The sequence below is a fragment of the Canis lupus genome, chromosome 36 (genome assembly GCF_011100685.1).
Source record: "Canis lupus familiaris isolate Mischka breed German Shepherd chromosome 36, alternate assembly UU_Cfam_GSD_1.0, whole genome shotgun sequence".
Taxonomy (NCBI): domain Eukaryota; kingdom Metazoa; phylum Chordata; class Mammalia; order Carnivora; family Canidae; genus Canis; species Canis lupus.
In genome coordinates this window covers 29999702-30071790 of record NC_049257.1, presented here as the reverse complement: position 1 = coordinate 30071790, position 72089 = coordinate 29999702, and the positions used below count along the sequence as shown (strand labels likewise).

General features: G+C 37.3%; 3 long non-coding RNA genes across 9 annotated transcripts in view; 1 reads left to right on the top strand and 2 right to left on the bottom strand.

Moving 5' to 3' along the window:
- The window catches only part of LOC106558296, a 21224-nt gene extending 15628 nt beyond the window's left edge, over positions 1–5596 (bottom strand). Inside the window, exon 1 of the long non-coding RNA XR_005384523.1 lies at positions 4524–5596. This is a non-coding gene — a long non-coding RNA (uncharacterized LOC106558296). The remainder of the gene's footprint in view (positions 1–4523) is intronic.
- A 17252-nt stretch (positions 5597–22848) lies between these two features.
- Positions 22849–60868, top strand: LOC102156408. Of its 7 annotated transcripts, XR_005384900.1 has the most exons (7): positions 32123–32221; positions 34425–34662; positions 35404–35521; positions 45650–45927; positions 47663–47797; positions 54563–54683; positions 60402–60567. It is a non-coding gene; the product is annotated as an uncharacterized LOC102156408 (long non-coding RNA). The 7 variants fall into 7 exon arrangements; XR_005384904.1 differs by lacking the exons at positions 32123–32221; positions 35404–35521 and adding an exon at positions 22849–22958; XR_005384905.1 differs by lacking the exons at positions 32123–32221; positions 35404–35521 and adding an exon at positions 22893–22936.
- On the bottom strand, positions 53477–56640 carry LOC119867859. The gene is made up of 2 exons (XR_005384906.1): positions 55969–56640; positions 53477–55031 (listed from the first exon to the last, which is right to left on the bottom strand). It is a non-coding gene; the product is annotated as an uncharacterized LOC119867859 (long non-coding RNA).
- Positions 60869–72089: the final 11221 nt, after the last annotated feature.

Here is a 72089-nt window from a genome sequence, read left to right as displayed (position 1 = left end):
TTGGAAGACAATATTGTTAGGATGACAATACTCCCCCAAATTTATCTATCTTCAGTATGCTTCCTATCAAAATATCTGCCTTTTTTTTTTTTAACAAAAATTGACAAGGTGATCTTAAAATTCATATGGAAATTCAAGAGAATCATAATAGGCTAATGAATCTTGGAAAAAAGAACTCAACTTAGAGGACTCACATTTATGCATTTCAAATTTTAGTAGAAAAAACACTTAGTACAGAGGTGTAGTGATCAGGATGGTGTGGTGCTGATATACGGACAGATACAGGTAAGTGGAATAGAACTAAGAGTGCAGAAATAAACCCTTACATTTATGGTCAACTTATAGCATTAAAATTATTATGACTTTATAGTACTAGTAACATCTATCACCTCAGGTATGAGATCATGGTTCGCTCTACTGTAACAGAAGTAGCATAAAATAAAAGCAATCTAAGCTTTGTCACAGAAGCTTAACTTGCCATTCACAAAAGAAAATAAAACTAGAGAATAGACAAGAAAGGAAAAAATAAAATGAAAATTTTAGTTAATACAAAAAAAAAAGTTTGTTTAGTTACAACTAACACAGAAAAGTGTTTGTTCTTAGAAAAGATTCGTAAAATCGAAATAAGCTAATAAGCATGACAGAGGAGAGAATAAGAAACCCCGAAATTATATTCTGCTCTGAAATTAAAAGGAAGATATCACTGCAGATACTCTAGCTATTAATAAGGGGATTAAGAGAATATAATGAACATTTTTAACCCAATAAATTTTTATAAATTAAATTAGATGATTTAAATAAATAAATTTACCACGTGGGCACAGGAAGAAATAGAAATAATAATCTTAGAGCCCTCCATGCAGCACCGATCCATGGGAGGATCAACAAGCCGCAGGCGGAAGGCTGGTTACACTGAATGTCTTCCTCTCTGAAAAGGGCAGTGTCCCCCCAAATGGGATGTATTGTGGCTGTAAGCTTCCTTCCTAACCAGCAGGGCCTCAGCCAGCACCACCTTCCCCGAGTTCACGGAGTTTGCACACTACCAGTTTGGGATCCCACACAACCTCACCTTGGGCCAAGGGATCCACTCTAGGGCAAGGAAGGTAATCACGGGTAATAATTATGGTTCACTGGTTCTAATACACACAACATCGCCCGCAGGCTGCTGTCCTTATAATAAGGGAACGGTTTCTGGAAATATGCCTAAATATCTACTTGCCTGTGAAACCCTGAGAAGATGGTACACTATCCTTCAGTTCCATTTTCTAATATGTAGGCCACCTATGGACAGAAAACAAGGGGTCGAAATAGGACTCCCCATGCTCTCCAACATGCCTGTTAATGTACCTGGGGAATTTGGGCTTCTTTTCCCTATAATATGAAGTTCTGTGCTTCTAGAGGATTTGGTTGGCTGAGCATTTTCATTAGGGGGTCTCAGTAATGGTCTCGTTAAATTTAAAGCTATTATGGCCTCCTCTTTACCCCAAACTCCTCGTGACTATTGATTAGCAGGCAAAGAAAAGAGTTAACACGTTGGCAAGATTCACGGACTCTCATCATCAGAAGAGGTAGGTGTGTTACTATATAACGAGGGCAAAAAGAAAAACAGTAAGTAACTAAGTGATAAGCCAGGATCTCACTCTATATTTATATAGAATATATTCTATTCACTGTTATGGCTTTAAATGGACAGGAACACCAAAAGTGGCTCTATACAGGCATGATAACTAGGGATTTGGTCACCCCAGGTATGACTGTCAGGTTCACTCCAGCAGGCAAGGCTCTCAAACCAACAGTGATTTTCCTTGAAGAAATGGAAATGTGGAATTTGTGGTAGAGATAGAATGGGTATCAGTAACAGGCTTATTTAAAATCAGGGGTATTATGTGTTCCTAAAACACTCCTCTTCAAATTTCCCCTAGAGTATGTCTGAGGAATCCTAGAGAAATTGTGCCCAGATGGAATGAATGAATGTAAGGAGCAAGATGGCCTGAGCAATGTAAGCCCCAGACTACAGGGGAAGCTGTTGGGGCCCTACCCGCACAATCCCTTCGTTACCAGGGCAGCCATAGCCTAGCCACCCGCACCTGATGGCTCATAGCTTTACTCTTCTAGGAAAACTACTCATGTCCAAAGAAAATCACTTTCCGAAGAAAGGCATGAAAACCCACGTCCTTTACCTAGGAAGTGGCCTACAGACAGTGAGTAACTTGATACTGAATACACACAAAGTTGTGCCTCTTGTCTCAAGTTCGGGCAATTTTATGACTTAGGGCTACTCATGTGGTCGACATAAGAGTAGAATGGACTGAAATATATCAATTATTAGCTCCCTGCCCCACTTCTATCCTGTTTCCCTCATTTCCTTAATAGGATTCTCCTAAGAACATTTCCTCAATAAACCGCTTGTATCAGAATTCATGTCAGGTTCTGCTTCCAAAGAATACGGACTAATTCCACTCAAAAGAATGAGTCTCTGACTTAGCAAAACAAAGAAATTGTAATATTTTATGTAGTAAAGAAATATTTTAAACCAATGAATACAAAGTAGTTAAAAATACGGTGATGCAAAAAGGTATATCTGATAAATATGAGCCCCAAAAAGGATGTTTCTGTAACAATATTAAACAATAAAAGGCCAACAGACATGAAAGGATGAACGAAGAATGGCCTATTTACACAATGTTCGTTGGGCAATAAAATACTTCTCAAGTGGACGTGTGTATGAATAAAGAACCAGGGTAAGAACAGCTGATTCTCTGTTTATTTGTCAAACGGCCTCGGCCCTAATTCTTTTATTTTACAGACTTTATTTTCTCCACTTTCACCATGTAAATCTCGGGATTTCCACATATCTCTAAGCACATACTAAAAGCAAAGAGCAGAATCTCTTCATTCTCAGTGATTCATGAATATGTTAAGACAACTGTTTCATTCCAGAGGACAATGTGAAATGTGCACAACCCTTTTTCTTACTAATTATCTCAGCTGGGGCTAATTATTTAATTTTTTGAGTCTTACTTTAATCACTCTTATAATGGGAAAAATTCCATAAATTGCAAGGCATTAAAAATCTCGAATGTCGTCTCTCAAAGGCATATATTATAATCTCTCAACAACCGATACCTCTTTATCCTCCTTTTTTTCTTTTGTCCTTTCAAAGTAGAAAAAAAAAATCATATCATTTGATATTTTCCCCTCCCTTAGACCAATTAAATTTGAATTTCTGTGGGTGGAGCTTAGGCACTGCTTTTTTTTTTTTATGCCAAATTGTTTGTATAATTACAATGCTACTCTTCTGAAACTAATATTATACTATATGCCAACTAACGAATCTACGTAAAAACTTGAAACAGAAACAGAAAACCCCACAAGGTTACATTAGGTCCAAGTGTACAATTTACTGATTCAACAATTCTATGAGTTACTCAGTGCTCACCATGATAATTGTAGTCATTATCTGTTGCCATATAACATTATTACGATATTATTGACTACATTCCTTCTTAATCCTGAAATGTTTTTAACCCTAAAATGTTAATATTCTAAAACGATTTTCTAATAGGGCAATAAAAAAGAATAAAATAATGAAATTTTATTTCAAAAAGAATCTCATTATTTAAAAATGTCTTCACTATTATTCTTACTATTTTAGATGCTCACTGAAATATGAAAGGGCAAAAATTAGACTTACGAATGGAACAGAAAAACTTCGAGTTCCACATTGTCAAAGACAATGTTTAAATTGTATTGTAATATATTCAGAAAGATAATAAGTTATTTTCACATGCCAATAAGAACACAAAGGGGTATCTCTAGTCTGCTCGTACTATAATTTTGTTTCCTCCAAACTCAGTAGAGAAAGAGAGAGAATATATCACTTCATATTCCACATGAGATGGACTTATGCAAGCTAACAGAATAGAATTCCTCGTGTTGTAAAAAATGCATGATCACATTCTGGAAAAATCCTCTTAGGAGACAGTGTTTCTCACTGCCCCCGTCCCCTGTCAAAAATAGCAAGAATAGCAAATACCAGCCCTCCAGGTAATTGTAATAATAAACAGTACCAGAATTTTGATCAAGGAGTTAATTCTTACCTTGAGGAATAACGTAAGCCCCTAAAATACCAAGTTTCTGTGTTAGAAATAAGTAATGGCTACTAGGCACAGTCCTTATGTGTGTGGTTTTTATTTTTATTATTATTTTTAAAAATTTTTAAAGAGTTTATTTATTTATTCATGAAAGACACAGAGAGAGGTGCAGAGATAGAGGCAGAGGGAGAAGCAGGCTCCACGCAGGGAGCCCGACGTGGGACTCGATGCCAGGACCCCGGGGTCACGCCCTGGGCCGAAGGCAGGTGCTCAACCGACGAGCCACCCGGGCACCCCTGTGTGTGGTCTTTATTTTAAGATAATCAAACGTACTTGCTAGACTCTCTGAAGTTGTAGGCAAGCTAAAACTTATAAAAATTAGTCATGAAGAAAATACATTCTCAGGAAGTAAATGGAAACGCTGCTCACCTCATACCACCGTTTCATCAGCTGCTCCTAGAAAACACTTAGGGGCTGCACTTCAAGGTAGTCCTAGCTTCTAGGAAGGGAGGCTACTTCACCAGCTCCAGGTGGGCCCGTCCTTATAGCAACATCACTGTACCTGCCTCTATTCTGGAGACGATTTACTGTTACCGTTAACTCTCACGAAGGAAGAAAAGGAAAAAAAATATGTATTTATATCACGGGGGTATAAAGAGAATGGTTTTAATAACAAAAACCTAAGCTTGAATCCTGGTTCTGCCCCTTACAATACGAGGGATCTTAGGACAAATTTAATTAGACTTTTAAGTCCCAGTTTTTCCATGTGTGAAATGTAATAACTAAACGTACACAATCATTGAGAAAAGAAACAAAGTAAAACATCTATTTGTGTTTTCCATGACCGTGAGTCCTTATCTCCCTGTTCCATATGATACTCAAAATAGGGCACCCTACTGGAAAGAGCTCGAACGATTGATATATTATGCTAGATCATATTTGCAAAGTAAATCATTTAGACATATGTAAGATGGCATTAAAAAAACTCCCCTCTAATGACCTCTCATTAGCTAAAACCCTCTTCCAAGCTCCATACTTGGGTCTCTAACTAACTTTCCACACTTCCACTTGGCTCTTCCTTAGATATTTCATAATTAATACAACTATGCTGGACTGTTGATTTGTTCCCTTCCTCCCTTTTGTTTTTAAGAGCTTTTATTCCACAGACTTTTCCCAAATCAGTGACTGGCCTCATCCACCACCCGTACACGTCAGCACTGGGCTACTCCTGACTCCTCCTTTTCTTTCCCAGGAACCTAATCTGTCCAACCCGAGCCACTTGGATTCTATTTTGCAAAAAGTATATATCATCCATTTCTCTTCAGTTTTGGTTCAGATCACTGTCGTTTCTTCACCTGGAATACTGCGGTAATCTCCTGACTACGCTCGTCTCTAATTATCTTGTCACTTTCCATTTCATTTTCCACAAAGTAGCTAAGGTGATAATTTAAAAGTACAAATTGCTTTGTTACTCTTGCCTACAATTATCCAATGGCTTCCTTATCCACTTAAAAATTATATTATAATATAATATATTAAACATACCATAAATATATTCATATTTGATATATTAAATATTATATAAATATATAATATCATACAAATATAACATATTAAATAATATATAAATATAATATAATAAATATATTATAAATATATTTATATTTAACATATTCAATATTATATAAATATAATAGAATAGAAATATTATAAATATATTTATATTTATATATTCAATATATAAATATATTAAACATTATACAAATATAATATATCAAATATTATATAAATATATTAAATATATTATAATATATATTTATACTTAATATATTAATATAAATCTAATTTTTAAAATTATATTTTATATATACATTATATTATATATATATATAACATTATATATATATATAACTACCAGGCATTTTATGTTCCGACCCCTACCTCACTCCCCACACTCTTCTCATGAATGTCTTCTCCCTACTGATTGTCTCATCCTTAAGAGTCTCTCAGGTAACTTATATATGCTGTGTCTTTCCCACCAGGTGCCATTTATTTTACTTGAAAATCTTCATCACTCCAATTTTTCACATAATTGGCTTCTGCTCATTTTTTGAGTCTCACATTAAATTTCTTCTCAAAAACCTTTATGGCAACTCAAACTAATATCATATCCTCTTTTACTTCCTCTGAGGACACCTGTTCCTTTTCTGCTATTACTTTTCTGCAATATATTATTATATATATGAGGTGGGATTTTACTTCTCCTTATTTTCTCTTCTAGGCAAGGAAGGAATTCTTGGTGTAACATGGTAAAGAAAAAAAACAATGGCATCATATGTTCATTCATTCAACCAAAGAACACATGAAGAGGTAGAAGGTAATGGTTGTGGCCAGGAGCAGTAGCTATCTGTCCAGGTTACTTGGGGGGAGACCTAAGATGCAATGACATTTAGCAGGGACAAGAATGAAGCGAGGGAGGACGCCAAGAGGAAGTGCCCTGCGGGCGGGAAGCACAGGCACAAAGTTCCTGGGCCCGGTACTTACTGTGTGTCTGTGGAGCAGGAGGGAGGGCAGGGTGAGAGGAGGCAGAGGGTGGAGAAGAGGGTTAAGCTGGGTCTCGACTGCATAAGGAATCACAGATCACGGCGTGGGCTGTGTTTTATTGTAGCATCACCATCATTTTCTTATTCGAGGCAATCGATTTTGCGTTTCTTGTAGATTCTGCTGTTTGGAAAGTCCCAAGGCCTGATATCCCCCCCGCGAGGAAGGGCCACTGCTCCTGGATGAGTCAAGGGGGAGACCCAGAATAGGAGCACGTCCGACCTGGAGCTGGGGGCGCAAAGGGCGAAGCCCAGAGAATAAAAGACCGAAGGGATGATCGAGGGAGGATAACAAAGGAGCAGACTGGGATCCAGAAGAGGACTTGTCAGGCACCGTCTGGGCGGGCCTCAGTGGGTCTGAGAGAACCAGCGGCCACAGGGACGAGACGTTTTGCACCATCCCTCCAACTCCTTGGGGGCCCACAATCGTCTGAAAGCAGTACGTCTCTCTAAGTGTCCAGACAGTGCATCGCGTCTAGACAATGCAAGAAAAGCCAAGAGCTAACTGTGAAGGGAATCATCTACGTATTTATCGATCTGAGATGTGCTGTGTGACCTTGCATGACCCGTGACAAGCCCTATCACTAGAGCAGGACCCTAACACCACGCTCCCTCTCCTACAGGTGGAATGTGCAATCACCTGGTGGAAGGAGGGGCGGCCTGGAGTCAGAGGCCCCCTGTCAGGTGGAGTCCAGCGTGGGGCAAACAGATGGGGAATTACACTGTAAAACAAAGGACACTTGAGACACTTCCAGTTTCGGCACTGACATTGAAAGAGCTCGCTTAAAGGTTGTCCCTTCCTTCCTTACAACTAGAAAATAACTGAACAAACTGAAATGATTTTTCCTGGAAACATCAGTGCATTGAGTTTGCAGCCAAACCACCATCCGCGAATCCAGAGAGACAAGTGAATACAGAGAGTCACCGTCTACCGAGACTCCGCGTGCAGGGGGCCGAAGCCTCGGGAGTCACATTTTGGAAGAAACACTTGCAGAGTAATTCTGCTGAATCGCTGGAGGCACAGTGCCCATTAGAGTAAAACCCGACAAGTTTCTCACTCTCAAAAGGGAAAATCGGTGAAATCAAAAGCTGTTGTTTTTTTTTTTAAAGATCAATACATTTCATAAACTTCTAGCCATATTAACCAAAGAGAGAACACAAGTTATTAAAATCAGAAATGAAGGAGGGGTCATCACTACTGATTGTGTAACAAAAAAAATACGATGAACTCTATACTCACAAATTTGATCTTTTAGATGAAATGGGCCCTTTCCTTGAAAGGCACAAACTACGAAAAGCTCATAAGAGGAAAAAGAGATAATCTGCGTAGGACTGTATCTATAAAAGAAATTATTTCATTGTGACATTGCAAAATGTAAGCCGGTAAGCCTGTATGATTTTATGGTGAATTCTTCCAAACACTTAAAGAAATGACACCATTTCTCTAGCCTAGGACATAGAATAAGTGAGGTATTGAGACTTCACTATTTATTGAAGTAAAAACGATAGGAAACGGAGTGGTTTCAGACAAGGAGGAGAGTTTTCTGGGAGAAGCCATGTATACTCACATTGTGATTAAACTCAGGTTTCTCCGGAGTTTCAACATGCTCTGGGAAACTCTACACTTTTCAGTTAATTTGGGCAGAAAGAGAAGAAAAGAAATATATGAGGTCATCAGCAAAAAAAAGCTGCTAATCAGATAGAGCAGGTTATAATGGAAACCAGATGGCAGAGAAAGACTCATATAAAGTTTAGTGGGAAAATGTGAAACTACGGTTGGTGATGAAAGAAAAGGGACAGGTCCAGGGTGAAGGTGGTTCCCTAACAGAGGAAATACATAAGCAGTTTTGCCGTTAGCGTGACTGTCGCGCACAGGAAATGACATAAATGATCACTAATTGTTGGGGAGTATGAAAGAATAATAGAAACCCACAAATTGACTGTGGATGAAACTAATATGCCCTCAGAAATCACTGAAAAATAATGTATGGTGAACTGAAAATTTGCAGAAGGAACAGGTGTTATAAAATGTTATAAAAATTGTTGATGTTACTCAATTTTGTTCAGCAAAACCACTGGCCCCTAGAAGCCTATGAAGACAGGATTCAGACCTTCAAAACTAATAGCAAAATGCATCAAGTCCTATACAGGACAGTCAGAACTTAGGAAACTATTTTATTGTTTATAAGAAAAGAAAAAAAAAAAAAAAAGCATTTCACATGTTTTTCTCTTAAAAGTCCTATCTGGGGCCTGGAAGCCCTGAGAGGATCCTGCAAGAGAAGCTGACCGGCAGCTCTCTACCCAACTTCCACTCTGAGCAAGAAAGAGATTTTGAAAACATACTGTTCCGGCATCAATATTGAGACAGACCAACACCATGTACCCCTCATCTGATGCACTAGAAGGAAACAACATCGTGCCACTGGGATTCCTTCCAGAAACGCAGGACTTGAATCTCATCATAAGACGCAACCCAGCTGAATAAAGATCTGTAAAATACGTTTCCACTCTTCAAAAATTAATTGGTAAGGGCAGGAAGCTTAAGAAAATCTAGATATTATTTCACAGAAAAGAAGGCCAAACAAATATGACAACTAAATAAGTTTTGTAGCCCTAGACTGGTTCTTGAATCAGGGAAAAAATAAGTCACAAAAGATGTCACTGAGACAACTGATAACCTCTGAAATACGGAATACGGATTATACGAGGGCATATGTTAATACTAAAATTCTCTGGATTTGATCATTGTATTGTGGTTATGGGAGAGAATTACGTCCTTTGTCTATAAAACAACACATAGTGGCAAAAAACACAGTATCTCCAACTTATTCTCAAAAATTCAGGAAAAAAATCCCATCTATTTATTTCTATGCATACAAGCAAATGGGGCAAAACGTCAACAAATTATGAATCTAAAAGAAATATGTACAAGTGGCCTGTATTATTCTTATACTTTCTCTGTTGGAATTATATAAAAATTAAAGTATAAAATTAACTTAAGCATTATATATTTCATTAACCTTAGGAATGATATGGTGCTATGAATTTTCAATAATTAGGTTCATCTTTTTTAAAGATTTCTTCATGAAAGAGTGGGGACAAACATTTGAAAACTACAAACATAGCCTAAACTTTGTTAACGATGAAACACCATTCAGTTTATACTTTTTTTCAGTTTTACAGTTTTTTGCTTTTACTTCCTGACTATACTGAAGTAATATATAAATGTTGACATGAAGCAAGGATTTTAATCTTCATCATCCCTCTATTTACCTCTCACACTTTCTTTTTCCCTGCCTTTATCAGGCTTGACATTTTTTGACAATTTACTTCCTTCTAATGAGAGATAAAAATAGGGCTTAATAAACCTTGAACTTAATTCCTAGAAGTTTTGGCTTAGGGTTAGGTTTTGTGTTCAAACCAATATCCCTAGGATTCCTGTCATTACTCTTGCCTGACAGCTTTCTACTCAGATATTTTATCTGTTCATATTGCATTTTATAAAACATACGTGAAACCCCCCCTAACAAAATATTAGAAAAATTCGTTTGATATCGTGTCAAATCAATAAAAAATAGCACTTATAATTAATGTGGGAAATAAAAGAGTAGAAGAAAAATATCATAAAACTTGATTGGAACTACATCTGCTCACCAAAAGAAAGGAATCTGAATAATTTTGATGTATAAAATCAGCTTTAAAAATCAATTAAGCTACTCTTTAAAAAAAAAAAAAAGGGGGGGATCCCTGGATGGCTCAGTGGTTTGGTGCCTGCCTTTGGCCCGGGGCATGATCCTGGAGTCCCGGGATCGAGACCCACATCAGGCTCCCTGCGTGGAGCCTGCTTCTCCCTCTGCCTGTGTCTCTGCCTCTCTCTTTCTCTCTGTCTCTAATGAATAAATAAATAAAATCTTAAAAAAAATCAATTAATCTAATAAATAAAAACTAAAGACTAATTAAGCTCTTTCTTAATCAGGTTTCTATTTGAAAAACTAATATTTAAATAAGCACGTGTGATCATATTGCAAATAGAACATAAAATTTTATTTGTAATATCTGTGGCAAGTTATATTTTAAAGATTTTACTTAAATTCCAGTGAGTTAGCATACAGTGTGATATTAGTTCCAGGTGTACAGTAGAGTGATTCTACACCTCACATGACATCCGGTGCTCATTACAGGTGCCCTCCTTCATCCCCATCCCCTAGTTCCCGTCACCCTACCCACCTCCCTTGGGTTTACCGTCAGTTTGTTCTCTTATTTCTAATAAGATGCTAATCTTATTAGATGCTTCAAAAGCAAGCATCATTCCGTAAAATCTAATGACTGTAATAAAATCATCAGCTTTCATAGTGGTCATTCTGCAGTATATGCAAATATTGAGTCATTATGGTGTATGCCTGAGACTAATAGGTCAATTGTACCTCAATTTTAAAAATCAGGCTTTAGAGGCTGTTCTGAGATACACGCACCTGCACGTGTGTGTGATTTGATAACCAATGCTGTGTGAGAACTTTCAAACTACTCATTAATACATTTTCTAAGACGAGATTTTTTGAGATAACTTCATCATTAGAGTGGCTGAATAAATTACGATTTTCGTTCATCTTGCCTCTTCACCTTGGGATACATCTGTTAGGATACAAAATATAGTTTCCGGCTGATAGGCTGAGGCAGAAACTTGAAAAGCAATCAACTAAATCTGCAAGAAAGTTCTCATCTTAATTGCATACTTTCAGATGTAAACAGGAAAATTTCTGTTCATGAATATTTCTTGCAAAATATGACTTTCTTAGAATTCAATAAGCCGACATTAATATAAACTCGGTAAGCGTGGCACAGTACATGGACGAAGGTGTAGTGGACTTAGACTTCATCAGACATCAGTTTGTTTTTTAAATTTTTTTTTAAATTTATTTATTTATGATAGCCACAGAGAGAGAGAGAGAGGCAGAGACACAGGCAGAGGGAGAAGCAGGCTCCATGCACCGGGAGCCCGATGTGGGATTTGATCCCGGGTCTCCAGGATCGCGCCCTGGGCCAAAGGCAGGCGCCAAACCGCTGCACCACCCAGGGATCCCCCATCAGTTTGTTTTTAAACTTCTATTACTGCAGAGAAACTTGTTTGGAGACATGATGAGGATCAAAAATTATGCCTTCAAATTAAGTCATAATTAAATCGTAAATTAAATTAAGTCCTTATCCACTTTCACCACATCGAGGCTTACCACGGAAAACATACCAGAGCAGTGATGACTCTGGGGCTACATAGGGTCACTGATGGGACTCTTGAATCAACACGTTGACACGGACTCTCTTTCCATTTACCTCGCCAAGGAAAAGACACCGAATCTTTCTCTAAAGGCAAATTAAATTTTTCTCCTAACTGTAACTGAATGAGCATGTTTCCAAAAGCAAAATTAGCAGAATATCGAATAAGCTACGGGTTATATTTCTGTATCAACGCTGACTGGCTGTATTTCATATTTATGATCCTATTGTTTTATTGATTTAAATGCATGCATTAGCTTAGATAAGAAAGAAAACGAGACTAGCTTTGTAGAAGAACATGTTCACTAGCGCTTTAATCTGTCTAAAGATCTAAACAACAACAACAACAAAAAAAACCCACACAAAAATAAAAATAAATTAAAAATAAATTAAAAATAAATTAAAAAAACAAACTTTTGTCTGAAGTTTCAGGAACCTTAAAAAGAAAATAATTTATCAGTCGGGGGCATCATCTGATGTCCAGGTAATCTGAAAATGACCACACATCACGCCGGGGCCATCGGAGTCCTCTGAAGAGTTACACAACGGACTTCCCCACTCTTGGCCTTCTCTCCTCCTGGAGGAGGCCACATGACTACAAAACCTCCTGAAGCTGCCGTATTAACCGTCTACTTTCTGGCCCCCACAGAGTTTACGTTCAGTCCCCTCGTATAGGATGCATCACCTTTGCCCCCACATGGTGCCCAGCGTGGGGCTCGCGAGGGCCACCCACAGTTATTTCCTATTACGTTACCCAGGGATGCACCCCAGCCTGCGACCATCTCATGCTTGTTTCCTTCCTTGTTTTTTTTTTTTTTTTTTTTTTCTGTTTCTTCCTCAATAATGTGAGATTCATATTTCCTCTCTGGCTCATGTGTATATATCCCTGTGTCTTAGCACAGTAACAGGTGTTCAATAAAAACCTAAATAAGAATACAGCAGGAGTGGTGAGGCTCCAATGGTCCGCCGCTGCCTGAAACACAAAATGCGAATTCCTTAATGTCGAATGGCGCTGTCTATGAGCTAACCGTGACCTACCTCTTGGCCTCTCTCAGTCATCAAAGCAAACTAGACACTGCTTCCCGAGCATCGCCGCATTTCTGTACCTGCAGATTCCTGACCGGGATGATCGTCAGGACATGTCTGATGGATCATTCAAAGTTCCGAGCAAAAGTCTCCTGTTTTTTCTTTCTTTTGAAGAATCTCTGCATGCATCAAATAGAATTTATCCCTCCTCACCTTGTGATCTCCCAACACGTTATTTATCTACCACCTGGCCAATAAGCATATCTGCTGTACTTGTGCATACTTCTACTCTCTTCACCAACCATGGTGTGAGATCTGTGAGGACGGAGACCACGTAGTCTCACCTGCCTACATGCAGAACCGAATCCAGTAATTAACACACCATACTTTTTTGAATGAATACTTTAATTTTTACTAAGCAGTTAATTTTCCCTCCTAAAATAATACTAGTAAAATTTCTCAGATTCTCCGAATGCGATAGAACATAATGAAAGGGAGTATCTGATGGACCTTGATGGTCAGGAACACGCGTAACCGAATGGTAGGTTTTGGTGCTTGTGGGCAGCATGCTCACCAAGGCGGCGGCGGCCAAGGACGGTGATCTTCTATGTATCACATACCACCTGCGATACTTTGCATATCAAACCGTAGACCGTAGTGTTTGAGCGTTGGGTAAAGGTCACAACCACCTGAGAAATCATCTGTGCAGCTGCATTAATAGAACTGAGTCAGAGGAAGGCAAAGTATTTAAAACTCAGTTATAAGTTTATAGATGAATAACTTGGGTTTCTGAAGTCGCATTTCAATCTCTTTGTTTTTTTTTTTTCATTATAGTTAAATTTGCTAAGAAATCAGATCTCAAATGTTCTCACCCCACACGCAAGGTATTATTGCTGTTATTAACTAAGCCTATTGTGGTAATAATTCCATATTATGTGTATCAAACGCGCATGTTACACACCTTAAACACATGCCACGTTATAATTCGATGATACCTCAATAAAGCTGGGGGAAAAAAAGGTAGAACATACTTAGGAAATTAGAGAGAGCAGGGCACATTATTGGGGGTATGTGAGGGAAACCCCGAAGCTTCCTTGTTCCTCCTGCTTCTTTTCACTGGGGGAAAAGCTGAGCCGAATTAGCAGAGTTCTTTCACACGTGTTTTTAGCTCTTGGAAAAGATTCCTTTCGTGTTCTCTAAGGGCTCGTCAAAGGACAGCATTTCTCAGGAAGCTCACGTTGGCCATTTTCGCTAAGGGCCTGACCAAGTCCTTCTGTCGTGCGCTAGTTGGCTTAGACCCGTTACTGGGACACGTAGCTCCGTGTCCATTTTCGGAATGTCCCAGGGCCTCCTGCCAGATTCCCTCCAAACCACCGTTTTGACGGAAGTAGTGAATTTTGGGTGAAAAAATTAATTCGTAAAAATTTAATTTCCGGATATCATTATGGATGTACCCCCCCCCTTAAAGCAAATTCCTTAAAGAGAGATTTCTAATTGTTAATATTTAATTATTAAATTGCCTACTTGGGAAGAATGATCTCCTGCCAAAAAGCTAGACTGAGGTCCCAACCCCAGGTACCGGTGAACGGGACGCTATTTGGAAATAATTTCTTTGTAGAAATAATCAGGCAGGCTGGGGTGGTTCAGGATGAGGGTGAGCCCTAGGTCCAGGGGCCGGTATCCTTGTGGAGACACGGCCGGGGGCGCAGAGGCCACTGGAGGCACCTGCAAGCGCTGCGGGCACCACCTACAGCCAGGAAGACGCAGGGAGGCCTCTTCCCTCTGCGCTTCAGAGGAGGCACGAGGCCGCCGACGCCTTAATTTTAGACTTAGCCTCTAGGACCACGGGAGGATGAATTTTTGTTTTTTAACTCAGCTTGTGGTAATTTGTTGGAGTAGCCCTAGGATCGAACACGGCGGGATGGCACCAAACAACTGCTGTTTAGACGCTGGTCTGCCTTTCCAGGGTCTTTAAAAATTCATCCAAGGGACTTCAGTAATGACTCAGTTACCTGGGCTAACTTCTCTTTCACCTGTACCTCCTGGAAAGCCAGATCCATTGTCTGTTTTATGATGTTTGTTATGATGGTTCACGACAGTCCCGGAAATTCTCATGCGTTCATCCCCTTGGGCTGAGTCACAGGAACTGCGGATGCCTGTGGGACTGTCACACTGGCCTCCTCCTGGGAGGGGGACAGAGCAGGTGCCCACCAGAGTGGGGGGAGGAGCAGGACAGGGAACGAATCCCAAACCCGCCTCCCCCTCAGTCCAGTCCCGGAGCCTGAGCCCAGGATCTGAGCAGAAGCCAAGGGCTGGAGGCCCAACCGGCGGGGCCACTCCGGGGCCCCTGGACCTGTGTGTAGCCTGTCAGGAGGTCGGTGGTGGTCGGTGGTGGTCGAACGACGTCTCCACTTCCATCGCACGTGCCGCCCTGGAAACCTCAGTCTTTCTGCGTCTCTAACCAAACTGAGCGATGAGAAGCAGTAATGGATATCTAGCTTACATTTACTTACCATGAATTTCACTTTTTGAAACGTTGGCTGGAACGTTTATATATATATATATATTTTTTTTTTTTTTCCAATCAGGTTCCTTGATTATGCCAACGATCTTGTGTTCTGGATTCTCAAGACCTGAATCTCTAGCCTTGTGATCATACTCAAGTCACCGAATTTCTCTGTCTCAATATCCTTATCTGTAAAATGGTGAGAAAATACACCTCTAAGGGATGCCGCAGACCGGAGGACACCTGCAGGGAGTCATGGTGCGAGGCAGAACAGATGCCGACACGCCGTAAGCCCTGCACCGTCGGTGACCGAGAAGAGCCCCCGGCGATGGTACAAACGTTGGCTTAGGCTGGCAACACGTGCAATCAAAGAAACGTGTCCCTGATGTCAATCTTTGCGAGTCAAATGGAACTGAATTTAACTCTACTTACACGGTTCTTCACGTGCATGACTTTGCCCTGCTCACGCTACCTTTTTAAACCTCAGTCCTCTCACCAACTAAAATACAGCCGCTATACCTCCGGTTTAAACCACCAATTTAATCACATGCACCTGGGTTTATACCTTAGCTCTGGAACTTCATTTGGTGATTATTGACTTTTCCGTGCTTTTCATGTTTCTCATGTATGTAGACAGAAATAATACTGTTAAGGTAATTCTTAGGCTGTGAGGAGGATTAAATTAAATAACTATGTACAGATCTTTTTTTTTTTTTTTCTTTTTTCTTTTTTTCTATGTACAGATCTTAATACAGCCCCCGGCACACACGGGTCCTCACTCTTTGGTAACTACCACCACTGCCACTATCGTTGGACGGCTTAACGTTCCCAGTGGATCACACACGTGAGCTTTTAACAGGGTGAATGACAGCACAAGCGTTTATTAGGGGCTTCTGAGAGTGGGATGGTGGCAGAAGAAGGAGGGAGAGGCAATGCCACGGGGGTTTCGTTTACGGAAACGTTTCCAGATCAAACTTGGCAATCATCCTACGTTCCGGGAACTCGGTGGGCATGATTCTCGATCCATATACAGGCTGGAAGACATCCTAAGCTTTTATTCTGTGGGGAGAAGCGTCACAGGGACTATGTTGGTCCACCTGTGTGGATAGGCCGAGGCTTCTGGTCAGGCACCTGCGCTCCTTAGGCTCCTGCCACTTCACAGGGGATGTTAATCTTACCTCCTGCTCCCCTGCTGGTGGCACCATATGGCCCTGCGCAGACTGGCAGCGCCCGAGGGCCGCGCTCCAAGCACTCGGCAGGGAGTGACCTTGGCAGAGTGGACTGATGAAAACTGAGTTAAAACAAATATTATGTTCAATTCTTTGGGGAGACATATTGAAATCTCTCTTTAGATAGACTAAAGAGGCCTATTTTTAAAATGTTAGCATAGGATTTTGCTTCAAAACCATCCCCTCAAATCCCTTTCATATAGTTTATTATTATTATTATTATTATTATTATTTTAATGAATCAGACTTAGAGTTCTTTGAAACTCATCCCCATATTTACTCCAAATTTATTGTTAGAGATAACGTTCAGTACATTGCACATTTTTCGTTTTTTGAGGGTGAATACGAATTTTTTTCTGTGGTCTCTGACCCAGGAATATTTGCATTACTCTGACTCACAATTCATCTTCAACTCATGAACACTGTACAACATGTGTTTTTAATTTTGCATTTTTAATTTGGGTTGCTAAAAAGTTTTTTTTTGTTTTTGTTTTTTGTTTTGTTTTTTGTTTTTTTTTTTTGCTAAAATGTTTTTTTTTTTTAATTTTATTTATTTATGATAGTCACATAGAGAGAGAGAGAGAGAGGCAGAGACACAGGCAGAGGGAGAAGCAGGCTCCATGCACCGGGAGCCCGATGTGGGATTCGATCCCGGGTCTCCAGGATCGCGCCCTGGGCCAAAGGCAGGCGCCAAACCACCGCGCCACCCAGGGATCCCTTTTTTGCTATAATGTTTTAAGCCAATTTTTGCCACCCATCCCTGCCACAAATATATAGACTCCGATAACAAGCATTTTGTGTGATGCATTAACATTACTTCTGGCCTTATGTTATCTTTAATAAGCTAACCTTTTCAAAATTCTTTATGAATTTCACACTGACTTAGTCTTAAAAAATAAACCTTTTATTGAAATATGATATATACGAAGAAATATAATCCATAAATGGATAATTTAATGCATTAACACAATGGGAACGTATCTGTGGAATCACCACTCAGAATGAGAAATAAAACATCACCAGCAACACAGATGCCCCACATTCTCCTTTTCAATCCCTATCATCCTCATCGTCACGGTCAACCAGCACCCTGACTTCTAACACCATAGTTAACTAAGCCTATTTTTGAAGGGCATGTGAGTGGACCTATAGATACTATAATTCAGAATTACATTTCAGAGATTCACCCACACTGTTGTATGTAGCAGTGCATTTACTCTTATTACTTAAAAAAAAAAAAAAAGTTTTAAAATTGTTTTTGGAAAGCTTTCTTTTGATTAATCTTCTTTGCATATATCTTTTCTATACTTTTATTTTCAATTTATTTGTGTTCTTATAAACAATATATATTTAGGTCAACCTATTTCTTGACACTAATTTTTAATTGGAATGTTTAAATTCCACTTACATTTTACGTAATTACTAATATAATTAGGTACCTCTGCTATCTTGTTATTTGTTTTCTACTTTCCCCGTCTGTTCTTCCTGTAGCTCTCTTTTCTTGCCATTTACGTTTTTTTTCTTTTTATTATTATTTTTTTATTATTTTTTATTTAGTATTGTCTTTTCCCTCTCTTTCTAAACTATTTTTACAGCCACATGCACCCTTTAGTCAGTAAGTCTGACTTATATACTTATAAGTCATACTTATAAGTACTTATATATTAGTACTTTCCATCGTGCACAAAGGACATCAAAACTCTTCAACTCCATTTAATACTTTCCCATAGTTCATGCTATTATTTCCCTGTGTCTTAGCTCTTTATATATTTTTAACAGCCTATTGCATTGTGTTTTGAATTTACCTTTTAGTTTCATTTTCTTTAACCCCTTCTAAATACATCATCCGTAAATACTGTGTTGGAAAATGCCCTTAGTATTTCCTTTAATGTGAGTTCACTGGCAATAATATTTTTAAAATTCTCGCTTGCCTAAAATGGTCTCTATTTTGCCTTAATTTATGAAGGGTAATTTCTGTTCTAAACAGAAGTCTATGGTGGAAGTTATTTTCTTGCCCCATTTGGAGCTATCATTCTATTTTTGCTTTCCACAGTTTAGTGTGAGAAAGAATCTGTCCGTGTTAATGGTTCTCCTTGGGAGCTTATGTTCTCATCCTTCATACTCTCTTTAAGATGGTCTCTATCTTTGATTTTCAACAGCTTTACTAGGGAGTAGCTAGGTGTATTTCCAGATGAATTTACAATTCTTGATGTTCATGTCATTTCTTGATATCTATCATCAGTTTGGGAAAACTCTGAACCCTTCATATGTAAACAGTGCTCTGTCCTATTCTCTATCTCCACTATTTCCGGCCCTCAGTTAAATTAAACTGAAGTAATTGTGAACGTTCAACATATATTTATTATACTATGATGTTTACCCATCAATTACTGAAGGCCATGCACTATTCTGTCTTAGTGCACCTTATGTTTAATGACTATATGACCAGAAAATAAATTTTGATTCTCACAAACAACATTTATTTTTTTTATTTTTTTTTTTATTTATGATAGTCACACACACACACACACACAGAGAGAGAGAGAGAGAGAGAGAGAGGGAGGGAGGGAGGGAGGCAGAAGGAGAAGCAGGCTCCATGCACCGGGAGCCCGACGTGGGATTCGATCCCGGGTCTCCAGGATCGCGCCCTGGGCCAAAGGCAGGTGCCAAACCGCTGCGCCACCCAGGGATCCCCAAACAACATTTATTTGCGTCTGATCCATAGAGTGTGAATGTCACTGAGAAGCCAAAGGAGAACAAAGTTACAGCTTCTAACGTTGAGAGGCTCATCATATAACTAACATCTGAGACTGTAATTTTTTAATTCTTAGATATGTATTAAGAAAGGTATCCCGAAAGTAATGAGAACCATGAAGATGCAGAAACTAACTGGAACCTAGAAGAAAAAAGAAGACTACCTAGAGACAAAAAATATTAGATGTCCTGAAAGAAATATTGGATTTGCCCAACAGATAAGATGGAGTGGGAAAACATGCCAGGCTCAGCAAATTTCCAAAGGAAAAGAGATTTCACAGAGCAGATTGTGTTAGAAAATTGCAAATACGCAATGCAAGGGCAGAGATTATAAATTTTGTGTGTGGGCGTGTGTATATATGTGTGTGTAGCAGGGGGTGGTATGTATGCATGCTTACAGAAACTGAATGGGACCCTGAGGCAAATGAGAGATACAAGTAAAATATTTGGCCAGACTATACCATTAAATGCTAAGAGCTTCAGACTATCTTGTAAGTAATGGGAAATCTGAGAACTTTTAAGGCAAAATGTCATAAATTCATGTTTTCAGAAATCTAAATTTTCTATGATGGGATAAAGTGGAAATTTTTCTTAACATCTTACAATGCTCCTTCCCCAAATTTATCGTACAAGCCTGACAATGATGAATACTGCCTTTCACAACCATTTCAGGCAGCTTAATGATATGATTAGTATCTCTGTTTCCATCCCGTTCACATCACCAACCAGCACTTCTTGTCCTGTGATCATTGTTTATAGGACCAGTTTCCCTTAAGTCTTGCTCACTCTTCAGAGATAAAATTGTCAGCAAAGAAATAGCAGCATTTATCAGATTTCCCATTTTAAGTGGAACATGGACAGTAGCACTCATCTAGATTGAGGCTCTTATATATAGTATGAGGGCACTGATACAAGGTGTTTTTCAAGCACTGTGTTATTAATGACAGTGTTATTTAGTATATATTAGTATTCATATATTACTTATTTATGTATGAGTTTGAGAGTTCTATACATAAAATAATTTATAGGGATCCCTGGGTGGCGCAGCGGTTTAGCGCCTGCCTTTGGCCCAGGACTCGATCCTGGAGACCCGGGATCAAATCCCACGTCGGGCTCCCGGTGCATGGAGCCTGCTTCTCCCTCTGCCTGTGTCTCTGCCTCTCTCTCTCTGTGTGACTATCATAAATAAATAAAAATAAAAAAATTAATAATTTATAATGACTAAAGGTTATCCCTCTAATCATATCAGTTTACTCCTGTTCATATATGGTTAATCATTGTAGGAGAAAACTAGCAAGCTGGGAATTGTACAATGTCTGCAGCCAATTTTATCCAAGTAAGAACTAGATCCCAGAGTAATTCATCATTAGCAGATGAAACGAACACTAACTGTTATATTGTTTAACTCACCAAGAGCATTCTGTGGGGTTTATTAAAATATGATAGGGTTCCCTAAATCCCTCACTACTCTTACACTTGTTAGTTCTCAGTTTGTTATGGGAGAGTGCTTTCTCTTCTTTGAATTTATTTATTCAATTTGAATTTATTTATCAATTTGAATTTATTTATTTAATAATTTTAAAATCATTTTACGTGCTATAATCTGTTTATTATTATATTTTGGCACTCAGAGTTCTCACAACTTGGTCACTGCCGTGTCCACTTGCTACGCCTCCATCATTCTTTGAGCACTTCCTTATTTCTGGCGTACAAGATTATTTCGAAGTCTTTCCCAGCAGCAGGCCCGAAATCAGCAATTTTGCCAAGAAATCTACTTGCTCTTAGTTGGTTTAGAAATCAAAGATGGGTTCTGAACGCCAAATATATTCCTTGCTATGGGAATGTCAGTGATTTGAGACCCTGTAAGAGACATGAGTCAATAAATACGTGTATACGTGTGTGTGTGTGTGTGTGTGCGCGCTCGCGTGTGCACACAGAGGATACGTTTGATCTTCTTCCCTTTCTGTATCTGTAATTCTCTGAAAGATGTATGGATCCTAATACAGATTATGTCACTCCTTGTTCTCTCAATATTAGAACGCTCATGGGTTCGGAATTGCTTATTCGTAGCACCGTGAAAATAAACCAACTTCAATCCTGTCGTATTCCTGTAAATATTTAGCCTAACGATATACATGGTTAAATACTGTTTGACAACCATCATAGTGATAATACTTTCAAGTAAAAAATCATCAGACAGAAATGAAATTTTGATGGGTTTACTGAGATATTTACATAATCTCAAAGTATCTCCTGCAAGATACTTAGTATCCACAAAGGGAAAAGTAGTAACTATTAAAGTAGAGAGATCTGGCAAGCGTCGCTTTAACCAAGTGATCAAAATTAAGGTGTCCAAGAACGAGAGTTAGACATGTACTTTCTAGTGTAATGCCCTGGGAGCACCAGAATTCATTTCCATGGCATTTCCACCAAAGAATACGCAGCACCACAATCAAATCAAATATTCCAACAAACCAAATCTGAGGAACAATGTATGAAAAGAAACTCTTTACTTATCAGAGTCAAGGGCATGGACAAACGAGAAACCCCAAGATACTGCTTTAGTTTAAATGATAGGAAAAAGATAATAATAAAATGAAAAATAGGAATGGATGAAGAAAAGAAGGACTGGAAGGAGAAAGGGGGGAGGCAGGAAGGGAGAAATGGAAGGAAAAAAGAAAAGGAAAAGAAAAAGGCGGGGAAAAAATGTGACAATTGAATGGAACGAGTAATCCTAGACTGATCCAAAGGTCGACTATTTTTTTTTTCATTTAATATAGGACTTTTGTGGACAAGTGGAAAATTTGAATAAGGTCCGTATATTAGATAATACTGTATTAATGTTTCTAATTTTGAAAATTACAAAGTGGGTTATGTAGAAGAACACATTTGTTTTCAATAAATATACACTGAAGTTCTTAGGACTAAGGGAGCATGATGTGTGTAACTTACATTGAAAAGTCCCCCTCCAAAAATGAAAATAATAAGAGAGGTAGGGAGAACGATAAAGCAAACAGGATAAAATACTAACACTTGGGCAATGTGGGTTGGTGGCTTTCAATATTTGTGGACAGTCTGATGCGTCTTCGTTCCAGAAGTGAAGGTAAATCCCTCGTCCTTACTTTGGGCTGGATTTAGTGATATACTTCCATCAAAATCAGTAGGACAGAAATGGTAGAGTAGAAGTCTGACATCATGACCCTATGAGCCTCTTTCTCAGTCTTCCTCCCCCTCCCTGGAAAGCCCTGGCCCTGCTCTGTGAGCCTTGGGGAAGGAAGCCCACGTGCTGAGTCAGGGAACCAGTGTCCCACCAACGCCGCCATGAGTTCTAGAAGCAGATCCCCACACCTTGGTGACTGCAGCCCCAGGCAACAACTTGACTACGGCTGCAGGAAAAATTCCAAACCACAAACACTCCACTAAAGTGTTTCCAGATTCCTGACACTCAGATGCTATGTAAGGAAATAAATCTCTTAAGGTACAAAATTCTGGGGCTGATAAACTATATTTGGTAATTAATATAGTCTGTGAAGGGCTTACAGAAACTCCCTGAGCAATTTTTATCTTTTTCTGTAAGTCTGAAATTATTTCCAAATAAAATGTTGAAAAAAAAAAAAGAAAAGAAAAAAAACCCGGAAGAGTGTTACATATGGCAGATTTTTCCAGTCACCACGTCATGGTAGTAAAAATGGTTCATTGTGCATCTAGAGACTGGCTGCTTTCTGCCAATTTTTCCTCGGCATTTATGGCACGTCTAGCCTTTATTTCATGTGTAGAGCAGCACTGACGAATGTCGCCTCCCATGAATGTTCTTTTTCCTTATTCAAATATATGTATACATACATTTCAATGTGTGAAAGTGAAATATGCTATAGACTTTAATTTTTAGAGTTTCAGTTATTACTTTCAAAAGTATAGGAAACCATATTATTCCCTCCATACTGTGAAAAGTTTACTTAGTACACGAAGTGAGCTATTGTCTCCTGACCAATAAAAGGTAAAAATGGCCCTTGAGAAAAATTCTCATACAATCTCTGTCCTGACAACATGGGACAACCAAAAGAGAAACATTCCCTTTTTAATGGATTAACGTTTGTGTCCAGGAATCTATCACAGTACACGTGTACCTGAGATGCCCAGTAAAAGTAGCTTGAATTGTTTAAACTACGTCCAAGCACCATTTCATGCTGAGTCCTTTGCTTTCAATTACAAAACTAAACTCAGAAATTACTTATGTATTTTATTATTGTAATTTTGAAAACTATTTTCTTGCTATTTAAGACTCACATGGTTTCCCCAGTTTTTTTGTTTTTTTTTTTTTTGTTTTTTTTTGTTTTTGGATATAGTCCCATCATGAAACCCTTTATGAATTCTCCGGAACTTGAATATATCATCTTGTCCTGGCTGATTCTCCCCTTTCTACTGTGGCTTTTGTTAGAAACACTCCCCTATCAACACTGTCAGGACAAATAATGTTCTGTAATTATACTTTCAGAGACTTTCCCGTCTAAGTTCTGTACTGAGAAGCACTTGAACCTCTTTGCTTTGTTCTTTTCTTATGGATCTTTTTTCTACAGAGACCAAATAATGAGAACAGTCCTATTCCTTTTCTTTTTCTTTCTCAAAACAAACTTCTCAAAATTTAATGTTGTCTGGATCTTTAGAGATGGTTTGAAGGATCTCTATTTCTGCTGCAGTAATGATTTTATATACAACATGAGAATTATTTTTCCGTTCAGTTTTCACACTTTGTCACTGCCTTGCATGTCGCTTACTTAAGGTCCTTCCCAGGTCCCTTGTTCAGATACAAACATGCAGGCCAGGGTGAAGTCTGATTTACCGTCTGACAAGTATCCATCCATTGAGGGGTATGCAGGACACATTGAGAGGCTTGTCAACCTTTGTAATTATGCTTCACCATTTTGATGGATGAAAAGTATTTTAAAAATTGCAATCCTCAAAAGTCAATCCTATAAAAGTCATTTATTGTATCTGAGACCATAAATACTGTTAATCGTAGAGCAGTTACACGATATCACTTTCTCCATGTTCTCCTTTCAATTTTTTCTATTTGTTTGTTTTAGTTCATGGAATGTTATCGTAATAAATCTGCGGAAGGCTTTATATTGATGTAATTTTATTATATTTATCATTACCATTAATATTTTGTTTGTACCAGTACCCTGATTATGCTCTACTATTCACTCTTTGCTAAATGACATCGCCTCAATTCATCTTTGCTAAATGACATCTACTCAATTCATATATTTTTTTAAGATTTTATTTATTCATGAGAAACATAGACACAGAGAGAGGCAGAGACACAGAAAGAGGGAGAAGCAGGCTCCCTGCGGGGAGCCCGATGTGGGACTCGATCCCAGGACCCCAGGGGTCACGCCCTGGGCCGCAGGCAGACGCTCCACTGTTGAGCCACCCAGACGTCCCTACTCAATTCATATTTAAAAATATATGTGAAAATGTATATAGATGACCTTAAAAGTCTCATTTTTTTTTATTTTTATTTAAATTATGCTTTGAGATTTCTATCAACTACAATACTTTGCTATATATTTTATCATTTCCCTAGTGATAAATTCTTACAGCTTTATTGATGCCCTCCTTTCACTTAGTGGGGAAAACATTCAAAATATCTAGATTTGAGTACATATTAGACCTGATGATTCTCTATTTTAACCATGCAGTTTTGCATATTTTTTGTATCAATGGACTATATTTAATTACTAAGTAAAAGAGGATTTAACGCTTACTCTGTCCTCTCATAGAAAATAGGAAGCAAATTGGTATTTTAGTACCTGATAATACTTTAGGTATATATATCCCAAAGTCAATAGTAGAAATCAGTCTATACCATTTTATTCTGGAGTGTATTGCATAAAGCTGTAAGTCATTCTCTTGTCATAAAAAAAGTTTAGGAAAAGGAGACAAAGAAAAATGCTACACTAATGTCGAAAAACACTAATGCTGAGGAAGAGCATGCTTATGCCACAACCTTGGTGTCAGGAACTTTAGCTTATAAATATCCAGAACTAAAGTAGAATGTGTTCTGATCTCTGAGAATAAATTTAATAGAATTATCCTTTAACTTGCATGGTGCTTCCTGTTATTGGGTAAAAAGTACAGTTATAACCTTGTGGCTGTATTTTCTGCACCGTACTGCAGATTAATAGGAAAAAGACCTTAGTATCTATTAGTATAAGAATATGTCACTTTTATATGTGTCTGAGACCATTGTAATATAAAGTGAGTAGACTTGATCCTCTTGAATATTATTTTAAAAGCTAGGATAATTTACCTTTCTCTTTATTCCTTTAAGGTTAGGAAAGATATGGATGGCATTTCAAATCCTTGCATGTTTCTTTTGGGAAAATTATGTGGGATTTAGAAAATAATTTACTCAAAACTGCCAATAACAAAACAAAAATCTAGACATCGGGAAAATATTAGTGCCAAATTTGTCATTAATCTACCAAATTGGGGGCACCTGGGTCGCTCACAGTCGGTTAAGTGATCGACTTAGGTCATGATCTCAGGGCCCTGGGTTGGAGCCTCTTGTCAGGCTCCCTGCTCAGCGGGTGGCCTGCTTCTCCCTCTCCTCCCCATTCATGCTCTTTTTCGCTATCTCTGTCTCTCAAATAAATACATAAGTAAAATCTTTAAAAGAAAAAAATCTACAGGGCAGCCCGGGTGGCTCAGCAGTTTAGCACCGCCTTCCGCCCAGGGCGTGACCCCAGGGTCCCAGGACCGAGTCCCACGTCAGGCTCCCTGCATGGAGCCTGCTTCTCCCTCTGCCTGTGTCTCTGCCTCTCTCTCTCTCTCTGTGTCTCTCATGAATAATTAAATAAAATCCTTTAAAAAAATCTACAAAATTGGACATAGTACATGCTATTAGCACCCAAACCCTTCTAACTACAAACTGAACTAACTTGTCGCAGTCTTTTCTAACTCTTTCCTATGGGATGAAAAGAAAATGAATAAACATAATAAGATCATATCAACATGTTCTTTGTTGCACTTATAATTAAATGAAACAAGTGTATCAGTGGACATTTTTTTAAGTAAGTTTCAAATATCATTTCTTTATTCTTAATACTTTGGGATTCTGGGACTCAGTTTTTATATAGGATAACCAATAATTAAAAATCAGTTTATAAAGTATTCCTATTCTCAGAGAAAATAGAGTTATATAAAAAGTACTAAAAGGGGGCACCTGGGTGTCTCAGTCAGTTAAGCATCTGACTCTTGGTTTGGGCTCAGGTTGTGATCTCAGTGTTGCGAGATCGAGTCCCACCTCAGGGGTCTGGCTCAGTGCCGCACAAAATCTGCTTCAGATTCTCTCTCTCTCCCCCTCTACCTGTCTGCCTTCCTCCCCCTCTCCCCACTCTCCTGTGCACTCTCTCTCTCTCTAAAATAAACATTTAAAGAAAAATAACTAAAAGAACTATATTGTGATAACATATTGCACTGCCTGAAACACAAAGTTGTATTATTAATGAATAACTCTCATTTTTCATTCAGTATATACTCTCACAAGAAGCAAAGAGTGAAGATAGTGATGCATTTACATGAATGAGTTAATCCCCAATCCCAAACTACCCTAGTCTGTCCTCATTTGACTAATGAACTGATAAAGACCAAAAGCCAAAAGCCAACTCTTACCACAAAGTTGGATTATCATAAAGTGTATTACTGCAGGGCTTTATTGGAATTAGACAGACGCCTAGTGAATTGCACACCTAACTAAATATTTCTTCATATACTTCCAAAATGTGCTCATTGTAATTAAAATATATAAATTTCAAATGTATAAATGCAAAGCAACTTTTCAAAGGCATTCATTTGAATACAGACTTTGTGTTTTACAGTAATGAAAGGAAGCAAAGACCTGAAAGTGGTTGTTAGTGTATCAGTGCTAAACTCTTTGTGTAATCAGTCAGTGGTTTCAAGACTTCCAACTAGAGATAATTCCTAACTCATATATCAATGTGAAAGTCCCATTAAAGATTTTCAGAATCCAGGAAAGAAAGAAAAAATTAAATGACTAAAGGAAATAACCATGTGAATAAAGCATATATATATATATATATCATTAGAGCTCTGACCTAGTATTGATCCTTCCTTAATTTGTTTAAAAGTTGTAAAATATTTAGGAAATAGATGGCGTCCATCTAGTATATGTATCATTGACTGTGTCGATTACTTATAATGCACCTCAATTATTTTAGAAAACATTTCAATCTAAACTCGATCAGCATGCTATAAAGATCATTTAATATGGTAAACTTTACAAATTATATATACTTTTTTGAGATGGTTATATATTAAAAGAAATGATAGGGATCCCTGGGTGGCGCAGCGGTTTGGCACCTGCCTTTGGCCCAGGGTGCGATCCTGGAGACCCGGGATCGAATCCCATGTCGGGCTCCCGGTGCATGGAGCCTGCTTCTCCCTCTGCCTGTGTCTCTGCCTCTCTCTCTCTCTCTGTGTGACTATCATAAAAAAAAAAGAAAAAAAAAGAATTAAAAAAAAAAGAAATGATAAACACTTACTTGTCACTGAGTTAAAACATGAGGCAGAGTCAAAGGCTTATTGGTGTTTACTCTTTTTTATCAACTAGCCTAATAATAAGCTTCTAAAAACGTTTTATCATAAATATCCTTACAAAAATGCATCCCTCAAAGTCTAAGGAAATGGTCTAGACAGTTTTCCTTCTTTGTTAACTTCCCTGAAAATGAAGATTTAGTCTCAATGGGTCAACACACTCCTACCTGTCAGAATGTTATACAATTCTGTGATCTAAACATGTAAATCTTCCTCCAGTCATTACAATTCTCCAATTTTTAAAGACTCAGAATACATGTATATTTTCTTAGAAAAATCAAAAGCAGAAATTAACTAAGAGCTTAAACTGATGAATTAAAGCACGATGTTCTGCAAAATTAGCTTAATCACATAAGACGCGAATATATCTTACTCATTTAAAAACTGAATCAAATTACTCCTTTTTCATCTTTAAAATAAGTCATACACAATCCTGACAACATTTTATAATGTATCCACATGGAGGCTATGCTTCTTTATTAATTTACAGAACAAAAAAACTGATTCATAAATTCAGTCTTTATTTTTAATCATGGGAGCACTTAACATCAATACATTTCTCCTTTTAGGTGCAATTAAAAAGTAATTGCTAATTCAAAACAAATTTTTCTACATTGATTAGGAAAAATCCCAATTGTAGCACTGCCGTCCCTAAATACATGAGATACGGAGTATTTTCCTATTACTTCCAATTTTAACATAATGACTTTTTTTCCTGTGCCATTATTTAGCTTCTAGGAAAATCCTTTTAATCTTAAATTATGTTCTTTATTTCAAAAACACAGGGGAACCTGGGTGGCTCAGGTGGTTAAGTGTCTGCCTTGACTTAGGTCATGATCCCAGGGTCGGTCATGCGCAGCCAGGAGCCTGCCTCTCCCTCTCGCTCTGCCCCTTCTCTGCTTATGCTCTCTTTCTCAAAAAATAAATAAAATCTTAAAAAATATAAAAATAAAAATGTGTCACAAATTTTTGCCACTATTTCTGCTCTGTTTTTCCTTAATTGTGTTTAAAGTTAAAACATTAATATTAGGGACTCCTGGGTGGCTCAGCAGTTGAGCGCCTGCCTTCAGCCCAGGGTGTGACCTCAGGGTCCTGGGATCGAGTCCTGCATCAGCCCCCCCGCAGGGAGCCTGCTTCTCCCTCTCTCTGGGTCTCTCATGAATAAATAAATAAAATCTTTAAAAAATAAGAACAAATAAAACATTAATAATAAATACAAATTCATGTGTATTCCCTGATGAATTCTAACAAATAAAATATAAAACTTAATTCAGAGTAAAAGCAACAGTAGTCTGGAAACAATAAGGTAAATAAGTTTACCATCACTTATGTCCCGCGTCATCGTAACAGCCTTCTCATGGTTTTCCTTGCTTCCCCATGTCTTGCTATAGACTATTCTCTGGATACGTGATGCCATTTGGCCAGTTCTTTTCTTTCTGCACTTAAAACGTTGGCCACTTCTTTCTGGCCACCACGATTTCAGATAAGAAAAATACGCTTATTTCAATTGATGTTCCTCCACATGTGTCATTTTCTCTGGCTGTTTTTAAAATGTTTTGTCTTCAAAAAAAAAAAAAAAAAGTTTTGTCTTCAGTATTCGTGAGTTAATTAGGATACATCTTCATGAGTATTTCTTTGGATTTATTCTATTTAAATTTCTCTGGATTTCTTGAATCTACAGGTTTATGTCTTCTTCCAGATTTGGTAACGTGCATCATTATTTATTTGTTCAGCCCCAACCTCTTACTCCTACCTTAGGGATTCTGATAATTAAATGATCAATCTATTATTATTATTATCTCACAAGTCCCAGAGGCTCTGTTCACTTCTTCCAATCATTAAGCTCTCTGTTGTTCAGATTAAATAAACTATCGATCTGTCCTCAAGTTCACTTACTCATCCTCTGTTGTCTCCACTCTACTATTGAGCCCATCCAGCAGGGTTTTTTTTTTTCTTATTATTTTGCTTTTCAGTTATAGTTGCCATTTGGCTTCTTTTATATAATTTCCTTCTTGTTGTTGAGATTTTCTTTTATTCATTTATTCTAAGAGAACTTGTAATTATTTGTTGAAGTAGTAAATAATTATAAACAAAGCCTGAGGAATACTTTAAAAATCTTGATGGGTAATTCTAACATCTAATTAATTATGGTATTAGTATGAGTTGATTATTTTTTTCTTATTCAAGATGTTTTTCCCAATCCTTGATATTTTTTAAAAACATATTATATATGACATATATTATGCATGGTGTATACAAAATACATAAAAAACAAAACGCACAAAAATTGAAATATGAAATAATTTTTATTATATCCTACACATTTGGGGTATTATGAATTTTCAGTGAGAATTTCATTTATGCATGTTTTATCTGTTAATACATATACTTATTTCACTGCTAGTCAATGAAGTCTTTGATTAAAGATATTAATGAATGACTTACTTCACTCACCCCTTCAGTATGTAACATATCACTTTTAACAAAAAATATACTGGAGAAAATTTAATTTGTTTTACTGAAATCTACATAATCTTTAATGAACATTTTGCTTTATAAAATCCCAAATAACCTTTTCTTTAGAAATTATTTAAAATGTTGGTTTAAAACAAAAGATTATTTATTTATTTATTTATTTATTTATTTATTTATTTATTTATTTATTCAAGAGAGACAGTGCCATGAGAGGGGCAGAGAGAGAAACATAACCAGACTTCAGGCTCAGCGGGCTTCAATCTGACAACCCTGAGATCCGGACCTGAGCCAGAACCCAGAGTCAGACGCTTAACCAACTGCAACACTTAGGCACCCCGAAAATGTTTTTTTGTTTTCAACTAAGTAGTAACATGATCCCACATAATGTGAAATTAAATGTAAAATCAAATGAGGTACTTCATAAAAATATGTACTTGATTTGAGTCAATATTCATCAACGAAAATGGCATTTATGATAACTATGCAGTGAGTTTACATTTGGTCTCTTTCGTATTAAAGTAGTATAAAGAGAATGTTTACTGATAATTTTTAATTGCACACCCTTGAGAGAAGTTCAGTGGTGACATATGGTTGTTCACCATCACAGTGAACTTGAGCATCATGACATGGACAAACTATAGTTCTGTGTTAAAGAAACAACATTAAACCAAGATATGCATTTGTTTATACATATACAAATATTCACATATACATCTATACATACAAATATACACATTTTTACAGTCATATTATGTAATATATACATATATTATTATATGTAATATAATATATAAAATATATGGGGAGCCTCGGTCGTGCTGCTGGTTAAGGGTCCGACTCTTGGTTTGGGCTCAGGGTCGTGAGATTAGGCCCAGAGTTGGGCTCCGTGCTCAGCATGGAGTCTGCTGGAGATTCTCTCTCTCTCCCTCTCTCCCTCTGGCCCTCCTGCTCATGCTCCATCTCTAAAATAAATGAATAGATCTTCAAAAAAATAAAAATATACAGAATACATATACACACGTGTGTGTACCAAGAGAAACTCCCTTTAAGAAACTAAAATAAGTAAGTTTGATTAAGTAAAGTTATATTCTAAAATGTTTTCTCTGTGCCCTATGTTAGTTTGGAAGAAAATTATGTTGTTGCCCTAATTCTTACATAGTATAAAACAGTATTTGAATAACTATTTAGCATAAGAAAACCTGTCAAGTCATTTACATGGTTGAAAAGAAAACCACTGAGAGCTCCCAAAGTCTAAAGAAAAAAAAAAAAAAAGCAGAAAAATAATAATAGTCCAAGACTTTATATAATCACTTGCTTTTTAAAATCATAATCCTCTACTTGAGTTTCATGATGCATATTTATCAATGAGGGGAAAATAAGTGTATACTAAAGGCCTACTCACTCAGGGTTTACTTTAATTTGAATTCAAACTATTGAAAATAATTTTTTTTTAAAATAATTCTTTTATGTGTCATGCTTTTTTTTTTTTTTTTTTTTTTTTGCTGACTTACTTTAAGACATCTAACTATCAGTTCATTTGTGATCTGCTGTGAGAAGAAAGTAAAATTTTCCTGAAGCACCTCTTAAGAGAAAGCTCGCTAACCTTCCACAGGAGCACCTAATGAAGATAATCACCATGTAATGCCGGTATGCACTGGAACCCGGAATCCGTATCAATGAGAATTTCTGAATTTCTGTAAAAGATTAATATATATTTAGAATAGATTAAAGTGTCATAATATACCATTCTTTATTATAAAATGGCATAATGATGTGTAGAGTTGTAAATCAAATATATGTGTAGATTGTTGTCCCAGCCAGACGTCTATCTGCAGCAAGACAAAACAGAGCACATTTAATAATTTATCCCTTGTTTATTCTAAAGCTGATGTATTTTTATTAGATCTCTTACTCTCATCAGAGGCATTTATTACCTAATGTGCAGATTAGGAAAAATATGTAAAATTCAAGCATACTCTTTAAAACTTGCATTTATTAAGAAACTGCAAATAAGTTAAAACTTTTCCTTATGTAAAAAAGAATCTGAAATTTGTATTTGTTTCTTTTTTTAAAAAATATTTATTTATTCATGGGAGACACAGAGAGAGGCAGAGACACAGGCAGAGGGAGAAGCAGGCTCCATGAAGAGAGCCCGATGCGAGACTCGAACCCAGGACCCTGGGGTCACACCCTGAGCCAAAGGCAGACGCTCAACCGCCGAGCCACCCGGGCGCCCCTGTATTTGGTTTCTTATTCCTAAACCTATTCATATATCTATAAACCAACATTTCCCAAAGCATGGCTTGCAGGAAACTAATACTACTAAATCTTTGAAAAATCATTGAGTGGATGATAAATACTGAGCTAAGTCGAGCAGGTTTTCAAACTCCTGAAATTCTTGGAACCTCTAATATGCTAATGGATTTGTGAATATCGAAGAGTACATCATATTTTCCAAATGCATTTGGCCAGAGAAACATTCACTTTCTTTTTCCTCTCACACTCCCAATCATTATCTCAGTGGATGAATATTCTGGGAAACCAGTTGCAGAAATGCTGCCCTAGAAAAATAATTTCCTTTAAATTAGCAAAGGTTATTCTTTTGTTTTGTTTAATGATTCACTCTGGACAGTGTAAGAAACCTTCCAATCACACACCACATCCCTTCATTATCCCCCAATCCTCACCGTGCCATCTTTTTTCTGGGCTTTATGTCGGGGTGTTATTGGTTTTAATCTTGTTTGGCATCCAGCAGAAAAACCTCTTCTCATTTTAGACTTTATCCCCTTGATCGGGAGGAAATTCAGAGCAATTGACTTCTTTTATAACTATTAGCACATTCTTTCAAAAGCAGCATTCTGGAGCTTCTCTGTAGATAATTGAGTGTATAAAATTTGATGTTAACATTGAAAAGGCAAGCTAGCTCTAAAGAATAGCTGACTGGAGGTCCTGACTCCACCTCTCTTTATAACCTTGAACAAATATTTAACCTATAAAAATGTTATCTTCTTCATTTTTAAAAAGACCATCATGATCGTAACTACCTCACAGCATGAGGATTAAGGGATACGCTGCATATAAATTCTCTTTATATGGACACCGTGCAGGCCACAGAGCAAACATCTGATACTTGGCCATTATTAGTACTGCCACTGTCAATATTTCCATTCTTTTAGGGGGTACAGCCGGATTTGTCACATAACTCCCAGTAGCAAGGCCTTCCTGCAAAGCCCTAGAAAACTTGCTCAGTCACCTGTGCATATGTGGTGTTCTATACAAGTAATATAATGCTTATCAAATGGTTGTTCATATTTGTATTGATGTGGGAGCCAAAGGCAGAAGAAAAATTACTGAATCTCCTTACTACTTATAGCCCATTGACAAGCCCTCAAAACAGGCAGAGGGACCTTCCTCTAGGGGCTCAACTGCCTGGAAGCTGACACTGTGCTAAGGGCCAAGGCGATCCTGACCCCCAGGATCCTGTAGGTCTACTTTAACATATACAAATTCCTTTGGAAACTTCCCTTCTCTCTCACCCCCCAAGATACACGCTGGCAACCATCCCTCAAGTATATGGCCCACTGATACACATCTGGAGGGTCTCACTGAGCAAGGGACAGGTGAAACCCGGTAGGAAGAAACAGGTAGGGGACTATGTGATTAGGCTCATAAAAAAATCCCAGAAATGCTGAGGCTTAACAAAACCAGAAATAAGGGAACAAATCATCTCTTCCCTGGGCGTCAGAGGTGGGGTCTGTTCATGGCCGTCACCTTGTGACCAACGAAGAATGGCCAGACCCCAAGGAGAAGCAAGCCATTAAAGATGCTATCACCGTCCTCACTCAAACAGGACGTGGCAAGAACGACAAGGCCCCAGGCTCCCTGGTCAGCTCCAAAGAAAAGCCTGTGGGTGGAGGCGCACGTTGGCTACGTGTCGGGACCCCCTCACTCCTGAGAGCCCTGCCTGTGACCTCGCTGAGGTGACTTCCATCCCTCTGCTCGCTGTCCAGTGTCCCCGAGATCCAGTCTCCGGCCCCGTGAGACGAGAGCCCTGCTCCCACACTTCAGTATCGTCAGCATCTATCACGGTACTTGCCCTACAGTAAGCGCTTAAAACTACTGGAAAAAAATAAATGACCATAGATATAAATGCAAAAAGTTATGCAAATCTTGTGAAAATATGCTACACATTTGCGAATGTACTATTATAACCACATCTAATATCATTTTTTTTCTTTCTCAACCATGTAAGAAACAGGATTATCTGAAATCCAACAATTTCATAAAGTTTGGTTAAATAGAGAAACATTAGATATTTAGTGTGATATTTTCATTAGCAATAACATTTTTGCTTATGGTGAAATTCTTTTGCTTAAGTGTCAAAATCATACATCTGACATTTAATTTGTAACTTACATTTTAAATTACTTTGTATTTGAATAATAAACTACAAAGGAGGCTTTGATTTCCTGATTCGTATGTTACTTGTCTTATCTGTCATCATTTTTTGGTAATTTCAAGAAATCTTCCCTTTTATAACATTTATGTGCTTTTTGACCCTGAAGTTAGAGTTTAAGATAGTGTTGTCTGTGCCCCTACTATTTGCTCATTATAATACAAAGTTACAAAGGAGAGAAATAGAAAACAGAAACCATGTTATTAAATAGCTAAAAAAAAAAAAATCTAGCACTTTATAAGCATTTTCATTTCAGTGTTAGTAAAGCTCACCTAATAAAAACTATCAGGGACAATCTGTAGTCCAGAAAGTTAGGTTTATTAATGCCTAACTCACCACCATAAATCAATATATTCATTCATATCTTTTATAGGTGACCTTATAAAGTCAAAGACTTGTGGAAGATTGGACCGTTTTATAACATTTCTGAGAGTCATGAGGGAAAATTAGCAATGGCTTTATTTTCTGAAGTTGCTTTGTCTGAGAAATAGGTGAGAGGCCTTTGTAAGTTATGAGAAAGCTATCGTGTTAAGATACTGTAATATACATCTTTTAAAACCCTGGATCTTTGTAGTATTATTGAATTTCCAGGTTTGATTTGACGCCCCTCACATTAATTGGAACACCTGCATTTTCTGATCAACAGCAAACGTGAAAATCTTCTGTTGGTTCCTGTGTTGTTAATTTTAGCCATTCTGACAGATGCGAGGTGGTATCTCATCATGGTTTCCATTTGTGTTTCCCAGATGATAAGTGATGTTGGACAGCTTTTCATGTGTCAGTTAGCCATCTGGATGTCTTCTCTGGAAAAATGCCTATTCATGTCTTCTGCCCATTTCTTTTTTTTTTTTTTTTTTTATTTTTTCTTCTGCCCATTTCTTAACCGAAATAATTTTTTTGAGGGGGGGTGGTTATTGAGTTTGATGAGTTCTTCATAGATTTGGATACTAGCCCTTTATCAGATATGTCATTTGCAAATATCTTCACCCATTCTGAAGGCTTTTAGTTTTATTGATTGGTTCCTTTGCTGTGCAGAAGCTTTTTATATTAATGGAGTCTTAATAGTTTATTTTTGCTTTTTTTTTTTCTCTTCCCTGAGGTGATGTATCTAGTAAGAAGCTGGTATGGCCAATGTCAAAAAGGTTTCTGCCTATGTTCTCCTCTAGGATTTTGATGATTTCTTGTTTCACATTTAGGCCTTTCATCCATTTTGATTTTATTGTTGTGTATGGTGTTAGAAAGTGGTTGCTTCATTCTTTTGCCATGTTGCTGTCCAGTTGTCCCAACACCATTTGTTGGAGACTGTCTTTTTTTCCATTGGATGTTCTTTCCCACTTTCTTGAAGATTAGCTGACCACAGAGTTGTGGGTCCATTTCTGTGTTTTCTATTCAGTTATGTCACAGGATACAAAATCAACATACAGAAATCTGTTACATTTTTATACACCAATAATGAAACAGCAGAAAGCGAAATCAAGGAATGGATCCCATTCATAATGGCACCAAAAACTAAGATACATAGGAATAAACCTAATCAAAGCAGTAAAAGATCTGTTCTCTGCAAACTACAGAACACTTCTGAAAGAAAATGAAGGGGACAGAAGGAAATGGGAAAACATCTGTGTTCATGGATTGGAAGAAAAGTACTGCTGGAATGTCTGTAGTACTCAAGGCAATCTACACATTCAATGCCATTCCTGTCAAAATACCGCCAACATTTTTCACAGAGCTGGAATAAACAATCCTAATATTTCTATGGAACCACAAAGGACCCCATATAGCCAACGCAATCATGAAAAACAAAAGCAAAGCTGGGGGCATCACAATGCCTGGCTTTAAGCTGTATTACAAAGCTGTAGTGATCAAGACAGTGTGGTCCTGGCACAGAGATACACAGATCAATGGAACACAATAAATTTAGATCTAAAATGCTACACAACAGTGAAGGCAAGATCCTTTGACAGCAGTTTTTAAGATGCGTATCATCTTTTTATATTGTCTTCATTCATTTCCTAGAATCACTGAAACAAATTCTATAAATATTTGATAAAACCTTCAACTGTAGACTACTTGCCAGAAAATGACTGTTTCAATAAGCCAATTTCTCCTTAACATACAATTGTCTTACTCAAGAACATTTTATTTAGGTAACAAAGTTCTAATTCATAGGTACGAGAGGCAAAGATCCATCGTGAGGCAGTCTAGGCAAAGAATCTAGTTTACATATCAACAAATTTATATTGGTACATGGAATAAATGTGGAAAAAGCGCACGTTGTTGGCTTTCCACCCTAAACTTAACTCTGGAAACAATATAAAAGAAAAAGAGAGAGAAGTATTCTAAAAAACTAATGCTAAACTCTGAGAAACCATTCTGGTGAGGAAGAAAGCACAGTCTGAAGCAGGGGCAGTACAGAGGTTATGTTAGATGCAGTTTTTGTGCATTTTTCATTTTTTTCTCCCATTTTTTTCTCTCTTTGATCGTTTGACCTTCAGTCACTATATAACAAAAACCAGTTATTATAGCCAAAGCCACCCAGGTTTTGTTGGAGTAACATCAAGACAGCACCAAAATCTGGCCAGGGAGGGAATACAGGTAGATCAGATAAGCCTAAAAATTCCTATCTTCTTCCCTCCATCCTTACATTCCCAAGATTGGTAGACTCAAGTAAAAGGAGATTATCACCCTGGATTGCTTTATAAGGCTAAGGTTTTTGAAGTTTAAGACAGTACTCTGAGAGTGAAATTGCAGAGTTCTCTGAAGGACGAACGTGCACGTCAGGGTGGTAGTAAGGTGAGTGTCTCGCTATTGATAGCACTCTTCCCCCACTCTTCAACTTTTGTCCGGGTACAAATTCTGGTCTGGGCAATATTCTCTCTTGAGAAGTCTACCCAGCTTCACCCTAAGCGATATCAAAGGGAGAATAAGCTCCTGAAAAAAAAAATAGTTCACATCTGTTTTATATCACTGCTATGGAGTGTGACAATACACAGAAATCTGCATACTGTGAAAAAAGAGAATAAATAGAACAGAGAGCTAAGGAATAATAACCACTCACAATGAAGGGGAAGATTTAGTAATTAGGAAAGATATTAGTAATATGAATTAAGATCATGAAGTCAGAAAGAAGAACAAGATGGCAATTACTAGTATAAAAATATAACAACAAAGGTTTTATAAACAGATGGGACGGCCTCTGTCTTCAACTTTGAAATGTAAAGTACTTAGAAGCTGTTACTTATCTACAACAGGAAAAAGCTAAAAACTGAAAAATCAATGACTCTTCTTGTATCCATCAGAAAACTAAGGTCACCCAGCAAACAATCACTTTAAATCTGGAAAAGCAGTTAAATCCATGGAGGCATAACCAAGACCTACATACCTGGAGCAGAAACTGGTAGGAACACTTAAATGCTAATTTCAATAAATTTCAGGAGCCCGATGAGGACTAGTGTGAGTGACAAACTTTTGAAGTCTATAGTCTTGGGGGAAACACAGATTTCTGGTCTGTCCCTCGCAGAACCCCACCAGGTTCTCAAAGTTCTCTTCACAGCTCTGACAGTGAGAGAGGAGAAGCTGCCTCGAACCTTCCAGTCATATCCCAACTGAGGGAATGGAATTTCTCAGACTCTAAGGCCTCCTGTCTTCCTGCCCCACTGAAGAGGGAAAAAAATCACAGTCAGCAGGGGTGAGGACTCCAAGCAAACTGACTAGAACTCTGCAGCCAGGAAGGAGGAGAGGAGCCTGGGAGGAAAGAAAGATATACCAGGCGAGAAACACTTGTGAAGGTTACATCTCCAAGGCATGGGCCCACCAAAAGACTGAGTTTTTGTTTTTTTTTAAGATTTTATTTATTCATTCTTGAGAGACAGAGAGAGAGAGAGAGATACAGAGAGAGAGAGAGAGGCAGAGACACAAGCAGAGGGGGAAGCAGGCTCCATGCAGGGAACCCAACATGGGACTCGATTCCGGGACCCCAGGATCATGTCCTGGGCTGAAGGCAGGTGCTAAACCACTGAGCCACCCAGGGATCCCAAGAATGAGATTTGATGACAAGATTATCCAGTCCTCCCTCTCTTCCGTATAACAGCACATCACACCAAAATAACGTAACATATGGTAGCATGTCATCTGCAAAGAGGGAAAGCCTTACTTCTTACATACCAATTTGGATGCCTTTTGTTTTTTTCATATCTGATTGCTGTGGCTGGGACTTCTATACTGAATAAACATCATGATAGTGGACATCCTCGTCTTGTTCCTGATCTTAAAGGAAAAGCTCTCAGGTTGTAACTACAGAGTATAATGGTTGCTGTGGATTTTTCGTATTTGGCCTTTATTATGTTGAGGTGTGTTCTCTCTAAACCTACCTTGTTGAGAGTTTTTATCATGAATGGATGTTGCACTTTGTCAAATGATTTTTCTGCATCTATTGAGGTGATATGTTTTTTATCCGTTCTTTTGTTAACGTGATGTATGTGCTAATTGATTTGCAAATACTGAACCACCCATGCATCCCTTGAATAAATCCCACTTGATCATGGTGAATGAGTTTTTTGATGTATTATTGGATTTGGTTTACTAGTATTTTGTTGAGGATTTGTTTAAACGATAGCATTAGGACTTCTTATGCTGCGCCCTAATAAGAAGGCTCCCCAGGGTGCTCTAATGTATAAGCTAGGGCATTTTGCCAATTCTTCATGGGCAATGACACCAGGAAACTGACAGCTAAGTGGATGCTGGACAGAAGCTCATTATCTATCATCTTCATATGGCCAGACACTGTACCTTCTTCACCTGGAATTTGACTGTAGGCTTCACTTTGACTTTGGCCCCATGTTCTCATTGCGGGTCAGCAAAGAAGGAATTTGCCAGCCCCTCATTCAGGCCTGGGCCCAGGATCCATGGGGTCTGCTTGATCAGAGATTCTGAAGTCAAAAAGGCCTCATACTTCTTGACCAGCTTCTTGACCAATTTCTTACTCTTGTTGAGTTTCTTGAGCACCTCAATATCCATGTGGGCCATTATCCATATGGACCACATAAGCCAAGCCATATTCTTGACTTCATCACAGAGCTGCAGGTCCCCCAGAACACATATGGGGAATTTGGGGCGGGGGGGAGAGGACTTGCCTGACAATGCCTGAGAAGTATTTGTCTTTCTGTGGATCATAGTTCTTCTTCTAGTCAGTCTTCAGCACAAACATCTCCAAAAACTTCCAACACGATACACTAATTCCCATGCAGGACTTCCTGCACCACCTTACAGAGAATGTCATAGGATACTTTGCTGGCCACGGTGACTAGAGCTGCAATAACTGGAGAAGAGACTTGTTGAGAATTTTTTGCATCTATTCTTCAGGTGTAAGTTTAGGTTGCTTACTTGAGATTTTTCTTTTTTCTGGAGTTAAGTCTGTACAGCTATAGACTTCCAACTTAATTCCGCTTTTGCTGCATCCCAAAGATTTTGACCATTGTGTTTTCATTTTCACCTTTCCACATGTATTTTTTAATTTCCTCTTTGATTTATTGGTTAGATTCACTCATTTTTTAAAAAGATTTTATTTGAGAGAGAAAGAGTATGAATGAGGGGAGGGGCAGAGGGAGAGGGAAAAGTGGGGCTCAATCTGAGGACCTGGGATCATGACCTGAGGCGAAGGCAGATGCATAGCCAACTAATCCACCCAGGCACCCCTAGATTCACTCATTCTTTAGTGCTATATTATTTAGCCTTGATGTATTTAGGTTCTTTCCAGATTTTTTTTTTTTTTGTGATTCATTACTATTTCATACCCTTGTCATTAGAAAAGATGCATGACATGATTTCAATTGTTTTGACTTCACTGAGACTTGTTATGTGGCCTAACACATGATCTACTCTGGAGAATGTTTCATGTACACTTGAAAACAATGTGTAATCCACTGCTTTTGAATGGAATGTTCTGAATATATCTGTTAAGTCCATTTGGTCTAGTGTGTCATTCTATTCCACTGTTTCCTTGTCGATTTTCTGTATGGGCATATCCATTGATATAAATGGCGTGTTAAGATCCTCTACTATTATTGTATTACTGTCAATTTCTTCCTTTATGTCTGTTAGTAGTTGCTTTATGTATATAGGTGCTCCACCAAAAAACTGTGAGACTGATTAATGAATTCAGTACAGTTGTAGGATATAAAATCAATAAAGAGAGATTTGTTACATTTCTATACAGCAATAATGAAGTAACAGAAAGAGAGATTAATAAAACAATCCCATTTAAAAGTGCACCACAAATAATAAAACACCTAGGAATAACCTTTATCAAGGAGGTAAAAGACTTATATTCCAAAAACACTATTGAAAGAAATTAACGATAGCATAAACAAATGGAAAGATATTCCATGCTCGTGGATTAGAAGAACACTTAACGTTGGATTATTAAGATACCCATACTAAGAGCAATCTACAGATTTAATGCAATCTTTATTTAATAAAATATCAACAAAATTTTTCACAGAGCTAAAACAAAGTATACTAAATATGTATGGAGCCAAAAAAGACCCTACATAGCTAGAGAAGTTTTGAAAAGTATGAACAAAGCTGGAGTTACTACAATTCCAAATTTCAAAATATACTACAAAGTTGTAGTAATCAAAACAATTTGATACTAGCACAAAAACAGACTAAAAAACTAAAAAGAGCAGAAAAGAGAGCCCAAAAATAAACCCATAATTATATGGTCAATTAATCTATAACAGAGCATCAAGGATATAATGATACTTGTGATAAGCACTGAGTGTCATATGTAAGTGATGAATCACTAAATTCTACTCCTGAAACCAGTATTACACTATGTTTTAGCTAACTAGAATTTAAATAAAAACTTGAAGAAAAAAATTAGTCAGTCATAAAAAAAAGAATGAAATCTTGCCATCTACAACAACATGGATAGACCTAGAGTATATAATAATAAGTGAAATAGGTCAGAGAAAGGCAAATACCATGCGGTTTCACTCATAGGCAGAATTTCAGAAACAAAAGAAATGAACAAACAAAAAAAAGAGACAGAGAAAACAGACTCTTAAATGCAGAGAACCAACTGGTAGATGCCAGAGAGGTGGTGGGGTTGGGGTATGGGTGAAGCAGATAAAGAGGATTAAGAGTATACTTATTGTGATGAGGACTGAATAATGTATGGAATTGTTGAATCACATGGTATATGTGAAATTAATATAAAACTCTTGATATTATACTTCAATACAAAGAATATACACCATAAACTCCCAAAATAGTCTTCAATAAAGACTTCTGTATAACTTTTACATTGATTGAAAAAAGCGTATAGTAATAGTAGATGAAGGGGCACGTAGGTGGCACAGTCAGTTAAGTGTCTAACCTTTGGTTTCGTCTCAGGTCATATCTTAGGGTCATGAGACTAAGCCTCAAGTCAGTCTCCACATTCAGCGAGGAATCTGCTTGAGAATCTTTCTCCCCCTCCCTCCATCCCTCCCACTCATGCTCTCTCTCTCTCTAAAATAAATTAAAAAAGTAATAATAGATTAAAGCTGAAAGAAATGTATAACACAAAAATTCTCTGAGCCAGTACAAAGGGAAGCTCAAAATCAGGGAAGAGAAAAAAACAAGTCCACTACAAGAATGTGAAGCTTCTAGCATTTATAGTTTAAGAAATATTAAACAGAGTGCAATTGCTACCCAGAATTAACAAGAATCCTCACATTAAAGGCTGATTTGCCTCAATCCATAGTATCTGGTACAATATATCTGACTTTTAATTAAAAATCAGAAATCATGACGAAAGGCAAAACAACAACAACAAAACACAAACAAAAAAAAAAAACAGGCTGACTAGATAAAGCAAACAGCAGAACCAGGTTTAATAGATACTGGAATTATCAGACAGAGGATTTAAAATAATTATAATTCATATATTAATGATTTTAATGGAAAAAAAACATTAAAATGTAAGCAGAGAGATGGAAACTGTGAAAATATTCAAGAGGAAATTGCAGAAATTAAACTTACATTAGCAGAAATAAAGAATGCCTTAACAGAATCATCAGTAGACTTGAAGTTACTTGGTAAAGAATCAGTGAGAGTGGTCAATAGAATATTCCCAAACTGAAAGACAAACAGAAAAAATAAAAATAAAAACAAAATAATAGAATCAAGAACCATGAAAAACAGCAACATATAAAATAGTACAGATTAGTGTACCAGAAGAGAACAAAAGAATGGACCAAAGGAAATATTTGTAGTGATGATATCTAAAAACTTTTTCCAAGTTAAGGACAGACTCTGAACCTTAGATTTACAAAGCCCAGAGAACACGAAGGACAGAAAATGCCAACACACACACACACACACACACACACATACACACTCAAAGAAATTATATTCAAACTAGAGAAACAGAAGACAAAGAAAATCTTGGAAGATGCTGAATAATAAAACAGCTTCCTTGAAGAGGAATAAGGGTAAGAATTATGGCAGACGGCTTATAAGATCAGAAACCATGCATGGAAGAGGAGAGTGGATCTAAATATTTTGAGTGTTGAAAGAAAAAAAATCACCAGTCTAAAATTCAATCAATTTTGAAAGATAATTCAAAATCATCTTTCCAAACTCAAAGAGGAATGATTTCTCAGAAAAATAAGAACTGAGGGAATTCATCTTCAACAGACCAGCTCTGAAAAAAAATGTTGAAAGACGTTTCTACGTTAAAAAAAAGTTCTATATATATAAAAAAAAAAGTTCTATATAAAAAGAGACTTACATAAATAAAAAGGGTTGGTGAGAGAATAATAAAAATAAAATGTTATTTTGCTTATACTTACATGATTTAAAAGATGACTCTTTAGAGCAATAATAGTAACAATCTATTGGGCAAATACAGCATAGGATTAAGTAAAATAAATGAGAGCAATGTTACAAGATCAAAGAATGGAATTGAGAATACCTTAATATGCATGAATTGGTATAGTGTTATTTGAAAGTAGATTTAAGTTTGAAGACAACTATTTTTTTAATGGAGTTTAATTACTTTGATAAGAAAGGAGAATGAAATTACAGACCAAACAAGTCAGAAAAAAAGGATAAAGGCACAGAATAAACACCATGCATAAAAAAGTTATAAACAGTAAATATTAAGTCAAAATATATAAATAATAATTATTTTAAATGGGAATAGTCTAAATACACCAATGAAGAGACAAAGAATGTCAGAGTGAGTAAAACATAAGTCCTAACAATTTGCTATCTACAAGATGAGCACTTTTTAAATATAAAGACACAGATTGGTTAAGGGTAAAGGTATGAAGATATTCAATGCTAAAAAAAAAAGAAAAGAAAAGAAAAGGTAGAATAACTCTTAATTTGAGACAAAGCTGCCCATTAGGAACGGTGCACTGTATCAGGGACAAGACCAGCAGGGCGTTCCGTGATGACATATCCTAAATATGTCAAAATATATGAGGAAAACTCTTAAGAGAAATAGGGAAACTGGTCAATACGGTTGGAGACATTAACGCCGCCCTCGGCTAGGAGGATGTGGGAAACAAAGGCAAAAGAAAAATTACATTTCCTTACTATTTTTAGCCCATTCACAAGCCCTTGAAACAGACACAGTGAAGGTCCTCTAGGAATTGAGCTGCAGGATGTTAATACTTTGCTAAGGACCAAAGGATCCCGTGAGTCGATTTTAACACATAAAAATTCCTTTAGAAACGTCCTTTATCTCTAAATCCCAAGATACATGTTAGGGGTCATCCCCCAAGCGTATGACCCACCAACACACATGGGAAGGTCTCATGAGGAGGGTTTTACCAGACGGGAATAAATGACCCTTTCCCAACAATAGCTCGCCCCTCAAGGCCCTGGATCCCTCACTCTCACATCGCCACGCAGCTCCTTCTGCCCTCGGGTTCCTGTCCCTGTACTTGAGTAAAACCACCTTTTCCTACCAAAGATGTCTCAAGAATTCTCGCTTGGCCACCGGGTTTAGACCCCAACCTCTCTCCTACATCAAGCAGCTGACAGACCAAGCGGACAGAAAATCATCAAGGATACAGATGACCTGACGGGCACCGCCAATCAGGGTGATATAGTTAATACCAGGGTGATACCAGCATCTTAATGAACTAGGAAGTACTGCTCTGCTCTTATTTCCTGGAATAGATTATGGAGAATCTATATCATTTCTGCCTTTAATGTTTGGTGTAATTTACTAGTGAAACCATCATGGCCTAGTGATGTCTTCTTTGTAAGGTTTTGATAATTGATATAATATTTAAAATGAATATAGACTTATTAAAATTATTATCATTTTGCAAATTTTGTATATTTTAGGAATTTGTTCATTTTACCTAATTTATCATATTTGTAGGCATACTAATATTCCTTTATCCTTTGAATTTCCATGAATAGCCTCTTTCATTTTTTTTTACACTATTGATTTGTGTCTTCTCTCTTTTTTCTTGATAAGTGTTGCTTAAGGTTTATTAATTTAATCGTCCTTTCATGGAAATAGCTTTTGATTTTTAAATTTGCTCTACTGTTTGCCTGTTTTCAATACTATTCACATCACATCTTTCACTATTTCTTTTCTTCTGCTTTTTTAGGTTTAAATTGTTCTCTATTCTCCTAAAACACAAGCTTAGGTCTTTGATTTTAGATATTTCTTTTTTTTTTCTGATATGACATTTAGTTCTATAAACTTCCATCTACACACTGTTTTCACTATATTCCACGGATTTTTATAAGTATTTTAAGTCGGCTCTGCACCCAGTGTGGAGCCCAACACAAGGTTTGAACTCACGCACGACTCTGAGATCAAGATCTGAGCTGAGATCAAGACTTGGATGCTTAATAGACTGACTGAACCAGCCAGGTGTCTTTGGTAAGTATTATTTTCATTTCCACTTAGTTCAAATACTTCAATTTCTGTGGAGACCCCTCTGACATATGGGTTATTTAGAAGCGCATCTTTAAAAATTTTCAACATTTGGGGCTTTTCCAGCTATCTGGAATGCAGTCTATTTGGTGAACACTCCATGTAAGCTTGACAAAAATGTGTATTATTCTGAGTGAAGTGTTCTATAATGTCAATTAAATTCAGCTATGTCAAGAAGTCAATTTTATCTAATTGATACTCAAATAGGCCACATTCTAGACTTTAACAAATTTAAAGGGATAGAAATCATACCAAAGATGTTCTCAGATCACAATAAAATTAAACTAAAAGTCAGTAACAGGGCAGCCCGGGTGGCCCAGCGGTTTAGCGCCGCCTTCAGCCCGGGGTGTGATCCTGGAGACCCGGGATTGAGTCCCACGTCGGGCTCCCTGCAGGGAGCCTGCTTCTCCCTCTGCCTGTCTCTGCCTCTCTCTCTCTGTGTCTATCATGAATAAATAAATAAAATCTTTAAAAAATAAAAAATTAAAAAGTCGGTAACAGAAAGACAACTGGAAAATCTTATAAACATTTATAAACATTTAAACTATATATTGCTTATTTTCTATTCTATTTTACTGCTTCATTTACTTTTTCCTTTCCAAATCCCCTAATTCTAGTTTGAATCTATTGAAAAAGTTGATGAGGCTCTTTTCACACTACAGTTCATGGCTCTACTCCTAAATAGTGCTTGAAAATTTCCTGAAGTGTCATTTTGAAGGATCCTGTTTATTTATTTTTAAAGATTTTATCTATTTGGGGGTTGGGGGGGAGAGCGAGTGCTCAGGAGGTGTGAGGAGGAGCAGAGGGAGGGGAGAGAGAGAAGTATAGTCTCTACTAGCAGGGAGTCCGGGAGCCCTCAGATCAGGGCCTGAGCCAAAGGTAGATGCTTAACGGATGGAGCCACCCAGGAGCCCCTGGAGTCTCTTGTGTATTTCTCTTCATTTTGTTAAAATTTTTATGCCATTTTCATGTCTACCCTTAAGAAAAAGACTTTTAAAAAAGGACTTATGCCGTTCAATTCCTACTTTTCTTCACTTCTCAAGATAATTTTAAATTTCAAGGAGTTATTACTTAAATCAATCTACTTTTTCCCCTCCTGCTATTAACTATTAACCATTTTCCCTAACAAGATAAGTTAAAAATTAAGGGCAGTAGTTGTTGAAGGTCTGGCTGTTAAGGAAAAATGCATGCTAGCAAAATAGAGATCGCTTGCATATTTCTATCACTCTACCTCTGAGAGAATCCTTGATTAAAATCTCTAACTTTGCTTTAAACCAAGTTAAGAATTCAGTTTCTGTAGATCTGCTTTCTGATCTAACAGCTTTTCAATGGAATTATTATTTTTTTTTCCTGAAAAAATGGCACCCATATATCCAAAGTTGGGGGAAGGAAGCAATGGAAGGAAAGGGTTATGAGCAGGTTATGGAGACAAAGCGGGCATATGCAGGAAGGGTTTCCAGGGAGGGTTTATCAACTTTGAGAGAGAACATCTTTGAGTTAGAATCTGTTTTGAAATCTCATTTATAGAAGTTAAAACTGGCTGACTTTTGAATGTTTGTTACTGTCTTTTTTTTTTTTAAAAACTCTTCTTACAAATGTTTGTGTGTTAATCAACACAAACGGATCCATGGAGTAGTGGACCTCTAGCAGTCAATTCACAAAACTGGTTTGTATCCATCAGATTGTGAAAGTATTGGGATCAACCCCTTTGTTGGCCGTGTGACACACGATGATGCATTCCACAGAAACAAGACAGCCCGGGACAGAACAGAAACAGATGACCCGATACACTCGTCTCATCTAAATGATGCTACAGGTAACAAGGATAATTTATTTCCATACAGTAGTGAATTGGAGTTTGATTCAGATATTTCATTTGGTTCACACACCAAATCCCAATCAATATAGGGCTTTGTCTTATGTTATTGTTTGTATAACACTTGCTTTAGAATATCAGTTTCTCGGTTTTGTTTTGTAGATCACTACTAATCATGTCGTACTACGGTAATAAGATATAAAGCAGCAATGTCCTATTTTAATCTTGACATTATTCAAATAACTAAATCGACAGAGGGATTGACAGAAATATAAGAGAACTTTCTGGATGGAGAAAATTTCTGTATGTAGGTCACATGAAAGCATGCATTTGTAACAAATTTGTAAAAGTTCATTACATGAAACATTTAAGATCTGAGCGTTTCATTATAATTATACTTCAAGGATGTTCTTCTATTATATGATGTGGAAATGTTGGGATTCAGAGCCGAAGGCCAAGAGAGAATTCTTGAGATGTTTCTGATGCCAAAAAAAGGTGCTTTTTATTATAGCTCGGGGACAGGACCCTTGGGCGGAGAGAGGTGCAGTGGGTTGTAAGGAGAAATTATACACTTTAGACTTGGGGAAGGTAAAAACAAAACAGTCTCCAAAAGGACTTTCGTCTGCTAAAGAGGACTTGCAGGATACTGGAGGCCTGACTACGGTCAAGCTAGGTTGATTTTCCCTCTAGCAATGCACTGAGATTGGGAGTTCTGGAGGAATGTTCTACTCAGCCTGCCCCAAGTATTTGACAGTGGGCTCCAGATCATAAGAAAATTTAATTTTATTTACATTTCTTTTGCTTTTGTTCCCCACATCATTATATTTTGGTAATATGAAGAAAAATAATCCTATAAAATAACGGTACTCATACCTTGGAAAGAAAACATTCTCTTCTATTTTAAATAAAAGGGAAAAGCGAAGACCTATCTGTAATGAAATTATGCAGCTGCTACTAAAAATACAACCCTCACATTTATGTCTTATTCTTGATGAGAGAGAAACAAATTTTGGAAGCTGGGTAATGCCTACATATAATAGAGTCATTGGCTTAAAAAAAATATTCATATTAAAAATTCCATATACATTCCAAGTCAAATTACAGGGTCTCTGTTAGAGAACATCTCCAAAAAATATTTTCATATCAACTCATATATCAAAAAGAGATGTACCGAAGACATACTTTTGAAAAACTCTACATGTACTTTTGATTTTTTCTTAGACATAAATATCTGAGGGTAACTTCAGAGAACATGTATATTTTAGACATTTCTAAAGCTTGTGGTCTCTTTGCTGTGTAAGTATTCAGAATGTACCTTTTTTTCCAAATCATTTGAAAAGAAAATTTCATATTTGCTCTTCTGAAGAAAGCTTTCACAGCTGGTTGCTTTGAGTATTTCCAGATATGGTTTTCCAAATAAAAATATAATATTTTCTATTAAGGACATTTTCTCCTGGAGTGCATCAGCTTTTTTCCACAGTAAGTCATTATAAATTCCCATTGAAGTTCCCTCACTAGTTTCCACACAGATACAAATCCGAGCGTGGTAGGATTCTATCAAAATTAACCACCACAATGTCATCACCCATGTCTTTCTCAAATAATATTGCTTGCAAGTTCCAGGTCAGGCATAAGAATTCTAAAAACAAACAAAGCTCCTACCCTTTTCTACTTGGACTAGATTTCAAATCATATTTGCATAGAAGGGACAGTATACATAATTGGAAGTTATTCAGTGACTTAAAAATAATTCATAGTAAGAGTGAAGTGGGAAACAAAGGCAGAAAAAAAAATTAATTAAATTTCCTTACTACCTACAGCCCACTGACAGACAAGTCCTTGAAACAGGCAGAGGGACCTTCCTCCAGGGACTCAACAGCCTCAATGTTAATACTTTGCTAAAGTCAAAAAGCAATCTTAGCCTGACCAAGTCCTTTAGAAATTTCCTTTATCTCTAACCACCCCCAAGGTAGGTGTTGACAATCATCCCCTAAACATGGGCCCACTGATATACATCTGAAAGGTCTCAAGGCTGAAGTTTTATTAGACGGTAATAAATCACCTTTTCCTAACAATAGCTCGCCCCCTCAAGGTCCTGGAGATCTTGCTTCCAAAATCCCTTAGAGATTTATGCTATTCCCTGAACCCCTCCCAACTTGAAAGTATATACTAGGCCCCTCCTCATGACCCCAGAGGCGCTTTCTGCCCCTAGGCCCTATTCCTGTGCTTTAATCACCTTTTTGCACCAAAAATGTTTCAAGAAATTCTTTCTTGACCGCAGGCTTCGAACCTTTACCTTCTTTCCTACATCAAGAGTAAGTATAATGTGAAATGACACAACTTAACCAAAGATTTTAAAATAATATATTGAGGGATCCCTGGGTGGCGCAGCGGTTTGGCGCCTGCCTTTGGCCCAGGGCGCGATCCTGGAGACCCGGGATCGAATCCCACATCGGGCTCCCGGTGCATGGAGCCTGCTTCTCCCTCTGCCTGTGTCTCTGCACCTCTCTCTCTCTCTGTGACTGTCATAAATAAATAAAAATTAAAAAAAGATAAAATAAAATAATATAATGAGGTCAACCTGCAGCAAATATTTTATTATACAGAAAAAAAATAAAACTCAATTTCAATATTAGGAAGTATTTTAGTATTTCATTTGCTAATACTGAAATGATTATTTATTTATTCATTCATCTATATGTATTGCTCCTCCTACGAGGCTTATAGTTATGGTTTTGATATTTTTCACTAATATTACAGTGGGCCTGGGAGAGATGAGTGACTTTTTAATAAGAAACTATTCCATCTCTCTCTTTGAGAAGACATACTAATCCATAACGAGTCATTGGATACCCCTTCTTGGGCAGAGACCCAGGTATCTTACCATTGCATGTTTTCTGGGAAGAAATGGGCACTAAAGTTTATAGTTTGCAGAGATGGTATTTTGAGTCGTATAAATAAATGTGATCTCTACAAGCAACTGCTGTGCTTTGAAATACTCGACAAGGAGGAATGGCCAATAAACCTTGTGGTTATCTCAATCTGTGCTATATCTGCATCTTCTTGATTTAAGCTTCCAAAGACTGAGCGCTTAGTGAGAGACAAAGGGAATGATTCATTCTCTTTCAAGCTCAAGATATGCCCACAGTGCCTACCGAAATGATCGTGAAGAAATTATTTTCCAGATTTTTACCTTTAGCTCCACGCCATTATGCCAAATAATCATCAGGCTGATAAAGAATTTATTATAAATTCACTCGTGCTTTGAGACTATGCGCGTGCAGACAGTAAAGCCTTTATTAACTATTGGTCCATTCACTTTCCTCTGAAACGTTCCTATGTATTCCTTTCTCTATGACTTTACTTACATACCATTTGCCCTTGTATTGAATGATTTACCTTCCCCATCGTCTGAAACAAAGCTAAATGTTATCCAGAATCAGAAACCTTATTGAGAAAATAAGAGAATTTATTTTTTTATTTTTTTTTAATTTTTATTTATTTATGATAGTCACACAGAGAGAGACACAGGCAGAGGGAGAAGCAGGCCCCATGCACCGGGAGCCCGACGTGGGATTCGATCCCGGGTCTCCAGGATCGCGCCCTGGGCCAAAGGCAGGCGCTAAACTGCTGCGCCACCCAGGGATCCCAAAATAAGAGAATTTAAAACAAACAGACTGACTTGGCCTGACGCCTACTTCTCCCAGTGAGTAAACTGGGATACATTTGGTTTTGGATTATCTCACAAGTGACTAACGTGAAGAGAGAGATGGCAATGACGGAACCAGTGACATCTTCAATGGTTCATAACCCATCTCTCCTACCTTTTCACTATAATTAAAGATATTCTTGAAAACACTATGTATTTAATAATAAGGACATGAACGCACCTTTCGTTACTCAGGTGTTTTTAAAGGGGATATGTATCCCCTCCTCTTCTCCTCAGACCCCTAACATCAAAGCCTACACCACAATTCTCTCATCTGATGATGGCTCTTCTATTTCGCTGACAAAACAGGTGCAATTAAATAAATGCTACCTCATTGTCCTAAGGTTCCAGAATTCCTTCCTATACTCTTTGATTCCCTGTTTGTTACAATGGAGACATTCTGCTGATATCAAGACCAACCCATCACTCTTGACCTTGATCCCACCCACTAACCTAGCATATGCTTTCATGCAGCCATTATCCACCATGTTTTTTCTGCATTTTCATTTCTCTACTATTAATAGTTCATTCTTACTAGCATACATACGTGCTTCAAGAAAGAAGAAAAAGCGATCAACACATGAGTAAACCTGACACTCTGGTATTTTCCCTTAATTTGGGCTTCCAGCTTGTTGCAGATATACTTTGCAGGACTCTTACACTGGGCATAAGGTCAGTACTTTGTACTACCAACTGCCCACAGTTGGCTTTTGGACTAAAATTGTGTTAATGAGCCCCTACTCTGGCTCTCATTTGGTCAGCGTGCTACCTATGATGCCACTTCGTGTCAAAGCACCTCCAGGCAGCAGCGGTGGGGTCAGGAGTCCTTCACCTTCTATGTCTTCAGGAGCTAGCATGTAGGACATTAACCAACCCTTTCTCCATGCTCTGTGACGCATGTCAAGTATTTCTCCATGAGTGTCTGTGCCCTATTTCCTCTAAGGGTGCAAGGCCACACTGCTATACAATGCCAACCACCCCTTCTTTCTTTCTTTTTTAAAAGATTTTATTTATTTGAGAGAGAGAGAGAGAGAGAGAGAGAGAAGGAGGCTCCCCACTGAGCAGAGACCCTGACACAGGCTTTGATCCCAGGACCCTGGGATCATGACCTGAGCTAAGGGCAGATGCTTAACCAACTGAACCGCTGAGCCACCCCCCAAACAGGCCTTTCTAACTGATGTCTTCCTCTCTTGCCTCAATCACTGTATTGAAGATGTGTTCTCCCAGGTAGATTTTAAACCAGGCTGGAAGGGGGTTGTATTTTCCTTGTCTCATCTCCCTTAAGCACCCACCCAATATGATGAAAGACACGGATGTGGTCAACATTGTGGGAAATCACGTTCTAGGATTAAAATAGTTCCAGCTAGACTTCAAAAGAATTTAAGGTAGGAAGGTGTGTTTTGCATTTGTACTATACATGTTGAGCGATAATTCAACATGACAAGAAAACAGATTAACATTCCTATTTTCCTGCATTCCCTAAGTAAGATGTGTTTTTGTAATCATCAACTAAGCACAACACCAATCTATGGGAGTCTTTGAAAAATAGTATTCACAAACAACACAATGGGTGATAAAGCATCATGAGTAATAATTCTATTTCCTAACTAGCTTAAATTTTTATCAATAAGCTACTATAATTCAAAGAAGTCCATGAATTTTGCTACATATTTTTAAATGGAACTGTTTATATAAATAGGAAGCCCACAACATAATCCTTTCCCTGAAACCTCGCACATCCTAGAGGAATCCAGAAAGGGTGCCAATCACTACTAAATGAGGCAAAGAGTATGTGGAAGAAATAAAGTCTGGGTATTCAATAGGTCTGAAGACAAATGATTCAAATTGGAGCAAAACAGTAATAAAATACTGGAAAATTTTATGGGAAATCATTCTATGCAAAATAACAAAATATATGAAAAAATAAAAATGGTAGTTTACCATACAGGTTTGATTATATTTGAGAGGACTTTAATGGGACATTTTCGAAATTTATCAGCAGCAACTAAGTCCATGAGGGGGACAAATACTAACTTAAGGAAAAGCACATTACACAAAAGAAATGCAATCATAATATACAATGTGACAGCTCAATTAGAAGCCACATGAACAATAAATACTAGCTTTCCAAAATGCATGTGATAAAACCATATCTGGAAACGATGGAAAAAGAATATTTAGGGAGTACAGAGACAAGGGAGGGAAACTTCCATCTTCTGTAGTAAGAGGCCATGGATAAGGTCTAACATGGAAAAACCACAAAATGTCAGTGTAAACGTAGCATTTAGCAACTTGGAGGTCGATAGAAGAGTTCAAGGGTCAATGCCATTGTCTCCAGGTATCAGAAATAAGGACTTATAAGGGATAATAAAAGAGGTACTGTTTTTATTATTAGTCACATAGAACAACTTTATTTTGAAAATGTACATTAACTAATTTGATAATATTGACATTTAAAAAGTATTCTAAAAATAAGCATTTGATTTCAACACAAATTCATTTTTCTGATCAGTCTAGCCACCTTTTCTTTTTTTAACTTGTATTTCTAATGGGGTTTTCTATAGCTAGACATGGTAAAGTAAAAATAGATGGGTCATAAATAATTTCCTAAAGTAGCTCTTTTGCTTTTACTCCCTCCTCTAAATATAAATATCTTTGAGATAAATCCATCAATTATCCCCTTCCTGTATTTGTATTTTTAATATGTGATTTTAAGAGATATTGCTAAATTCCACAAAAAAAAAAAATAAGTGGCTGGTGACTGGCTATACAGAGAATTACATAAACCTCATTAGAGTATATTTTTATTTTTCAGATAAATATAAAAAATTGCTATAATAATATATTTTGTCAGGTGCTGCCATACTATGAGTGACTGATACTCTTCTCATGAAATATCCTTCAAATCACAGGCAATATGTCTGGTCAAAACACTGATACTACTGTAATTATTATCGTAACCAAATTTTCCTTTGATTTCCTTAATTCTTCAGACTGAGCATCTGATTCTAAAGTATAACCTTGACTTTTGCATTTACCTTGAATCATTTTTTCAGGTCTGCAGGCTTTCTATTCCAATCTGATCTCACAAATTCATCCTTTTCTGTTTTCTCTGGAGTTTCATCTTCACGGGATGACAATTTTTTACTAAGAGAAGTACGGAACATAACAAGCCAGGTAAAGATGCCACAGCAAAAATTGGCCAAATTCTCTGAACAGTTTCATGGTTTGCTCTACTCCCTAGCAGTCCAGTGCATGCAGCTCAGTCTCATGCCTCTGTAAGATTCGAATTATTTCTTCCACTGATCCTGGGATGATTGTGTTTAGTAGAAATTAGGAAGTTAAATAAATCAGCGCTAAGGGAGTCTCTTGTACTCTGCAGGGGAACCAGGTGTGCCCTAATCTCCACATGGCAGGAAATGGAAAGAGCTGATAGGCACAGAAACATTGCTTCCGTTCTTCTAGCTGCTGAAGTATTTAAACAGGAAGGCCATTAGACTGAGACGGTTCTGACGCCTTGGTAACCTATGTAAGCAAACCAAAACAGAGGCCAGAGTCCATGCACTCAACACTGAGAAAATCAAACAAGAACCACCAGTCACAAACAGCCAACCTTCCCAAATAAGCAACTGCTTAAAACTATGATTAATCAAACAATTTCCTTGCTTTGCTGCTTCATCTTCTGTATAAACCCTCCTATCACCACCCCCGCCCACCCCACCCCACCCCACACACACACCCAGCTCCTGCTACTGTCGGTGGAATTCTCCCAACTACCTTTGGCCTGATTCAAAGGGACACACGCTCAGATGCACTCCTGGACACCTGGTGCCTTAGTCCACCTTTCAACGTGACCTTTTCTAAGAATTGGCTCTTAAACATAGGTAGAAGGACGTCTCGATAGAAACGTGCCATGTGTGCCTAGAGAGGTGGATGGCTATATAAATCTACACGTATGGAACTTCTTCTCTTCCAACAAGTAGAAAAAATAGTAAAACATACACATAAAGTTCTGAGTTTGCAGAAGTACAACGAGAGATCAATCATTTTCTTCCGAGACTGGGAAAACAAATCTCTTTAAGTGACGTGTTCTCCCAGAGTTTTTAAATTTAGGGGCTTAAGGTTTTTTAAATTTGTCTTTTAATGTTTCTTATCTACAGGAGGGTAGAGCCATAAGGCTTTGAGGAATAATGTGGCCACATTTTAAGAAAATACTTAAATGCGACTTCTCTACTAAAATTAACCATCTTAAAGTTACTTGATATTGGAGGGGTGGTTTATGGTTAGTTTAAATCATTTCCCCACTAAAGGAAAATCCCATGGGCATCTGGAATGTTTCTTTATTTTCTCTGGTAGCTATTTTTATTGTCTGTCTAGACTTTAAAACAGGCTTCTAGGTGTGACTAATAAGCCACACGGAAATACTTTGCATCACATTACACTTTCAGATGTTCTCACACACCTTGCCTTAAATTTGACTAGACTCATTTTCACTGAGACAAGCTTTCCCAGGGTGGCTGTTCAATTTCAATTGAAGTTAATGGGTCTAATTCTGCTGCCTCTACCGAGATGAGATCACCTTCTGATTCAATGTCAGCACCTTTTAAAAAGAATCTCTTTAAGTGCTTTGCTGGAGTCAAGTCTGAAATTAAAGTTTGCAAACAATGGATTTTCATTTCCGGTTATAGAAAATCTAAATTTTATCTGGTAATCAAGAGAAGGGAACAAATTAGAGAAAAGAACAAAATCAGCTATATTCTCACTTCTGATTAAAAATGAGCAGGAAGGGGCTCCTGGGTGGCTCAGTCAGTTAAGCCGCCAACTCTTGGTTGTGGCTCAAGTCATGATTTCATGGGTCATGTCAGGCTCCTCGCTCATTATCTCATGTGCGTGCTCTCGCTCTAAAATAAATAAATACATCTTTAAAAAATGGGACAAGAAGGCCTAGAATGTCAGAGGAGTACTCATGACACTAAAGTATGCTAGAAAAAATTATTTTCAAGTTTCTGAGGTGTTCTAAATCCTTTTAATACCCACTGCATGTTCTTATTAGACAATTATTTTATCTAAATATTAAAATAGTATTTCCATATACATTAGATTGTAATAACTTTTGTTCTTGCTGATGTGGATACTTTTTTCAAATATTCTAATTATACACATAATGATATAATTTCTATATAAATGAGAACTGTTTATTGCCTATAATGCATTCATCTTGAATTTCAACATCTGTTATTAATTTTCTGAAAACACAATATGAATTTTTAAACTGCATTAATAGTATGCAAACAAAGCAACAAGCTCCTGGCATTCACCATAAATATATATAAGTGGGTATAAAGCTCGCCAACTACTCTTGTGACAAAATTTTCCAAACTGTTCCATGGTATTCTTTTCAAAATTGTCAACCTTCATTGCATGGTGAAGGTTTTGACGGGTTAAGCATAGGAAAACTATTTGATTACATCTTAGGCAAGTAAAATTATTTTTGCCTGTGTTTATGGATAATAGAAAATTTGCCCAAGAAGTAAAATTGAAAGACTTGCAATTTACGAGACTACAATTTTGCTCTTTTAATTTTTTTTTTTTTTTTTTTCACAAATGGTTACATGTTAGATTTGACTTAAGGCTAAACTCTCTGTCACTGATTGAAACAAGGTGTTGAGTGCCTCTTACATAGTTGTAGTTGTTAAAATCCTCATAACCACCCTCTGATGTGGTACTATTTTTAGCTTCATTTCACCCATAGAAATTGAGACTCAAAAGAGATAAGACCCTTGCTAAACATCCTCAGATTAGAAATCCACAAGGCCTGGTTAGAATCAGTCTGTCCATTTGATAGTCCTTAAAGCTTTAGTTCAACCAAATAAATTCAGTTATGGTGGCTGCAAGGTCCTGGCTCTGCCTCAATCACTCAGGGCATAGACAGACTTGTCCCTTCCATCAGATTACTTACAATCAAAGGTAGACAGTCCATCCACAACTGTGCTCGAGATATTTATGTGGTGGATGAAAATTACAAGGTGTCTCCTGATTCTGTCTGGGTCTCAGAGAGGGTCTAGGAAAGGGGTCTAGGAAACAGTCGTGACCAGGCCTTGTCTGACAGAGGTGGCTGCTATTCAGCTCCACTGATTTGCTAAGTTGCAAAAAGGCAACTCATCCTTTTTTAAGTTAAAATGTTCAAAATAGAAAAAAAAATTTTGCACGAATGATCACAATTTTTGAGTCGACAAAAAAATTAAAATTTTAAAACCCTGTGAGGCAAATTAAAAAAAAAGGGGGGGGGGGCTGGGTTTGGTTTATAGGCTTCTAGTTTGCAACTTAAATGCAAGTATTTGCTCATTCCATTCCCTCCACTGAGATTCTCTTTAGTCCTTTGAGCTCAGTGACTAGCAAGCATCACCGTCTCCACTCCCACCTAAGATTATAATCAGTGACTAGAATTATTTTTCTGATCTTCTATACTCATGATCTTCTCTACTCACCTCCCCAGTTCCAGGGAGGTGACTTCATTTCTGTTTTTACTATGTTGTGATAGCATTCTCATCATCACCATACCTCAGGCCACTCTTGCCTGAGGGATTTTTCCTAAAACATTGTGTGTGTGTGTTTGTGTGTGTGTGTGTGTGTTAATGTAACATTCCTTGTTAGAAACTTCTGATGTGTTCCTATTACCTAACAGAAGTAAATTATTCTGATATTAAAGGCCTTCTATGAGCTGATCCAATCTACTTTTAGCATTCTGGTTCAGAATTTCCTATTCATCCTCTATTAATTTATCCTGTATTATTCAGGGTTCTCCAGAGAAACTGAACCAAGAATTGGTTTACATGATTATAGAGGCTGAAAAGTCCCAGCTTCTGCAGTCAGCAAGTTGAAGACCAAAAAGAGTTGATGGTATAATTTCAGTCTTAAGTCCAAAGGCCTGAGAACCAGGAGAGTCAAAGGCTGGAAACATTTGAAAATAGCAAGTAGTAGTGTGTGTGTGTGCATGCGTGTGTGCTAAACATACGGCTGAACACCTGCTAAACATATGACTGCAGCAGGAAATGGATTAGAACTAAAAGGAGGATGACAACAGAGGGAATCAAGGGAACAGGAAAAAAAAAAAAGAACAACAAAGTATTTAACCTGAAAACAAGCATCAAGTGTGATTTTTGTCAAAACAAGTAGAGTAAAACCACATGTGTTCTTCTATTCAAATACAGAATCGGAAGACTTTTTGCAAAAAAGAAGCTATGATTCATAGATTTCTAAGTTGAGGCTGGAAAGTTGCAAGTCAATCTACTACCACAAGAATAGTTACTGGTATAAAGTCAGCCGCTCTTGTATATTTGTCTTAGAATTTAATTGAAAACTGGAATTGTAACGTTTCCAAATGATAGAGAGTGGGAATTGTTTCTCTTAAAGAAACATTCTTTTAATACATGTTTAATTTATTAATGTCTTATTTAGATCCACAAAGAGACCTAAAGAGACACTGATTACAAGCCAAGCTTTAAGAAACATAGATTTAGTGTAATCAAATCTGAAAGATAATTTTGTGAATTGAATAATTTTTAGTTAACTTATGCTTCTACTTGGCAAACATTATAGGAACCATGATTATATGACTAGACTCCTCTGATTTATAGTCATGAAATCTATCTGAAAATATATTTGGGTATATTTTCAAATGTGAAATGTATACCCGGGATTACACACTAGTTTGAGTCTTATAATCAACATTTATGATGATACTGAAAAGATACTCTGTTCTTTGATTAAATGAGTTTTCAGTTTTCACTATTTTGTTTTATAAAAATTAAATAACAGTCTGCGGTAATGGAAAATTACTTGTAAAGGCACTTTACAATTTTGAGTATATTTAATTCATCATTTAGCATGAAATATGGTGGGTCCTCAAATTGTGCTTTAAAATGGCCTATCATATAAAGAGTTTTAAAAAAAAAATACTGATTTCTTGAACTGCAGGGACTAAAGTATCTTCCTAAAAATATCTCTAGGTTGAAAAAAATATCAGGTGCGTAATGTCCGAAACCTATGAGATCTGGGCAAAGAGAGGATCAACTGGTTTTTTGGCTGTATTAATCAGATGTGGAGGCCTTGGGGGAGGATGGAAAGGATGTGGTAATTGAAGTCCCAGTATCTGTGGTTGAGAGCTAAGAGGACTGCAAGGATGCTGAAAATACACTGCAGATGACATAGCTGCTGGCAGAGGAGAAAAGGCAGTTGCATCTAATAGATAAATAGTGTCTAAGGCACAATTTGCCTAGAATATCTGTGTCTGGAGAGATGCAGGAGATGAAAAAATGGCAAGAAAGGTAACTTTGGAGTCAGTGTTGGTAACTGGAAGAGAGGATGCAGGATTGCTTAGCAAGAAGAAATGAAAGTGTACTGGGAGGATGGGAGATCAGAGAAGTGAAAGTTACAGAAGAAGGAGTGACTTATGCAGTAGGAGCTAATGGGCACTCCAAAGAACCAGAAGAACCTAGAATTCTTCAATTCATCATTTTTCCAGTGGTATTGGAATTTCCAACGAATTTATTGTCCATCCATCATTTGTCTATGATCATACTGGGGGTGCTACAGTGCCCATCAATACATTGTTGAAACAGAGGCGCCTGGGAGGCTCAGGCAGTTAAGTATCTGCCTTCAGCTCAGGTCATGATCCCAGGATCCTGGGATCAAGCCCCATATCATGCTCTCTGCTTGGTGGGAGCCTGCTTCTCCCTCTCCCTCCGTCTGTTGCTATACCTGCTTGTGTTCTCTTTCTCTGTCAAATAAATAAATGGAATCATTAAAAAATAATAATAATTAATGAAATGTTAGAAATAAAAATACTGTTTTATCTATGAAAAATAAAAGACTTTAAGTTTTTTTTCCCCACAGGTAATGAAAATCCTTCAAGCAATAAGCAACTCTATAAAAACTACCAATGCATATCTTGCTGAACATGCTGTCAGAGAAATGTCATTGACTTCTTAATGTGTATTATTTAACTTTTGAGATTTAATTTTATTTGCAGCAACAAATAAAAATTTCGTTATTCACTTTCAAAGCACAATGCTATATGCTACCTGCATCTAATCTTTCTCTGTCAATCACAGACACACACACAAAACAATCAAATGTAGACGACTTTTCCCACATGATAGAATAAGGTTCAAAGTTGAACTTTATAATGTCAAATAATTTATATTTATACCTGGTTTAGGTATCATCGCAATCCTACAAAAATACTACAGACAAACACCTAAGATTGTATCTGTAAATTTGGATGCATTTTTTTGCGGAGAACTTTTTGAAACCTAGAAGTGAGTATGAAATGGGCCACTGATAATAAATGACACGAGCTCTCTGGGTAAGGACCAATGCCAGCTTAATGGGTTCATTATGTTATCTGCAGTCTCTGAATTATTTTTGGAATAGGTAAGGGATGTTTTCAGTTATGCCTCAAAGTATTAAATAAGTAAGCTTTCTAATGAAAACGAGAAAATTTCTCCTAAGTTAATGTATCATCACAAGCCATTCAGGGAACAAGTCTATCAGAATATGTTTTGAGTTAGCTTTCTCTATTTGTCACTTAAAAGTATATTGATAACATCAGTGAACAGAGGGTGCAATCCGAGTTTCCTCAAGATGTCGGCACATCAGCTTTGCTGTAAAATAAACTAATTTCAAAATATCTTAATTGCCTACCAATTATAAAAAGGATGGTTATGATTAACAAGTGAACCCTTGGTAGAAATATAATTTCCTGAGACACTTAATAAGAGAGGTTAAGAAAAAACAAATAAAACCTAAAATTGCCATGATTTCATTTTAATCTATAGAATATAAAGTTAATGGCAAACCTCTCCCAGCTTCCCCAGAGTGTCTGACATACCATATTCAAATGTCTATAAATTGAATACAATGAAAATGAACTTCCAGTCTGTCTCTTTTGTTCAGACTTTTATGACATCATAATTTGATATTGAACTAACCTAATTTAGGGGCTGGCAAGCTTTATATGTAAAGGGCAAGGTAATATATATTTTCAGCCTCGTGGGCCATATGGTCTCTTCTCAAATACTCAACTCTGTTGTTCTAGCATGAAAATCAAAGATAACAAATGAGCATGGCTGTATTTCAGTAAAACTTAATTATAAAAACAGGCAGTGAGTCAGATTGGACCCATGGGTCCTAGTTTGTCAACCCTGTTTCAATTTATCTTCCTGTCTCCAGTCTTCCTGTTTAGATACTCCTGATCTTCTGGTTAAAACACATGACCCAAGGTGCATCAGGGTACCACACGGGATTCACTGGGACACCCCAGCATATTTTAAATTTTCAAGGGATATAGGATAGCCTTTGTTAGAGGCCATGTGAACTATTACTATTCTGTGACTTGGACATAACTACTTAATAAACAGGACCATTAGGTATTTTTTGGCCTGGAAGGGCCTTTAAAAATTACTGATATGTTGAGGCCTGGAACTGAGACAGTCTGGGGCTCTCTGCTCTATTCTAGCCTACTTTTTCTCTAGGATACATTTTCTTAAAATATTGTTTCAATATGACTCTCTGCTGCTCCAATAACTTCCCTTATCTCAATAATTTCCCACTGATTACAGTAAAATGAAAAAGGCAAACAACAACAACAACGACCTGTCCAATTCACAGATCTCTACCTTAACACAGAACCACAATTCAAGGACTAGGTAAAAAAAAAACAATTAATCCAGAAGTCTTGAAATATGGGTGTTTTTAGACAGGCATCAGGAAAGACATATCACAAGATCAAAGGAAGAAATGAAAAAAATATAGTTGAAGGCATAGTAAATAGATCAATATGATTTATTAGAGAGATCGAAGAAATTTAACAGAGAAGTGAGGGAAGGAAGTGGAATATAGGCAAAGAAAAGCACCAGGCGGGACATAGCACATGTGCAGGAAAGCCCTGTCAGATCATTATACTACAGGGTCGGACGAATGCTGGATGAGTGGGCTGGGCCAAACCATGACGGACACTGTGCCATACAACAGGCTCAGGATATTATTATGTAGGCAATGAAGATCCATGAAAGGTTTTGAGAAGGTCAAGTCTTACTTTTAGATTCGTAATTACAGCAGCAATATGGACGAAGAATTGAAAAGACTGGAGATGGAATCAGGAGAAGGAATGCAAAATAAAAATCAAAATTAATGGAGCCCTTACTCAACTATCAGGCAAAATTCTAAACACTTTACATGTATTCACATCTATTCCTCAGAGGACACCTGTGAAATAGGTACTACAACTTTTTTTTTTTCTATTTTAATCTAGGACACTAAGGCACAGACACGAAGATTATAGAGTAAGGAAGTAGTATAGTTGGAAATAGAACCTAGGTGGGTAGCCTCAGAACTCATGCTCTTAAGAACTCTATTAATTTCCTCTCAAAAATGTAAATGAAAGATGATCTAGGGCTCACTTATGATAGTAGCAATGGTATGAAGAAACTGGAAGTCAGAAACATTCAACTGATAAGGATTTACTGATTAATCCCAAATAAAAGAGAGACTTTGGTGATATTCCTCAGTTTTCAAGCTGTAGTGATTATGGGAATAAATAGCCAGTATAGAAGACTAAGAGTTTGGTTTGAAAAATAAGCTGTTCAAGATTAAACATGATAAATTTGAAATGCTGAAATATCCAGGCACAGAAATTCAGTAAGATGTTTTGTATATAGCCCAACAGCTCTGGCAAAGTCTAATCTGAAGGTACAGATTATAGAACTACCAGAATTGTCAGAAATGGTAATATAAGCTACTTAATTGCTTATGATCATCCAGATAAAGTGAATAAATTGGTTAGGAACCCAAGAGTTCATTAGCATATAAGGGTCAACAGAGGAAGAGCCCAAAAGAAGACTACTGGACAGGTCTTCTAAAAATCTACCAGTTATACCATAACCTCTTCCTCACCTCCCGCATCCATTTCTAGCAGGACTCAAACTATCTGGCATATCCATTGCTCTTTATCAATGGTTTCTTTCTGATAAAACACAATGCTATATGCCATATAGTTTTTGTATTGTAGCCACATGCCATGGAAGTTTTATAAATATATTGCTAGGTTTTACTTCCATGTTACTGGGAGTTGCTTGAGAAATAGAAGAAACTTCTAGAGAAGCAGAGCAGTATGTCTGAATTCAATACATATATTATCAACAGACCACCAAAGCTGTTCTCTGAATCACAACCTGAAAGTGGATGAACAGGTCACCACTTCTCTGTTCCTGGCTCTGGACTGCTGGGAGCGTTTCTTTTTTTTTCCTTATTATAACTCATTTGCTGAAGACATCTAATACGTGTTTCTTACAAATTTAAGCTGCCCAACCCACACAAGTGTGATGGCCCACCACATATTGTACTCTTTTCTGCTGCGCTTGCCAAAATCCTAACGTAAGCCAGTTAGGCATGAACAGGAATCATTATTAGGACACTGGAAATCTTCATGAAATCAACAGGGCACATTGCTGGGGCTCAGGAACAAGGAGTAAGTGGTCTCTAGCTGTGAAGATTTGATTCCCTCTTGCTTCGTATTCAGAAAAACAGCCTTTTTCTGACTTTTTACATAAAATGGCAGTAAACATGGTTTTAAAAAGCTCTTGAGAATAAAACCTTTAGGCTTTAGAGAGAGGTGGCTGTTATCACTTAGTCAATAAGTCCAAATATCCCAAGAAAAAGAATCATTATTTAGTCATTTACCCAGTTTGGAGTAATCAGTGGCCTAGTTACTAAATAACATGTCATGTAACCACCTGGAAAATCACTAGGAAAAAATGTTTGTTGACATTCCCAAATACGTCTACACATTAAGTGTATTTAAGTTATGCATAGATAGCTTAAAGTCAGTCCTCCACTGGACTGTAGTCTACTATGTCAACCCTGTTTTCTTCCTATATTTCTTATCCTGATTGGATACAAATCCAAAGGTCAGGGACCTTTATTAACACAGTATAATTAAGGTTTTTGAAAAAAAAATGATGTTGATTTAAAAAAAAAATTTAAACATACAATAGGAATGCAGTATAGAAGTGTAAGAGAATTTTCCTGTTCAAAAGGAAAAAGAAATAGGGATTTATTAAAGCAGGAAAGTTACATGCAATGGAGAAAGGAAAACCTCTGTAAACACATTAAAATAAAATTAAATACACTATGGAAATTGTTCATTTAAATCTTTGATAGTTGTGAAAATTACTTCACTGGTGTATACATTTTTCGCTTTATGGTTCATGTTAGTTAAGCAAAGTGAAAGAATTGCATTTCAAAGCACAAAGGCTCAGTTTTCACTTATGTGCAGAACACATCTATTTATTTAATGATTTAATAATCACCAAGTATTTGTTTTCGGTACAGTTTTATGTGTAATAAATTTTTCTATTTCAGTAACATGTGAAAGTGGCAAAATAAGATTTGTAAAAATATATCCCTTTTTCTTGAAGATTTTACTTATTTATTTGACAGAAGGGGGGGCAAGCACAAGCAGGGGGGTAGCAGAGGGAGAGAGAGAAGCAGGATCTCCCCACCCCAGAGAGGGCTTGACCCCAGGACACCGGGATCATATCCTGAGCCCAAGGCAGATGCTTAAGGACTGAGCCACCCAGACACCCCTGTAAAAATATATCTTAACCAAAGTTATTCAGAGTAAAATTAAGTTCATTTGAATCATTTTTTAGCCACAACTAGCTATATGTATTTAACAAATGCTACTATATTTCAAATTATATTTAATAATATGAAATGAGAATCTTTCTTAGAACTATTACAGCCCTATTTCAATTATATAACACTTTCAATATACATAACAAACTGTATTTTCTTTCAAATTCTTACCTAAGAATTTCACTGAAATGTGTAAATATTGCCTTACCTATAGGCTGCTACGTACGCATACCTGTTGCCTAAGCTTTTGGAGTAATAGGGAGTGACCATCATCACAGCAATAATGACATGATGGCGGATGCAGTGATTATTTAGGTAGCATGACACACTTGTTACAAGAACAAGGTCTGCAGTCATAGTACCTGAATTTTGAATGAGCATACCTCACGTTATTGCACCCCACTCTACTATACTTCTCGGACACTGCATTTCTCACTGACTGAAGGTTTGTGGCAACCCTACATTGAGCAAGTCTATTGGAATCATTTTTTCAAAAGCATTTGCTCGCTTACGTTTTTCACAGTTTGGTAATTCTCACAATATTTCAAACTTTTTCATTATCCTTACATTTGTTATAATGATCTGTGATCAGTGATTTTTGATTGTTACTATTGCAATTGTTCAGGGTGTCAAGAATTGTACCCATATTAGATTGTGAACTTAATAAATAAAATACCGTGTGTATTCAGAGTGCTCCAGTATCCAGCCATTCCCCCATCTCTGTCTTCCTCCTCCAGCCTCTCTATTCCTCAAGACACAACAATATTGAAATCAGGCCAGTTAATGGCTTTACAATGGCCTTTAAGTGTTGAAGTGCATAACTGTACATCTCTCACTTTAAATCAAAAGCCAGAAATGATCCAGCCTAGTGAAGAAGGCATGTCAAAAGCCAAGGTAGGTCAAAAGTTAGGCCTCTTGGATGAGTGAGGCAAGTTGTAAATATAAAGGAAAAGTTCTCACAGGAAATCAAAAGTGCTACCCCAGTGAACACACACCTGATAAGAAAGTGAAACATATTATTGCTTATAAGGACAAAAGCTCCAGTGGCCTGGATAGAAGATCAAATCAGCCATGACATTCCCTTGAGCCAAAGCCTAATCCAGAGCAAGGCCCTGACCCTCTTCAATTCTATGAAGGCTGAGAGAAATGAAGCAGCCGAAAGAAGTTTGAAGCTAACAGAGGTAGGTGCCTGAGGTTTAAGGAAAGAAACCGTCCCTATAACGTAAAAGTGCAAGGTGAAGTAGCAAGTGCTGCCTGTAGATGCTGCAGCAAGTCTCCAGATCCAGCTAAGACCATTAATAAAGGAGGTTACATTAAGCAACAGATTTTCTATATAAATGAAATGAAATCGCTTTATATTGGCAGAAGATGCCATCTAGGACTTTCATAAATAGGAAAAGTGGATGCCTGACTTCCAAACTTCAAGGGACAGGCTGACTGTCTTGTTAGGGGCTGATGCAGCTGGTGACTAAGTTGAAGCCAGTGCACACTGGCCAACGCGGATATCCTAGGACCCTTAAGAATTAGGCTAAGTCTACTCAGTCGATGCTCCATAAAAGGAACAACAAAGCCTGGATGAGGACGAGTCTGTTTACAACATAATTTACTGAATATTTTAAGCCCACTGTTAAACCTACTACTCAGAAAAAAAGATTCCTTTCAAATATTCCTGCTCATTGACAATATACCTGGTCACCTCTGATAGAGATGTACAAGAGGGACTTGTTTTCATGCCCTACTATAACACAACATTTTGTAGTTTCTACTTCAAGTCTTCTTATCTTAGCACATCCTTTAAGAGAGCAGTAGAACAGACTGAGGTGAATGCAGAGTGTCTTAAGACCTTTGGCATAAAATCCCTGAGATGATTTTTATTCTTACCTGACTAATAAGAAATGCTGATTAATTATACCTTAAATTTACCAAATGATGAGAAAAGATATTATCTGCAATGTCCTTAAGCTGTGCTCATTTTTCATTTTTAACTTTCTTTTTAATCTAGGATGATATATAAAACACAATGCTTATTTAAAGTGTGTATTTGGTTACATGTGACAATGATAGTATGTTGCTCCCAGGATCTTCCCGGGGATTAAAGTATTAAATGTGAATGAGCTTTTTTAAAAAAAGTTAAATGAGAAAAGCATTATTATTTGAAACTAATTGTTACAGTAACCATTAGCCATGTATATCTGAATGTACATACATAACTAGGTTAGTAGTTACTAAGATATCATTGCAATCATATTTTTGATACTACACTGTTATATAGGATTTACACCCATTTATTTACTTAGGGCTGTCATGTGTTCCTTCAAAAAATATAAGGGCATATAAAGTAAATATTATTTTTCCCACTTTGGGCATGAGGAAGTCAAGACTTCCAGAAATAGTGTAACTTGCTCATGATCATAGTAACCACTGACATTCCAATTGATCTGGTGAAAATTATGCATTCTTTTCACCATATCATCGTATTTTGACTTTTTAAAAATGTCATAGCTTATCATTTATTTCCATTTAATTATTTTACCTATTTTCTTAATATAATCCACCCTGGCTTATACATTCCAATTTTTAAAAATAGGAAAAAAGCTGTTTTGATGATTTTATCATGTTAGGCTAAGAATTTTAGTCCTGGTAATTATCAATTATTTTTATGTATATGCTATGCATATGTAAGTTTTCCAAATTACAGGTTCAAGATACACACAGGCAAAAACACATACACATTTTATAAAATAAGGAAGAATGCAAACAGTATTGAACCATGATATAGATACAGTATATAAAGATATAATAAATGTGGATATTGTGAGATGTCACTAAAATATTCTTCCATAAAATGGGATTAATATGGGATGCCTGGATGGCTCAGGGTGTGATCCCAGGTCTGTGGATTGAGTCCCATATCGAGCTCCCTGTGAGGAGCCCTCTACTCCCTCGGCCTGCGTCTCTGCCTCTCTGTGTGTCTCTCATGAATATATAAATAAAATCTTTAAAGAAAATTTTTTAATGGGATTAATATGATCCCATTTATCAGCAGTTGTAAGAATGTAAGAAGATAACGTATATGAAAAGGTTTTATAAATTGCAAGGACCTGAGAAACTGTTACAGGAAATCATACTAAAATTAAATCTTGAATTTTGAATGAATTCCAGATTATTTATAACTATACTTTATAAATACATACTATGAAATATATAACTATACATTATTACTATATAGATATTATTTATATATCATGAATCCTTGACATTTTAATTTATAATCTAAAACATTTGATAATCTACTAGAAACTAATTTGCATTGAAGTTTGTTCTTTCCATTACTATAGTATCAGTAAAAGAAACTCCTTTCAGTTTGTGTTATAAACACATTTGGAATAAATATAAAGATCTACTTCATTTCTCTTCTAGTTTTGGGTAATTATCCACTGAGAATGGAATTTCCAAATTAAACAATTATTAAGAAAGTTACAATGGGATTTAAAAATATATACAGTATACTTGAAAATGATTCTAAACATTTCTAAAACATTAAAGTCTTCACAGTTCATTACTGTTTCATGCTACAGAACACATCTGAATTTACATAAGCCTGTCAGTATATCCGTATGAACCAATGGGGCACCCAGGATGGCTCAGCGGTTGAGCATCTGCCCTCGGCTCAGGTCGTGACCCCAGGTCCCGGGATCGAGTCCCACGTCTGGCTCCCCGCAGGGAGCCTGCTTCTCCCTTCTGCCTGTGTCTCTGCCTCTCTCTCTGTGTCTCGTGAATAAAATAAATCTTTAAAAGACAATCAAAAACTGAAATGTGTAGTTTTTGTAATTAGAATAATTTATTAGGGGATCCCTGGGTGGCTCAGTGGTTTAGCGCTGTCTTCAGCCCAGGGCCTGATCCTGGAGACCTGGGCTTGAGTCCCACATCGGGCTCCCTGCATGGAGCCTGCTTCTCCCTCTGCCTGTGTCTCTGCTCTCTCTCTCTCTCTCTCTCTCTATCATGAATAAATAAATTAAATCTTTAAAAAAATAGAATAATTTATTACATCATAGAACATGTTTATACTTCTTCCCTTATATAATCTCTTGATATTTCTAACCATCTTATAAATATTATAGAGCAAGTATTTCCTCTGCTTCAAAAGCAGAAGACGTGCACTCTAAGGTACTTTGCCCAGGGTTATGCAGTTATCCTGTAGGTGACCCAGGGCTAGATTCTTGATCATCTAAATCTCTATAAGTGGAAGCCAGAGGTTTCCTTAAGTGCTAAAGGAGCTGGTTATAGTTACTAGACTTGCTATAATCTCTTTATAAGTGGTATCCAAACCGAAATTTCAAGTACTTTCAGTCTAAGCTTTTGTATTCCATGACAACAGTGTGAACAAGAGAGAGTACTGTAGGCTAAATAAAGGTACATTTATTATGATGCACCCTGGATAGCCATTTAACAATATCCAAATAATGTTAAATAACCATTGAATGCATGTGATGATTTTTTTTTTACTTCTTTACAATATAAAGTGAAGTGATTTGACATTATCTAGTCAACAAGTATTTATTGAGTGTACAGTATGCTCCAGGCACTGCTCTAAGCACTTAGGATTCAAGAGGAAACAAAACAGACACAGATTCCTGCTTTTTTGGTAATTAACTTGTTAGCTAGGGATAACTGACTTTATTTTTTTAAGATTTGTTTGTTTTAGGGAAAAAGCGCACACACACGCAGGGGGAGGGACACGGGGGGGGGTGGAAGAGAGAATCTACAGCAGACACCACAGTGAGTGCAGTCTGACTCAGGGTTCGATTCTATGACCCTGAGATCACGATCTGAGCCCAAACCAAGAGCAGCTCACGGTTAACCCACTGTGCCCACCCACCCCAAGAGTGACTGATTTTCACTTTGTAAACATAATAAATAAAGTACATTGGGTGGTAATAAGTTCCATCGGAAAAAGGCAAGCAAACTGGGTCGTGCCAGAGGGGTGCCAGGGTAAACAATTTTGTATAGCGTGGTCAGAGTGAGCATCAGTGAGAGGGTGATGTTTGAACAACGACTTCAGTACGAGACAGTAATCATACAGATTCAAAAAGAAGAGAGCTCCACTCAGAAGAAACTATTGCACAAAGGGCACTTAGGTAGTAGTATGCCTGTTATCTTGGTGTATCTGAAGAAAAAGGCCACTACGTCTGGAGGAGCGGGCGAGAGAGGAAACAAGAGACCAACTCCATAAGGGCGTGCAGGCCTTCAACATCTGCAGTGGCGGGAACGGGGCGCTTACTTCCTCTGCTTGACAGGACACTTTCAAGCAGAGGGAATAACATCACATGATACATATTGTGACAAAATCACACTTTAAAGTGTTGTGCTGATAACACAAAATAGGGGAGGCCAACTGGGAAGACCAGTGGCGAAGCTAATAAAGTAATTCAAAGAAGAGATGATGAGTAGCTTGAACAAAGTGGAGATAGTGAAAAGAGGTCCGATGGTAGGTGTATTTTGAAGGGAAAGCAAATAGGATTTCATGACAGACTGAATGGTATGATTAAAAAAAGGGGGGGGGAGTCAAGAATAACACTAAAGGGGACGTCAGGGTGGCTCAGTGGTTGAGCATCTGCCTTTGGCTCAAGTTGTGACCCCAGGGTCCTGGGATTGAGTCCTGCATCGGGCTCCCCGTAAGGAGCCTGCTTCTCCCTCTGCCCCATCTCTGCTTCTTTCTCTGTGTGTCTCTCATGAATAAATAAATAAAATCTTAAAAAAAAAAAGAATAACACTAAGATTTTTGTCTTAAGACACATCTAGGATAAAGATGTCACCACGGAGAAGGGGCGATCTGTAGAAGGAACAAGCTTAGCATAGAGAGGTACCAGAAGCCTTTGGTTGCACGCAAGCTGTGTTTCCCATCAACTTTATCAAGAAGGCACCTGAGACATGAGACCGGAGCTGGAGAAAATGGTCTAGACGACAGATACAAATGAAAATTAGTTGACCTACAGATGTTTATACAGTATTAGGAGAGTAAATGAAATCACAAAGGAGAGAGTGTAGGCAGCACAGAAAAGGACCAAAGACTGCTGCGTGGATCACTCCAACCTTAAGAGTTTCAGGGAAAGAGGAAGAATCAATAAGATACAAGTGAAAAAAAAAAAAAAGTGCCTCCTAGTGAAGTGGGAATAAAAGCAATAAAATGTGGTTTTCAGGAACCAAGTGAAGAAACTATAACAAGATAATGCACACAGTAAATTACACAGTAAACTAATGAGGTGAGATAATCAACCATTTGCAATATAGAGTTCAAGAGTAGTTTCACCAGGGCTGTGGAGGGACTCTTTTGGGTGTCTGGAGAGAGAAATGGGAGGAGCCTTGTTAGACACTGACGATGTAGGAAATCCCCTTTTTTTTTTTTTTTTAAGTAATCTCTACCCCCAACATGGGGTTCAAACTGGTAACTCCAAATCAAGATCACGAGTCGCACGCTCTACTGAATGAGCCAACCAAACGCCCCAAGAATTCTTCTGAAGCGCCTTGCTGCAGAGAGAAGCAACAAAACCCAACAGTGTTTGTTTATTGTTTTTTTAAGAGGAAATGAATAATATCTTGTTTATATGTTATTGGGGATAATCCAATAGAGAAGGGGAAATTTATGACATGAGAGACAATAATTATAGGATCAAAATTCTTTATCAGGAAAAAGGAGAGGATGTAGTGACCAAGCAGAGGAACTGGCTTTAGATACTATCAATTTAATAAGATATATTTTCTAATTCTATATTTAAGTAGGAACCCAGAGGTCTTAGATTTGGTTTCTATATATTCCAACATATTTCTAATTAAATATAAATTAATAACTGTATATGATATTTTGTTCATATTTCCTATAAAGAT